Source organism: Mizuhopecten yessoensis, unplaced genomic scaffold, assembly GCF_002113885.1.
Source record: "Mizuhopecten yessoensis strain PY_sf001 unplaced genomic scaffold, ASM211388v2 scaffold10635, whole genome shotgun sequence".
NCBI classification, from domain to species: domain Eukaryota; kingdom Metazoa; phylum Mollusca; class Bivalvia; order Pectinida; family Pectinidae; genus Mizuhopecten; species Mizuhopecten yessoensis.
This window is the reverse complement of record NW_018408645.1, coordinates 752,107-804,332: the sequence shown is the minus strand read 5'-3', so window position 1 is coordinate 804,332 and position 52,226 is coordinate 752,107. Positions and strand designations below refer to the sequence as shown.

The 52,226-nt window shown below is 36.1% G+C and overlaps 5 protein-coding genes across 8 annotated transcripts in view; 2 read left to right on the top strand and 3 right to left on the bottom strand.

The window, feature by feature from the left end:
• LOC110461569 (FMRFamide-activated amiloride-sensitive sodium channel-like) overlaps positions 1-4,150 on the bottom strand; it is a 25,555-nt gene extending 21,405 nt beyond the window's left edge. The window contains exons 1-2 of the mRNA XM_021515090.1: positions 4,088-4,150; positions 2,685-2,765 (exon numbers count right to left, since the gene is read on the bottom strand). Of these exons, the coding sequence (XP_021370765.1) occupies positions 2,685-2,765; positions 4,088-4,125 (119 nt within the window). The 5' untranslated portion in view covers positions 4,126-4,150. The remainder of the gene's footprint in view (positions 1-2,684; positions 2,766-4,087) is intronic.
• LOC110461547 (glycine-rich cell wall structural protein-like) lies at positions 4,151-15,083 on the bottom strand. Its single transcript, XM_021515061.1, has 3 exons — positions 14,829-15,083; positions 4,633-5,835; positions 4,151-4,171 (listed from the first exon to the last, which is right to left on the bottom strand). The coding sequence occupies exons 1-3, from the start codon at positions 15,081-15,083 to the stop codon at positions 4,151-4,153; spliced, it is 1,479 nt and encodes a 492-aa protein (XP_021370736.1).
• Positions 15,084-18,869: 3,786 nt separating this feature from the next.
• LOC110461531 (cilia- and flagella-associated protein 57-like) lies at positions 18,870-30,089 on the bottom strand. Its single transcript, XM_021515032.1, has 20 exons — positions 30,005-30,089; positions 28,219-28,711; positions 27,697-27,947; positions 27,283-27,448; positions 26,785-26,937; positions 26,245-26,390; positions 25,641-25,806; positions 25,146-25,472; positions 24,664-24,837; positions 24,209-24,370; positions 23,817-23,972; positions 23,399-23,492; positions 22,825-23,015; positions 22,411-22,584; positions 22,010-22,168; positions 21,646-21,789; positions 21,289-21,405; positions 20,937-21,068; positions 20,489-20,632; positions 18,870-20,274 (listed from the first exon to the last, which is right to left on the bottom strand). The coding sequence occupies exons 2-20, from the start codon at positions 28,687-28,689 to the stop codon at positions 19,963-19,965; spliced, it is 3,639 nt and encodes a 1,212-aa protein (XP_021370707.1). The 5' UTR covers positions 28,690-28,711; positions 30,005-30,089; the 3' UTR covers positions 18,870-19,962.
• A 69-nt stretch (positions 30,090-30,158) lies between these two features.
• On the top strand, positions 30,159-34,660 carry LOC110461532 (alpha-ketoglutarate-dependent dioxygenase alkB homolog 7, mitochondrial-like). The gene is made up of 4 exons (XM_021515033.1): positions 30,159-30,669; positions 31,790-31,963; positions 32,501-32,625; positions 34,496-34,660. Exons 1-4 carry the CDS (start codon positions 30,238-30,240, stop codon positions 34,614-34,616), a joined length of 852 nt encoding a protein of 283 aa, XP_021370708.1. The 5' UTR covers positions 30,159-30,237; the 3' UTR covers positions 34,617-34,660.
• Positions 34,661-35,543: 883 nt separating this feature from the next.
• LOC110461558 (trimethylguanosine synthase-like) lies at positions 35,544-51,691 on the top strand. 4 transcript variants are annotated; one of them, XM_021515073.1, is made up of 13 exons: positions 35,567-35,634; positions 38,574-38,619; positions 38,984-39,072; positions 40,194-40,287; positions 40,550-40,693; positions 41,279-42,848; positions 43,037-43,145; positions 43,604-43,708; positions 44,306-44,868; positions 46,752-46,883; positions 49,157-49,373; positions 49,825-49,903; positions 50,827-51,691. In XM_021515073.1, exons 2-13 carry the CDS (start codon positions 38,611-38,613, stop codon positions 51,130-51,132), a joined length of 3,417 nt encoding a protein of 1,138 aa, XP_021370748.1. In that variant the 5' UTR covers positions 35,567-35,634; positions 38,574-38,610; the 3' UTR covers positions 51,133-51,691. The 4 variants fall into 4 exon arrangements, with proteins under 4 accessions (XP_021370747.1, XP_021370748.1, XP_021370749.1 ...); XM_021515074.1 differs by having other exon boundaries at positions 38,574-38,671; XM_021515072.1 differs by lacking the exon at positions 38,574-38,619 and having other exon boundaries at positions 35,544-35,634.
• Positions 51,692-52,226: the final 535 nt, after the last annotated feature.

The window sequence follows — 52,226 nt, the reverse complement described above, 5'->3', positions numbered from 1 at the left end:
AGATATCAATATCATTAAAGATTTAGGTTATATAGATATCAATATCATTAAGGATTTTGGTTATACAGATATCAATATCATTTCAAATTTAGGTTATACAGATATCAATATCATTAAGGATTTAGGTTATACAGATATCAATAACATAAAGGATGTGGGTTAGATAGATATCAATATCACTAAGGATTTAGGTTATACAGATATCAATATCATTGAGGATTTAGGTTATATAGATATCAATATCATTAAAAATTTGAGTTATACAGATATCAATATCATTAAGGATGTGTGTTATACAGATATCAATATCATTAAGGATGTGGGTTATACAGATATCAATATCATTAAGGGTTTAGAATTTACAGATATCAATATCATTAAGGATGTGGGTTATACAGATATTAATATCATTAAGGATTTAGGTTATACAGATATCAATATCATTAAGGTTTTAGGTTATACAGATATCAATATCATTAAGGATGTAGGTTATACAGATATCAATATCATTAAGGATGTGGGTTATACAGATATCAATATCATTAAGGATTTAGAATTTACAGATATCAATATCATTAGGGATGTGGGTTATACAGATATTAATATCATTAAGGATTTAGGTTAAACAGATATCAATATCATTAAGGATTTAGTTTATATAGATATCAATATCATTAAAGATTTAGGTTATATAGATATCAAGATCATTAAGGATTTAGGTTATATAGATATCAAGATCATTAAGGATTTAGGTTATATAGATATCAAGATCATTAAGGATTTAGGTTATATCGATATCAATATCATTAAGGATTTAGATTATACAGATATCAATATCATTACGGAGAAAGGTTATACAGATATCAACATCATTAAGGATGTGGGTTATACAGATATCAATATCATTAAGGAGTAAGGTTATACAGATATCAACATCATTAAGGATGTGGGTTATACAGATGTCAATATCATTAAAAAAATAGGTTATACAGAAATCAATATTATTTAAGATTTAGGTTATACAAATATCAATATGATTAAAGATTTAGATTATACAAATATCAATATGATTAAAGATTTGGGTTATACAGATATCAATATGATTAAGGATTTAGTTTATACAGATATCAATATTATTGAAGAATTGGGTTATACAGATATCAATATCATTAAGGATGTGGGTTATACAGATATCAAATATCATCAAAAATTTAGGTTATACAGATATCCATATCATTAAAGATTTAGGTTATACAGAAATCAATATCATTAAAGATTTAGGTTATACAGATATCAATATCATTAAAGATTTGGGTTATACAGATATTCATATAATCATAAATTTAGGTTATACAGATATCAAGATAATTAAGGATGTGGGTTATACAGATTTCAATATTATTAAAAAATAAGGTTATACAGATATCAATATCATTAAGGATGTGGGTTATACAGATATCGATATCATTAAGGATTTAGGTTATACAGATATCAATATCATTAAGGATTAAGGTTATACAGATATCAATATCATTAAATATTTAGGTTATACAGATACCAATATCATTAAATATTTAGGTTATACAGATATCAATATCATTAAGGATTAAGGTTATACAGATATCAATATCATTAAGGATTAAGGTTATACATATATTAATATCATTAAATATTTAGGTTATACAGATATCAATATCATAAGGGATTAATGTTAAACAGATATCAATATCATTAGATATTTAGGTTATACAGATATCAATATCATTAAATATTAAGGTTATACAAATATCAATATCATCAAATATTTAGTATATACAGATATCAATATTATTAAAGATTTGGGTTATACAAATATCAATATCATTAAGGATTAAGGTTATATAAGATATCAATATCATCAAATATTTAGTATATACAGATATCAATATTATTAAAGATTTGGGTTATACAAATATCAATATCATTAAGGATTAATGTTATACAGATATCAATATCATTAAGGATGTGAGTTATACAGATGTCAATATATTTAAGATTTAGGTTATATAGATATCAATATTTTAAAAAATTTGGTCATAAAGATATTTGGTCGATAACGTTATCAATTGTTTTAAAATGTTTGGCTGAAGAGCCCTGTGAAGGGTGAAAGCAGCATTTTTTAGTCGGTCGTTATATCCTTCACATGGACATTTAATCCTTTTTAATTATCGTATTAAGGTATCATTATTAAAAAAAATGTTTTGTTGCTACAGGTTTCAATATCTTAAAAGAATTTATCTATTTTTAAATCATATAGTTATATTGATATTGTTATATACATTGTAATGTTTAGTTTATAGAGTTATCAATAGTAAAAAAAACAAGGTTGTTGACAAGTTTTAAATACTTTAAAAGGTTTGGGTAATACAGGTATCAATATTACAAAAGTTGTTTATGCTATATTAGATACTAGTATTTAGTGATTCTTTATTCAGGTAATTGTCATGGTGTAAATTACAAATAAAACCAATAAATATATATATCCTCTGTACTGTGTATGTTATGTGGTGTCATGCAGCTTAATGTGGAATGAAATAAAGTTGATATTAATATGTATATCGATTATTGTTCTATGAGTTTAATCCTCGAAGAAAGGGGATTTATTTTGAAAATTTATGAAGAAATTAACTGGACCTGAATCTTACCTACTAGAACATTTTCTGCCGTTGATCGAGCACTGGAGTAACATGGACTGAAGTTGATGTCCCATTTTATACCTGATATCTCTGTAAAATAGAACGGAGATGAAGGAAAACCTAACCGAACTGTATCGCCAACAGACAGCATTGAAGCTCAAACGTAATACAATAAGACAAAAGAAATCAAGGTGATAGCAACACAAAGAGAAATCGATCTCAATTTTTTTTTTTTTTTTTTTTTAATGAAGTTTTACGAAGCTTTCAAAATGTTGACATAAATATTGGCTTAGAATAACAATATATATATATATACACACATGTTCTGTTTTTTAAAAATTGGGCGAATTGCCATGAAAGACAAAATCCTTTACCTGCACTGTCGTTATTACGTATTCCAAGTCTTTGTGATGGTCAGATATTAAAGAAATGACAAAAGAGTTTCTTAGAAGTTCCCTAATTTTGTTTTGTTTTGTTTAACGTCCTATCAACAGCTAAGGTCATTTAAGGACGGCCTCCCCTGTGTGCAAGATGCATGCGTGTAGTGTATGTGTGTGTATTTTGTGAGGCTGTGATATGTCCGTGTTTGTCTCCTTGTGATAGCGCGGAACTGATGCCGACTTTATAGTGCTACCTCACTGAAACATACTGCTGAAGACCCCCAGCAGGACGCCCCACCCGGTCACATTATACCGACAACGGGCGAACCAGCCGCCCCACTCCTAATTTGCTGAGCGTTAAGCAGGAGTAGAGACTACCATTTTTAAAGACTTTGGTATGTCTTGGCCAGGGGACAGAGCCCAAAGCCTTCCTCACAGGGGCGAACGTATTGTCGAGGGAGACATTAGGAAGAAGAAAGTTGTTTAGAAAGGAAATAGAGATAAGGTCACAAATTTAGTCGCCTCGTACGATCATGCAATTGGGGGCAGCAGGTACAATTCTTACGTCCTAGTAGAGGATCATCAGGGAAAGTTAAATTTCCAGTACAAGAGGGTACTAAGAAACGCTTTTGTCATTTCTTATTATATTTAACAATCCGGAGGACTTTTAACTAGACCAGAATGTTTCATGTTGTAAGTATCTCAACATCATTCTTAATCTGTAATTCAACAGGAATCACCGGAAGTCGAAGACATGTGTCTTGTCTATTCAACTTCAAGTATCATCAACTCGTCGATTTAAAATTGTCCATGTCCTCAGAATTTATAGTGGATGCCAAGTATGTCAATATCTGAAAACTATCAATCTATGCCTTTTCCTGTTACACATGTATTTTCGGTATGGATGACTGGTCTGGCCTAAATATACACACTTGCCTGTGTTATAAGAATAGTGCTAGTCATCTTCTTTTTGTTTTTTTCATATGGGCGACGTCGGTCTTAAAAACATGAATACATATAAATAAGGCAAACCTGGATTCGCTCATGTAAAGATGCTTGAAAGTGGTCATGAGGGCTGCGAGTGGGTCATCGTCGTCAGCGATAGGGTTCTCGTTTCTGTCAGTAAGGTTTAAAGCCGTTAGGTCTTCCACAAACCTTCGTGTCCTTGCCTGAAAGGACGTTAGATAGATACAATGTACACCTTTTATGCTTGTAAAGCAATTAATAATCTATTGGATATAATATTTTTTCAAAGTTTTAACAGGTTAGAAAATAAAAAGGAAATGAAAATATAAATGTTCAACATTAAAAATCAATAATATATTTTGGATCTCGGTATCATCAAAAATGTATCTGATGAAAACAAAATAGATCAAAAATAAAAACGAGAACTTCCTTTTTTGTACGTGGAAATGTTGGTTAGTTATAAATCAATTGGGATTTTGTTTGTAAGGGTTTGAAAGTCCTCGGAACAACTAAAGAGTGTCAAGTGTTTTAAACGGGGTAGTAGGCCAATTTGGTCCCTATAATTGTGATATGAACATATGTATATTGGAATATATTAAAAGTCTACGTACAGCACTTCCTGTCATGTCTCCGGTATCTCCAGTACCAGGATCAGTACCACCACCACCACCGCCGTTACCACCACTTCTGCTGCCATTTCTAGAAGCAGTCCCGGTACCATCACTTCCGGTTCCACCACCTCCTTTACCACCGTTACTATTTCCGGTTGTTCCACCACCTAAATTACCTCCAGAAACACCGCTTCCTCCATTACCTCCTGTGCTACTTCCGGTCGTGCCACTTCCGGCATCACCTCCTGTACTTCCTCCACCGCCACGTCCTCCTCCTCTACCTCCGGTACTACTTACAGTAGTACCACCTACTGTTCCACCATCACCACCTCCACTACCACCACTTCCTCCGCTAACAACAGTACTTACTACTGTTGTACTGCCATCTGCCCTGTCATCAGTACTTCCTCCAGTACCACCACGTCCTCCACTAGTTTCAGTGATATTTCCGGTATTCCCACCACCTGATCCATCTCCTCCTTTTCCTTTTCCACCATTACCTCTTTGACCTCCTATACTATTTCCGGTGCTAGTACCTCCTAAGCCATCATCACTTCCGGTAGTACTAACTCCTGCCACATCTCCAGCACTTCCTCCGCTACCTCCAGTACTACTGGCTGTTGTAACAACTCCTGATCCATCACCAGTAACACTTCCGGTACCTTTGCCCTTTCCTCTTCCTCCAATACTACTTCCGTTTGTAACAGACCCGCCGGTACCTCCATTACCACCACTTCCAGAACTGCCATTAACGGTTCCCATACCACTACCTCCTCCTACACCACCTACTGATGAAGCTGTTACGTCATCACTAGCACCTGATATTATGTCCACACACTCCTTTTTGTATTTGTTTGGATGGGTACTACTGATAAGATTCTTGAGACTTTTAGACGCGAGAGATAGCTGAGACTTTCTGATTGGATTCGCGTTACAAATGGTGATGGCGGGCGGTGGAAGGTTGCTGAACTGTATGGTAATCTTGGTCTGTTTTGGCCACGAATAGTATTGTTGGCAGAGGAACACGAGATGGAATAGCATAGCACCAACGGCAGCTAGAAGCAGCACTGTCCATATTAACTTAGCCATATGAAGCACGGACGTATGAATATACGCCACTCCTACCATGGATGTCCTTTCTGCAAACCCAGAAAGTAATTCCATTGCAGATTTCTTGGTATCATTTGACGCTGCAGGTCGTACCTATAAAATGACAAAGAATAACTCTAACTGTTAGCCTTTCATTTAAGGACCAGTAGCCTTTTACCTGCACAAGAGACATCAAACCGTCAACTTTTAAAATAAAACCCTGACAAACAGTCGTCAGCCTCTGTCAGTGTAAAACAATGACAGAGGATTGGTCAATTTACTGCGTGGCCAATCCACTTTGGTTTTTTTTGTATTTTTTTGAACAATCAAACGAAATTGTGAACGAAAGTCAACTTCAATAAATTTCAAACAATAGCATTCGAACACCGAAAACCTCTCTCTCCAGGATTTGTAAAGATATGTATGTGATGTCTGCTATAGTGCTGTTCGGGGAAGTAACGTTAGCGGTTTTAGCAGGTATTTTGGGGTTTTGTCCTTACATGTTGACAATGCGGTATACTGATGTGCCAGAGGCACCTACATCTGGTATGTAAATGTGAACAAGAGGTCCATTGGACTTGTATCGCACACCTGGTTTTATATTTAAGTCATTACAACTGAATGCATTAGTACATCTTTATATGAAATTTCCTCAAAACCAGACAAGATCTATGTTCTAACCCAACTGGGACCACAATATCTGACTTTCAACTAATCAGAGGCCTCCATTGAGTTGCCATGTTAACAGATTTTGAAATAAGTAATATGTCATATTACAGGGTGTGATTAGAAAATACTTCAATTTTCATTCAACTGTAACCTTTTATAAACCTAGAAACCAATTTTTAACAATTTATGAAAACTACACCATAGAATATGATAACCTAGCTGTACCATTTTTTAGGACCGCAGGGGTCAGATCAACCTCGTTCAATTAAGAAATGTTTGTTCTTCCTCAATAATGTTTTTGACCAAATTTTGTACAATCCACTTAGGCAATTAGGGGATACTAGCGTCTGAAAGCAAAATATTAGATAATTTTCCTCTTTGGGGCCCGGTCTTGGAAATGACNTTCAGGGCCCCGCCCCCTGGCCTCAGTGGTCGAACCAACCTTATTTATTTAAGAAATGATTGTCCTCCCCTAGTGATGCTTCAGACTAAATTTGGTTGAAATCCTCTCTGGCGTTTGGGAGGAGATGCGATTTAAAGCAAATTTAGCTAAGTTCCCCTTCAGGGCCCCGCCCCCTGGCCTCAGTGGTCGAACCAACCTTATTTATTTAAGAAATGATTGTCCTCCCCTAGTGATGCTTCAGACTAAATTTGGTTGAAATCCTCTCTGGCGTTTGGGAGGAGATGCGATTTAAAGCAAATTTAGCTAAGTTCCCCTTCAGGGCCCCGCCCCCCTGGCCTCAGGGGTCGAACCAACCTCATTTATTTAAGAAACGATTGCCCTCTCCTAGTGATGCTTTAGAATAAATTTGATTGAAATCCTCTTTGGTGTTTAGGAGGAGATGCGTTTTGAAGCAAAAAAGCTTAGTTCCCCTTCAGGGCCCCGCCCCCTGGCCTCAGGGGTCAAACCAACCTCATTTATTTAAGAAATGATTGCGCATCCCTATTGGTGCCTCGGACTAAATTTGGTTGAAATCCTCTCTGGTGTTTTAAATAAAAAGTTGACGGCGGACGACGGACGATGACGGCATAAGCTCACATTGGTCCTTCGGACCTAGTGAGCTAAAAATATGTGATTGTGTTCCTTACTGTGCTATATTGGCAGAGATATAGCTAGGGTAGGGAAGACCCTGTTGTACTGACCCAGTTGTAACTAGGGTAGGGAAGACCCTGCTATACTGACACAGTTGTAGCTAGGTTAGGGAAGACTCTGTTATATTGACACAGTTGTAGCTAGGTTAGGGAAGACCCTGCTATATTGACACTGTTGTAGGTAGGGTAAGGAAGACCCTGCTATATTGACACTGTTGTAGCTAGGGGATAAAGACCCTGCTATATTGACACTGTTGTAGCTAGGTTAGGGAAGACTCTGCTATATTGACACAGTTGTAGCTAGGTTAGGGAAGACCCTGCTATATTGACACTGTTGTAGCTACCTTAGGGAAGACCCTGCTATATTGACACTGTTGTAGCTACCTTAGGGAAGACCCTTCTATATTGACACTGTTGTAGCTAGGGTAGGGAAGACCCTGCTATATTAACACAGTTGTAGCTATGGTAGGGAAGACCTTGCTACACAGACACAGGTGTAGCTAGCTTATGGAAGACCCTGCTATATTGACACTGTTGTAGCTACCTTAGGGAAGACCCTGCTATATTGACACTGTTGTAGCTACCTTAGGGAAGATCCTTCTATATTGACACTGTTGTAGCTAGAGTAGGGAAGACCCTGCTATATTGACACTGTTGTAGCTAGGGTAGGGAAGACCCTGTTGTACTGACCCAGTTGTAACTAAGTTATGGTGTACCCTGCTATATTGACACTGTTGTAGCTTGGGTAGGGAAGACCCTGCTATACTGACACAGTTGTAGCTAGGGTAGGGAAGACCCTGCAATATTGACACTGTTGTAGCTAGGGTAGGGGAGACCCTGCTATACTGACACAATTGTAGTTAGGGTAGGGAAGACCCTGCAATATTGACACTGTTGTAGCTAGGGTAGGGAAGACCCTGTTATACTGACACAGTTTTAGCTTGGGTGGTAGGGAAGACCCTGCTATATTGACACTGTTGTAGCTTGGGTAGGGAAGACCCTGCTATACTGACACAGTTGTAGCTAGGGTAGGGAAGACTCTGCAATATTGACACTGTTGTAGCTAGGGTAAAGAAGACCCTGCTATATTGACACTGTTGTAGCTTGGGTAGGGAAGACCCTGCTATATTGACACTGTTGTAACTAGGTTAGGGAAGACTCTGCTATATTGACACAGTTGTAACTAGGGTGGTAGGGAAGACCCAGCTACACAGACACTATTCAGGTGTGTAAACATGCAAAAATATGAAATAGTCTTCCCTTCCCTTCTATATTCAATATTGTAGAGTAGGGAAACTGTAGGGTAGGGAAGCTGTAGAGTAGGGAAGCTGTAGGGAAGCTGTAGAGTAGGGAAGCTGTAAGGTAGGGTAGGGAAGCTGTAGAGTAGGGAAGCTGTAGAGTAGGGAAGCTGTAGGGTAGGGAAGCTGTAGAGTAAGGAAGCTGTAGGGTAGGGAAGCTGTAGGGAAGCTGTAGAGTAGGGAAGCTGTAGAGTAGGGAAGCTGTAGGGTAGGGAAGCTGTATGGAAGCTGTAGGGAAGGGAAGCTGTAGGGAAGCTGTAGGGTAGGGAAGCTGTAGAGTAGGGAAGCTGTAGGGAAGCTGTAAGGTAGGGTAGGGAAGCTGTAAAGTAGGGAAGCTGTAGGGAAGCTGTAGAGTAGGGAAGCTGTAGGGTAGGGTAGGGAAGCTGTAGAGTAGGGAAGCTGTAGGGTAGGGAAGCTGTAGAGTAGGGAAGCTGTAGGGTAGGGAAGCTGTAGAATAGGGAAGCTGTAGGTTAGGGACTACTATTTCATATTTTACAAGTTTAAATACCTGACACAGTGCCTATGACGGTACCTACTTTGAGAGCAGACGTTGCCCTTACGTGGAGACAGTGCGGTATAATGTGTCCGGACCTTGAATGCAGATTTGGTAATACCCATTTTATTAGCTATCTAATACTTATAACTCAAGATATGGATTATGATATTATTATTCAGTGCAATGTATATCAAACTGATTTAATGATACACGCTTGTGAAAACAATCAAAATAATTACGTTAAATCAATGTTTTTGATGTAGATTGTTTGTATGATAAAAACGCAATTAAAATAGTATGTTAATACAAATGTTTCGACTAGTTCCGCGCAAATGCAAAACTGCTTAACCACAAACGTGAGTCACTTTGAGTGTACTGATATTCGGGTATCTAATACACGTTTGTGTGTAGAGAAGAGCGATTTTTAGCATTTACTCAGACAATAAAAGTAAATTATATATATATTAACTGTTGTTTTGACAATTTCAAAAACTCATTTGTTTGATCAAACGTGAATATCAGTTATCACATCAAAAAATGTGATTTCCAGCTTTATCACAGCAATAATGTGATTAACATAAAATTTAGTGTTGTCATTACCAGTAATAGACTTGAGCATTTCTGTATTTTTAACGATTTTCATTTGGTTTTCATTTAGTTTTTACTGATGGGGTTTCCTTTTTGACATATTACAAGCAAATCATTGACGCTAGTAAAATACAACAACTGTTTACAGTGATACACAGGCCACGCTTCATTCCTCCTTTAAAATATAAAAATATAAGAGAGATAAGTCAACATTCTGCGTTTCTTAACGACCATAAAGCTGAAGTTGTGTTTTGTCAAGCGTGTATGTAAACATCAGTGCCCGTATTCATGAGACCCGTTCTCATACTCAAACTTAGTCTGGGATCAAGCCACATTTCTTGTTCCAATAATGAATAATAAACCATAACATTTTATCAATGTTTTGGAAGAACTTTGGAGACAATCAATGTACTTAAAATAATTAACTAACGTTTATGGAAATTAAGCATGTTTGTATTTGCGCGAAACTAGTCGGAGATACTTTTTCTTTCTTTTTGAAAAAATGCATAATATTTAAGATACTATTTTTTTAATTGTGTATATCATACAAACAACAAAAACATTGATTTAACATAATCTTTTCGTGTATCATAAAATCAAATGTGTATTAAAATGTACATGATTTAAACAAATTGCAAGAAAGATGGTTTGAGCTCGAATCCATGCTTGAGCATGAGAATGATTTCATGAATATGGGCTCTGGGCCGCTTTCATTTATCGCGACTGAACTAGTTGGACCAGAGTTGTTCGTTCATAAAATTAGGTCGGACCAGGCAATCAGTTGCTGTTTTCAGGCAAGCCTTGACAGACGCTTGCAAGGCCTGCATAAACTTTTGCAGGTCCGCCAGGATTTTTACTAAAAAAATACATTTAAAAACAGACGAACCGGGTTTTCCGCATACACGAACAGGTCCCATGTGTTACTAGAGACAGTCAGTGATATATACTGACAACGAAGCTAATGTCAAAAGAAGTTATTGTCATAAGCTGTAAAGGATTGTGGCTGAATTAAACAGAAACAAATGTACCACATCGTCAATACACAAGCACGCCAGTATCTGTAAAACAAATACAAAATCAGAAATAAAAAAACCGAGAATCACCTGTGAGATATTACATCGATCACCAGTTGAGGCTTGTATGTGTTAACACTGAAGAAAGAGAAGTTAACTAGCTTTAAATGGTGTTTAAATAACAAAGATGAAAAAATAGCATATATCTAAGGTCAGCTCAATGTCAGAACGAAACCTCGGATATTCATGGTCCAATAAGAAAGAATCAATATAACGTAACTTAGTCACTAAAAAAACGAAATGATAAAGACATTAATATGTCCAAATATGAAGTAAAGAAGCATACTATCTGTACTTTAAATACGAAGTAAAGAACGACGAATATTAGAAGTTAGAAATGAAGTTAGGAACCACGACATCAATATGGTAAATACGAGGTTAGGAACCAAGACCAGTACAAGATAGAAATGAAGTTAGGAACCACGACCTATAAGTGTTAAATACGAAGTAAGGAACCACGACCTATATATGTAAAATACGAGGTAAGAAACCACGACCTCTATATGTTAAATACGAAGTAAGGAACCCCGACCTCTAATATGGTAAATACGACGTAGGGAACCAAGACCTCTATATGTTAAATACGAAATAAGGAACCACGACATCTATATGTTAAATACGAAATAAGGAACCACGACATCTATATGTTAAATACGAAATAAGGAACCACGACATCTATATGTTAAATACGAAATAAGGAACCACGACATCTATATGTTAAATACGAAATAAGGAACCACGACATCTATATGTTAAATACGAAATAAGGAACCACGACATCTATATGTTAAATACGAAATAAGGAACCACGACATCTATATGTTAAATACGAAATAAGGAACCACGACATCTATATGTTAAATACGAAATAAGGAACCACGACATCTATATGTTAAATACGAAATAAGGAACCACGACATCTATATGTTAAATACGAAATAAGGAACCACGACATCTATATGTTAAATACGAAATAAGGAACAACGACATCTATATGTTAAATACGAAGTAAGAAACCCCGACCTCTATATGTTAAATACGAAGTAAGGAACAACGGCCTCTATACATTAAATACAATGTATGTAACTTCGACCTCCATATGTTAAATACGATCTATGTAACCTCGACTTCGATATATTAAATACAATGTAAGAAACCTCGACCTCTATATGTTAAACACTAAGTAGGGAACCACGACCAGTATAAGTTAAAAAGAGATTAGGAACCACGGCCTCTATACATTAAATACAATGTATGTAACCTCGACCTCTATATGTTAAATACGAAGTAAGGAACCACGACCAGTAAAAGTAAGAAATGAAGTTAGGAACCACGGCCTCTATACATTAAATACAATGTATGTAACCTCGACCTCTTTCTATTAAATACAATGTATGTAACTTCGACCTCTTTATATTAAATACAATGTATGTAACCTCGACCTCTATATATTAAATACAATGTAAGAAACACCGACCTCTATATGTTAAATACGAAGTAAGGAACCGCGACCTCTATATGGTAAATACGAAGTTATATGACCCACGACCTCTATATGGTAAATAAGAAGTTAAGGAACCGCGACCTCTATATATATTTCAAAATCGATGTCGTATCTCACCCCAAATTCCAGCGTTAATAAATCTCTCCCAAAATTCAAGTGATTTTAGAAACCAGTCGCCGGCATACCGTATTTTCCCATGATCGTGAAAGGTATACAAAGCAAAAACATACATCACAGTCAAGTTTGATATTACCATAGTGATAACAGTAGAAATATTTGCTTATTTATACATTTATTTAGAACATTCAATTATAGGAATAGGAGCATTTATATCAGTATTTGGGTGTTATGGTTGAATCACTAACATTTAATGATTATAGATTGGGTGCTTGGCGTCTAACAACATCAGCATTGCTTACGTAAAGGGAACTTTATATATATACTAATATCTAATGTGAGTCATGTTTTCATTAGATTTTTCTTTAAAATGATTGCCGCCATCACTGAATCACTCGTACGAAAAGGGTGAGTACCCGAAATCCATTTAGTATATATATCGGAACGTCTCTTCAGCCTTTTAAACTGTCTAACATATGTTTACACCGCAATGTAAGGTTACACGATACCGGGTTAGTTAGTTTACAGAGTAACTGTAAGGGGTAGGTAGTAAAAAACAGTCTGGTCCCAGGGGCAGGGAAATCAAACCAGGCTAAACCCCCTGGTAAGGTAGTGAAAAACGACCGGGGCACCAGGATAGGTACTGTTAAACGATCCGGGCCCGAGGTAGGGGGTAAAACAGTCTTGACCCAGGGATAAGGTAGTGAATTTAACGACCGGGGCACCAGGATAGGGATGGCCCGGGGTACGGGTTGTAAAACAGTCTGGACAAAGGGGTAAGGTAGTGAATTTGACGACCGGGGCACCAGGATAGGGATGATCCGGGTACGGGGTGTAAAACAGTCTGGACAAAGGGGTAAGGTAGCGAATTTAATGACCGGGGCACCAGGATAGGGATGGCCCGGGGTACGGGGTGTAAAACAGTCTGGACAAAGGGGTAAGGTAGTGAATTTAACGACCGGGGCACCAGGATAGGGATGGCCCGGGGTACGGGTTGTAAAACAGTCTTGGCCTAGGGATCGGTTATGCAAAACAGTCTTGGAGCATGGGTAGGTGTAAAGAGAATGGTTCCAGGGGGTAGGGATAGCTAAACAGGTCAGACCCAAAGCTTCGAGATTTTGAAGATTAATACTTCAATAAAAATGCTTACTACTAGTATCTTCTGTGAACCAGCAAACTTGTTAAATATCTTTTATAATTGTTATTTGGACTTGGTTAATTAAGAAAGGTACACAGGAATTGATGACACAGTTTAAAGGTACACAAGAATTGATGCGGCACTTTGTAATGTACTCAAGAATTGACGACACATTAGAAAGTTACAAAGGAATTCATGAGAAAAAGGTCAAAATTTCACAAGAAATGTTGACACAGGTGAAAATTACACAAGAATTTGACATTATGTGAAAGTAACACAAGGATTGTTGACACACTTTGAAAGTTACAGAAAAAATGATGTCACAGGTGAACGCTAAACAAGATGTTATCCGCGATAATTCTCCGGCTTTATATTTGCTCGGGATTATCGTATTAACTATGTAACTATGTGATATATCGTGATAACGATATAAAACTTTGATATGCGTTTATTGAATTGAAATGTAAAATATTCAAATGGTTGATTGTATTATGAAACGTTGATATGGTTGATTGTATTATGAAACGTTGATATGGTTGATATATAGAGGGTTTGATGTACTTTTTGCATTTTCAATGTAAAAAATACATATTTTTGAATTGAAAATGTAAGATGTACAAACAGGTTGTTGCATTAGCAACGTTAAACAATCAAGTGGTTTATCATTTTTGTAACCTAAAACTTTTATATGGTTTATCGTATTTGTAACCTAAAACATTTATATGGTTTATCGTATTTGTAACCTAAAACTTTTAAATGGTTTATCGTATTTGTAACCCAAAACTTTTATATGGTTTATCGTATTTGTAACCTAAAACTTGTATATGGTTTATCGTATTTGTAACCTTAAACTTTTATATGGTTTATCGTATTTGTAACTCAAAACTTTTATATGATTTATCGTATTTGTAACCTAAAACTTTTATATGGTTTATCGTATTTGTAACCTAAAACTTTATATGGTTTTATTGCATTCGTAACCTAAACTTTTTATATGGTTAATTGTACTGAAATTTTAAATATATACAAACAGTTTATTGTATTATCAATGTGAAACATTCAAATTATCATCAATGAAAAAACTTTCATAAAAATGGTTCTTTTTGGTGGTGGGAGGGAATGACTGTCTTACCTTTAGATCGTAATCCACAGGTGGTTCTTTTGGAGGTTTTGACAGAATCCAGTTGTTTATTCCGGGATGTGTTTGGTAATTCTGTCCCAACACATCACTCTGGTTAAGGTCCAGGTAGGTTTCCATCGTGCTATTCCCATCACTTCCAATGTCCCGACTTCTCCTACTCCAGGAACTGACCCCGCTACTGTCCATGTCCTCGAACTGAACGATCCCCGACTTTAACGTGTAGTTTGACATCCGTCTTTTTGTCATTGTGTCTAATAACGGGGAAACGCCAGTCCTGGCAAAATCAAACGTTAGTGAAAATTGAAATAACACACCCACTTATTCCATTAAAACGACTGATTTGGAGTCTACCTTTCATATTTAAGTTTTAAAACTTTCGTTTTGCTTCAATTGTTCCATTCGAACTTAACATTTATCCTAAAGATAAAAAATAAATAAAAAAAAATCGAAAAAATACCTCTATCAAAATCAATTTAGCGTAAAAACGTGATATACGTCACATACAGCGACAAGTAGAAGTTGTCGGTACCAGGATTCTGCTCCGTTTTATCTGTACCGTGATCGTAGTCGTGACAAGATACAGATGACTCAGCTTAACGTGTGAACTGGAAAAAAAATATCCATAAAAACTGCAAAATACTACAAATGAGCAAGAACTTTGCTTTCCAAACAGTCTGTCTGATATTTCCCCACATTTTAAAATTTCTTTATGAAATACGTCAACACGGTTATTCATATTTTGAAGAAGAAAAAATTATCATTGAGACACATTATTTTGCTGTTGACATATTAAGCTGACTAGACTTTGATAAACATGTCCTGGAACTAAGTGTTTTGTAATTGCTACAGACCAGTATTGCCCTGGGCCTCCAGTGTTGACAGTTGAAGCATTGCCTGGTTATATCAATATTTCTTTACTGCAGTATCTAACATCCCCAGCTAACATTCCCATGGCTGTGACAGAGAACCTGATTTGTCGTTCTGTCATGGTTCACTACACCGGTATAATATTTCCACAGTTAAAAGGTTGTTATAAACACATCATTTTTAAAATCTCTGATATTGTATATAGAAATACATTAACCAGGTCTGAAATGAACTATTTGTGAATAGATATTATTTGATTTAGAAATATGTACCTACCAGGTAAACAAAGCAACACAGTAATTTGTTCACTTAATGTGTTTATAATACACAATACCATGAGTATTGTAAATCACTTTCTGCTTCACAAGTGATTTGTTTTTTCTAAATAATTTTCTAACTAAAATCTTTCGTGAACATGATACCATTGGACCCATGCTCTCATTGTTGAAAAAGGGACCAGGACAATACGTTACATGAATGAAGCCATGGAGTCATAGTTGAAATAAAAGAAGATTAAATGCAGATAATGGTTGGACAGTCTTTCTATCCAACTATAGAATCCGACTTAAAGTGTTCTATTTACACTCTTTGATTTGTTGACCATGAACGTTATGTTGACACTCTTCTTTCTGTTAACCCTGTACATTCTGTTGACCATGAACGTAATGTTGACACTCTTCATTCTGTTGCCCCTGTCAACGCTCTGTTTACACTCTTCATTCTGTTGACCCGGTATGTTTTGTTAACCCTGTCAATGCTCTGTTGACACTTTATATTCTGTTGACCCTGTCAATGCTCTGTTGACAATTTGTGTTCTGTTGACACTGTACGTTATGTTGACACTCTTCATTCTGTTGCCCCTGTCAATGCTCTGTTGCCCCTGTCAATGCTCTGTTGACATTCTATGATCTGTTGACCGTGTACGTTCTGTTGACCCTGTCAATGATCTGTTGACACTCTATGTGCTGTTGACTGTGTACATTCTGTTGACCCTATCAATGCTTTGTTGACACTTATGTTCTGTTGACACTGTACGTTCTGTTGACCATGTCAATGCCCTGTTGAAAGTCTATGTTCTGTTGACAATGTACGTTCTGGTGACACTTTATGTTTTGTTAACCCTGTCAATGCTCTGTTGACACTCTATGTTCTGTTGACACTGTACGTTCTGTTGACCCTGTCAATGATCTGTTGACACTCTATGTTCTATTGACCATTTATGTTCTGTTGATCATGTCAATGCTATGTTGACATTCTATGTTCTATTGATAGGGTACGTTCTGTTGACCCTGTCAATGATCTGTTGACACTCTATGTTCTATTGACCATTTATGTTCTGTTGATCATGTCAATGCTATGTTGACATTCTATGTTCTATTGATACTGTACGTTCTGTTGACCCTGTCAATGATCTGTTGACACTCTATGTTCTATTGACCGTTTATGTTCTGTTGACCATGTCAATGCTCTGTTGACATTCTATGTTCTGTTGACAGTGTACGTTCTGTTGACCCTGTCAATGCTCTGTTGACACTGTACGGTCTGTTGACACTGTACGGTCTTTTGACCCCGTCAATGCTCTGTTGACATTCTATGTTCTGTTGACTGTGTACATTATGTTGACTCTGTGAATGCTCTGTTGACACTCTATGTTCTGTTGACCCTGTCAATGCTCTGTTGACATTCTATGTTCTGTTGACCCTGTCAATGCTCTGTTGACACTCTATGTTCTGTTGACTATGTACATTCTGTTGACCCTTTCAATGCTCTGTTGACACTATGTTCTGTTGAATGTGTACGTTCTGTTGACCCTGTCAATGCTCTGTTGACACTCTATGTTCTGTTGACCCTGTCAATGCTCTGTTGACACTCTATGTTCTGATGACAGTGTACGTTCTGTTGACCCTGTCAATGCTATGTTGACATTCTTTGTTCTGTTGATACTGTACGTTCTGTTGACCCTGTCAATGCTCTGTTGACATTCTATATTCTGTTGACAGTGTACGTTCTGTTGACCCTGTCAATACTCTGTTGACTCTCTATGTTCTGTTGACCGTGTACGTTCTGTTGACCCTGTCAATGCTCTGTTGACATTCTATGTTCTGTTGACTGTGTACGTTCTGTTGACCATGTCAATGCTATGTTGACTCTCTATGTTCTGTTGACCGTGTACGTTCTGTTGACCCTGTCAATGCTCTGTTGACATTCTATGTTCTGTTGACACTGTACGTTTTGTTAACCCTGTCAATGGTCTGTTGACATTCTATATTCTGTTGACACTCTATGTTCTGTTGACTGTCAATGCTCTGTTGACACTCTATGTTCTGTTGACAGTGTACGTTCTGTTGACTCTGTCAATGCTCTGTTGACATTCTATGTTCTGTTGACTCTGTCAATGCTCTGTTGACACTCTATGTTCTGTTGACTCTGTCAATGCTCTGTTGACACTCTATGTTCTGTTGACACTTCAATATAAAACAGGGTCTGGTTTATACTGGTCAGATTAACAAAGCCTGCTTCTGGATTTTCAGATTATACAGATTCTGATTATTTTTGATATTCTAAATTACACAAGCTTTGTCTTACACAGGTTTCCCATGGCTAGGTTGATACAGACTTTCAAAATTATAAATTTTTCCATATTATACATGGTCTGATTCAAAGATATGTTCCAGCATAAACAGGGTCTGGTTTATAAAGGTCTTCCAGATTACACAACATTTGATTTATACAGTATTTTGAGATAATACAAGGTCTGGATTAGAAAGTGTTTTTAAAAAGAATTTGATTTATATAAAATCAACTTATAATATATAGTCTGTTTATTATTATATGACATTTGATACCACTCCCTATCTAGTTAGAGTAAGCCACTGTGTGTGTAGTGGAGGTGTATAAGTGTTTTGCGATGGAACCCTGTTTCCAACAGTATCTTTCTTCTTAGTGCCACCTCATGTAAATATTACAGCAAACCACTGCAGTACCCAACCAACACCATTATACTCAACCTTGTTTATTGGAGTTTTGCAGGCAGGAGAAAAACACTTTTCATGAAAATCTATACTACAATGACTTAATAGACACATGCAGGTTTATAAGTATTTTCTGATTATGTAGACTATACAATGTAGCAAGTACAACTTGAAAATATCAAAAATACTTTTAACTATTTCCATATTTTTATTACTTTTTATACATAAGATTATCACAGAATTCACATGATTTTACAGTAATTCCACATAAATAGTGTGGTCTACCATAACTACTTAATCATATTAAATTTGTATTTACACAATTTACAGGAATACTGCACACTTTTGGACGGATATTTTCCTGAAAATCTTTTGTCAGCTCACACCCAAACCTTGGGTCCCAGGTTTAAGGTTTTAAGGCGCTAATACAACTCATAGCTACTTTAAATTCATTTCATAAATAATTCTAGAATTCCAAAATGCAACTTTTAACATTTTCAAAATTCTCCAAATTGAAAATATTAATGTGAACAATGATTTCAGAATTTATATGTAAAACGAATGTAAAAAATATCACAAAAGCTTTCAGGAAATTTATGATAAACACTCATAATTATTTACTTTATCTATCACAGCCTGAATGAAACCTGTCATTACATAAAAAATACCTCATAAAAGATAAAATATACAAATATATCCAGATATCTCTCAGAGCGTCAACACAGTACAATCAGATATTACATTTTGAGAAGAATAATTTTTGTAAAGATGTCTTTATATGTAAAATCATATCTGGCACGTTACTGTGGCTATGAATCAATATATAAAGTCAAGAAGCAGCTAGTCAGCAGAAGTAACGTAAGTACCATGTTCAATTATCAAAATTATTTGCTAACATTGTGCTTCGCAAACAATATTAGTGGTTGAAGAGAAATTTTATTTTTCAAAATTTCTCTGGAATGAGCTTGAATAAAGTTTTCCAAAAATGTATTTTACAAAAGTAAGTTGCAGGTATCCAACAGGATTCTTAACAACATTTTATCAAAAAACAGCTTTGCATGATTAACACACAAGTTTATGAAAAGTTAGTATACAGATATTCACCATACCAAGGGTTCAGATATTTTGACATACACAAAGCACATAGTTTGAGAATATGTGATGAATGTTCTACGCAAGAGTTGCAGATTTTCATTCTCCATTTTCTTATACACTGTACTCAGCAACCCTAAGCATGATCACAAAATTTCTCATGACAATTCCACTTGAGTAAAGTGTTCGGGTGATCATGACACTAACTGTACGGGTGGTAGACGGTGTGATGACGGAGGTCGAGAGCCAAAATCTAAGTCGGATATCTCGGAACGTAAACGTCGAATTTCTACCATCTGCATCTCAATCATTTTATTCTTTTCCTCCATATCTTTTTCCATAAGAGCACTTGGTCCTTTAGCAGTGATAGCAGCAATGGCTGCCGTGTCATTTTTGTTCTTCTTGCTGTGGAGTCCCATTGCTGCCTCAAGGTCGTGGATTTGTGTTCTAGCTATCTTGAGCTCCCGACGTAAATCATTGATTTCCTTGATCAAGGACACATTTTCCTGAAAAATGTAAATAATGGAGTACATCCAAAATTTTTCCAAGTAAAATGGAAGAAATTTTCCGATTTTTAATTTAGATAAAATGTATTTCCTTTTTAACGATTCAACATCATTTGAAATATATTACTTTAATCATTTGATATTATGAAGCCATTTTTAAGTGCAATGTTTTCTGTTAAAGCAGATGGAAGCATTAGGTGAAAATAAAACCTACCTGCATGATCCTGACATTATCGGCTCTATGTATTTCAGAATCCTTGGAAAGCTTCTTGCGGAGTGAGGCTACAGATCTTTCCAGGTGTTCTCGCTGCCTACTGTATTCCTTCTGTATGTCAGCGTCCACACTTGCAGATTCCGTCTGAGGAAATAATAGGTTCAGAAAACGTTAATCTATTTCCCTCACATGGTACTTTAAATTGTAGTAATTAGTCTATGACACGCAGTCTCTTGTCCCAATATAATATCCGTTTTTGTTTTAACAATACTCTATTAAACATGAATTTTTGTCTAAATTGGCCTAATAATTTGGATCAGACTATAAAAACCTATAACAAGTAGACTCGAAACCCTCTTATGTGTTCCAGAGGAGTTTGGTTCAGACAGTGTGCACTTGAAAGGATGTTAGCAAATATGTGAGTATGGCTATGTATACATGTACTTACCACATCCTCCTGAACGTGTTTTGAGTACAGAGCCTTAATGCTTTCCTTCAACATCTTGGGGTCCTGTATGTAGCCCACACAGTTGTGTAGATCAGTCTTGAACCTCTTCACCACTGCCTCTACATCGCGTACCTACATGTACAAACAAGCTCACTCATTCTGTGCAATGATTTCAGTATAAATCTGTGTACATCATTACCATTTAAGAATACCACTTTTATTAATGATTTTCTTGACTAATGTTTATTATACAGTAATATTTATCAATAAGTACACTTTGTTTAAATGTAGTGAAGTGATTTTTTTCTGGGTGATTTTAGATATTTGATGATATTTGATGACCTTGACCTACCTTCTGTCTCTCCTGGTGCATCTCTTTGTCGGTGGCCCGGAGTTTCTGGGTGAGCTCCTTTATGCTAAGCTCAAGCTGTGTATTCTGTTTGTGGAACCTCTCCAGTTCACTCTCCATCTGTAGCCATGACAACCAGACAAATAAGCACATTGGTAACAATTACACATCTTTGGTTCTTCTTATAAATTTTACAAACACTTCTTTGCCACAATTGTTTTGGCAAAAATGAAAAAGATACTTTCCCTTTTTCCCTTTTTTGAAAAGAAGCTCCATAACAGTATTTTGTTTTCTTACAGAATTGTTTATATCATTTCCTTGTAACTGTATTTGAACTCTGGTTAAATCCACAATTTTTACCTCCTGGATCTGATCCTTCATTCTCTTGATGTCGTTTTCCCTTGGCTCAATCTGTTTCTTCAGTTCCTTGATCTTGTAGTCCAGCACAAACTTGAACTTCTCCAATTCCTGGTTCTTCTTCTTCAAGTCATAGATTCTCTTTTCCTGTAAACCATTTAGGACACAGTTATCATGTATATCATTAAAGGTGGGCAGTCCCAGTAAATTATAAGAAAAGTGGCCCCTTTCAGAAACGTCTGTCTATTACCAATTAGGACTCTTCATATTCAGAAAATGACTATTGAATAGTATATCTGTTGATAAACTCTCCCTCCCCACCCCACTCTGCCATGCCCTGATCTGCTACATCAGCCATTGTCCTTACCTTGTCTTGAATGGTGTCATCTCTCTCTTGTATCTCCTTCTTCAGACCCATGATGTCTTTTTCCATATTACGAATCACATTGGTCTGTTTCTGAGTCTCTGCCTGGAACTTCTTAATTTCCTCTTTGTGATCGTCAATCTCTCGCTGGAGACTTGTAAACTACCGACAAATCAACGTCAAATTAAAAACATTGTTATACCCAAGAACTTCATTCATACATGCTTATAAAAAATGCTCCATACAAGAGGCATTATTGAACAGGATATATACAATCAAAACCATTGTAAAATAATCCCAATGACAATTGGTCTTGTCTAGAAAATAACATTCACTGTAAATTTTTTTGGTTAAGAATTTTGGCTCCGAATTTTGTCCAAAAACCCTACTAATTTAAGGTATACCTTTTTCTTCATGATTCCACTTTCTCCCCTCAGTTTGATGTTGTCCTCCTTTTCAGCACGCAGTCTGATCTCGTAGTTGTTCTTGATGTCAAGGATTTCCCTATCAGCGTCCTCCTCAATCTGTTTTTTAGTTTCTTCGTATTCCTTCAGTGACTGCCTGGCCTCATCATGAGCCTAAAACATCAGGACAACATCATTTGATGTAAGATTATAACTTGTACATCATGTTTTTTTTTTATTACACTTTAAAAAGTTTCAAAATATGTTCATCACTCCGGTCTCCTGAATGGTTTTTTGGGGGGATTTATTTTTTAGAGGATTTTTTTTGCTTTAATTCATGAAAGACACAAAACAGATGCTACAATAACATAATTGCGGAGATAGTACACACACTAGCTGTCTGTAACACAGTACCTGTTCCAGTTGAGTTGTTTTCTCCTGGAGTTTTGTCTCGTAATACTCTGTCAGTTCCTCCATAGCCCTCATCTTGCTTTCCTCTTTTTCCTGGAGTAGACGATCGTATTCCTCCTGCATTTTCATAGTTTTACTCTGCTGCTCCTGGAATTTCTCATACTCCAACATCAGCTTCTGGTTGTTGGCCGACTCTGCAGATTGAAAAATTTTCAATATTGTTACGAATAATATCAAATCATAATCAAACGATAAAATCAAAACAAAAATGTACTATAGAATAAAAACAAAAACAATTTCTAAAGTAACAACAGAAAATAACAAATAAACCAAAAGAGGTCAAAAACATAGGAAGGACTATTTTGAGTATGGCAAATCTTTAAGTTAGAGAAAATCCTAAGTAAATACAATGTCTAAAAGTATGATTAGATTAAATTTCAAGGAGCTAAGCTAACAACACAAAATTATAGACACAATGCTCGAATTTTAATTCATGAATTTATAGACAATTGATCGTAAAACATTGTGTTAATATGTGACAACAGTGCCAACTATGATTCCTGTAGACTTGTCTTACCGAGATCCTGAAGCTCTTTAGTGTGTTTATCCATGACCTCTCTCATCTCTTCCTCATGCTTTGCCTCCTCCTTATCTTTGTCTGTCTTCAGAACCTGTAAAAAAAATATTATCAAACTAAAAATTGAGAAATCCATTATTAAACCAAAACCAAAACATTGTTCAACCAAAAATGTTCAATAAAAAAATATTAAAGATTACAGATATCATTCCTAGGAAAATGGCATCTTGTTTATGACTAAACATCCTGGGATGTATATAATCAATGAAATATCTTCTGAAAACAGTGAAAATATTAAAAGCATTGATATTCAATGGGATATTTTCTTTAAATAATTGATTATTACAGGGAAACAAAAAGGTTTCAATAACAAAACTAAAATTGTCAAAATATTTCTGGACAAGAATCAACAGTTTACCTGATTCTTAGTTTTCAATGCTTCCATTTCCTGGATAAACTTCTCCGTGAGTTCCTTGATCTTTTCGTTGTAATTCATGTCCTTCAGACGTAGCTGGTAATCATTCTCAAGCTTCAGTTCATCATTCCTTGTCTTCAGGTCACTCATCATTGTGTTCTACACAAAAACAAAAATTGTGGGAATAAATAAGATGAAATAGGGTAAGCTACAATAAGATACAATAATTGGAACTCAGGTGTTTGAGTGAGGATCGATAACCAAACTATCAGGTTCACTCTGTTAGACTTGACCATTCTACTATACATACACAAAATCATTCTGGATACTTTTGTTATATAAACTATATCAACTTAAATATCAACTTGGATCTTGTTGTGATTGGCAGTGGTTACCTTTTCCTCTAGGTCACTCTTAGTGATGAGGATTTCCTCAGCCCATCCCACTTCCTTGTCCCGTTTCAGGCCACGCCCCTCCTTATCTTGGATCTTCCACAGGATGACAGAGGCATCCTCAGACACTGTAACCAGGTACTGGTCGTCGTAGCTGATCTTCATCTGTCAGAAAACACAATGTCCAATATCTAACTTACGTCAACCTTGCTTAAAGGTGGTTAATTTGTATATAAGAATAACCATAACACTCCCAGCTGGGAAATAATAACTATATCAATTTTCCTGAAGCAATTGACTTCAAAATCAAAGAGAGATTGGTATAGCAGTTAAAATTTATTAGCATTCTTCCCTACAGCATTAACAGTCAAAACTTTGAAACATTGTTAACATTTTTACATTTTAACTTTGCTTTCTTATGTTTAGGAAGCATCTCAGTACTGTCACATTATCGTTACCTTGGTGATCTGACTTCCATGACCCGAATGTTCTGTCCACTCTCCTGGTGGGTTGAGGGGAAATTTGAGTGACCACAGTGTTCCTTTCACAGTACCAGCAAACAACATACGGCCGGAATGGGACAAAGCTACACTACTCAAGGTCATGTCACCAGCTTCAATCTGGCGCAGGATCTACAATCATCAATAATTAACATTAATTACAACAATATCATGTATCTTATCTCTAAGTAAAAGATTGTTTCTTTTTAAACAGTGACATTAAAAACACCTAATAATTTCATAAGACACATTAAATTCAACTTTGAAATCAGTTATTTTGTTCATATCATGGATTACAATTCATCTCGATACATATCCCAGTAGGAAGAAATGTTCATAACACATATCTAGGTCAAAATTACTTTGATATAAGGGAATTCTACGGTACATAATAACATTTAATCACAATTCAGGCTTTAGATGCTTTAGTATGTGCTAACCTGTGAATCTGCAATCTCTTTCAGAGTCTTGTCAGAACCAACTGCAAAAGTGGCTTTTCCGTCTGGTGTGACAGCCACTCCAGTATAGCCACAGGACTTGAGCACACTCTCCCCGACTCTCTTCCCTGAGTAGGTCTCCCACTCATAGACAGCTCCGTCTCCACCACAGGACACCATCTTGCTGTCGTCAGAACTCCACACAATTGACCGAACTTTACCATTGTGACCCTTTAGGTTTGAGGTATTTTCAAATGTCGAGGTGGAGTAGATTTGGATGACATTGCTGTGCACTGCGGCAAACAAGTTTCCACCATTGCTAAAGCCACACTGTAACATATATATAATAGTAATGTAAGCATATATTCCCTTATACAAATTTTCTAAAAAGACAAAGATAGGCACTATGTCTTTACAGAGATTAATTAATTTACATCTCTAAAGAAAATTCTGCAACTCACGACATGAAAACTAGAACATAAGGAAAGAAAACCTTACCTCTCTGCACCCACGGATGGTGAATTCTTTGAAGGTCCTGATGTCGTCGATGAGGAGGTTCATCAGACGGAGTTTGTCACTGAAGCCCACTAAGATGTACAGGCCAGAGGGATGCAGGGCGATACTGTACGCTTCCTCTGCAAACTCCTTATGCAGCTCCAGGTTACTGTATTACATATAACTACAGCGTATCAATATTTGTCTTTTGTTTGATGTGCTATTAGGCCAAATCGGCATTTTTAATGGAAACAATTAAATAATTTTCTGAAATCTTTACTAGAAAGAGCACAATAACAAACTGCACTCAACTTAAAAATGTTAAGTATATAGTTGGCTGATATTCTGAAAGGCGGTGCCATTTCAATGTGATACATTGTTTGATTGCTGTTTTAATCAGCAGGAAGCTATCTACTGTAAAGAATCTCATTTACATACAGGACTGGATGAAATGGAAATTCTATCCGCTACTGAAGAGTTTTAGTCATGACCTCTGCAAGCCTCAGCTCAGTCCAAAGTCTATACTCTCCAGATGAATTATCCTCCACCTTTGAGGATAAAACTCTATTAAAAAATATGACTTTATATTTTAGTCCTACTATCGTACCAGTTTTCGTAGTTCCAGATGCGAACAGATCTGTCGTGTGAGCTTGTAGCAATCAGTGGCTTCCTGATACAAACATCCAGCCCTGTGATCTGACCGTAGTGAAAGGATTGGGCCAGAACCTCAAAATGAGCCTGATCTCCTTCACTCTGAAATACACAAAACACTCATAATCAATTCAGGCATATTTGTTCCCATTTTTGTTGTTGTTGTTCTTAACATGATCAATTGATAAAGATATTAACAGCACATGTAAATGTGGAATTTATTTTTTCATCATTTTAAACCTCATGATAGAAATATATAATGACTGACAATGTGATAGTACAGTAAATATCATTCTAGGAGTTAGAAAATCCTGAAATTGATGACATACATGTAGATTTATTTTATACATATGTTGATAGTTAAAAAAAACATGATTTTAAAGTTAAATTTGTCATTTAATTTTAGAACACAGGTAATTATCTGTCTATAATAAACCAAGTTTAGTTTGATTATCATTTACTAACAGTTTTATCTCAGTTTTGTCTGGTACCTTACCTTTCCAAGGTCAGCACTGGGCAGTGTTAGGTAGTAGAGTTGGCTGAGGTCAGTACTGGCCACAAGGGTCTCCTCAGACGGACTGACGGTCAGACAAGTAATCAGCTGTTGTTGGGCTTTGGTCGGGTCAGCACTGTTGTTGTCTGGTGGGATCTAAAGAAAATTGCTTGTCAGTATATGGTTTTGTTAATTCTTCAAAATTTTATCAGATTCTCACTGACCTTTTGACTAGTACTCAGCATTTTGTTTACCACGGTATGTATTGAAAGAAAACATTCATATAAATAGATGTACAATTTAAGAGAAATTGGCTGGCCTCTGTTTTTAAATGGGATCCAAGTTGGAAATAATATGAATAACATCTAACCATGAACATTAAAACATAAAAGTATCTGTGTAAGGTGTGTCATATTTTGACTTGTAGCAACCAACCAGCATCCACTTCTTGCTCGTATATATTGACACAAATATTAAAAGTTTGACAAAAGGAGAGTGCACCTTGATTTCTCTTGTTTTCTTGAAAAAGTCTTTGTCATCTGTTTTCTCAAATAAATGTACGGTGCCAGGTCCACAGGAGCAAGCAAATCCCTTTGAGTAAGCCACAATGGCTGAAACCTGTGGAATGACTGGGATGCTGGAAACCTCCTCTCCTTCATTTGGCCGTCTAAACATTGATAAAAAAATGTGTCATATCAGAAAGATTTTTTTATTTAGTAAATTGTCATGAAGTTCCTAAATTTCCTTCTGAAGACATTAAGAAATTGTTTAATTATAGTATTTTTGAAATTTTACAGTTCCTGTTTTCTTTGAGGTATAATATTTGTTATGTTCTCTCTAAAAGACACAGCATTTTCAGAAATTTTCTCTGAAACATATCAATGAATAAAGGATATTGTCTAAAGATATATTTACCCAGCTTCTCTTTGTTGAGCGCCAATGTTAAATTCATTCTTTAATTCTCCAGCTTCAAACAGTAGCAGTCGTCCAGTGTCAGTACCAACAATAACTCGCTCTTCAGAAACCCAGGCATGGCAGAGATAGTTTTGTGGTTCCATCTTTTGGAAGTTGAAAGTTTTGAGGTTTCCTTCACTGTAGCGGAAATGCTTGAAGATGCCATTTCCGACAACACACAGTTGAGTGTTGTCTTGAGGATTGAAGCTTACCTGCAAAGATTACAAATCATATATTGTATCCATCAGACAAAAGAATTATAGTGAACTTATACAAATGAATGCTTTATATGGTTTGGAAAAAGCACTGCATACTTATAATCTGTGCAAAAAATTATGGAAACACAATATTGAATAAGTTTTGATATTCTATTGAAAACTACATCACATTTGAATCCAAATAGAATTTTTCAACAGTATTATTATTTTAGTAAAACTGCACGTAACATGGTTATACAGGATTACAGGGAAATGTGATATATACCTGATACACTGGAGGACTGGTCTGGGGATTGGATGTTTTTGTGCCAGCCATTACTTTAGATTTCTCCCACGTCCAATACAGCAATGTATAGTCAGGTTTTCCGCCTTGAGCAACCAAGTATTTAGAGTCAGGTGAGAATGCCAAGCTGACAAATTCATTTGACTGAACATCTGGAGAGCTAAGGACTTTCCTTTTCCGGAGACTGTGAAGATCGTATATTGTAATTGTTGGCTTTTCTCCTTTTTCAGCAATTGCCACATATCTTCTGTTTGGACTCACAGCCAAAGCTGTCATACCCTCACTTTTATCCGTGCCAGGAATGAACTTCTGTGACTTTTGGTCAATGTTGTATAAAATACAATTTGCCCCAGAGGGATAAACAATGGTCTGTTCATCATGGTAGCAAATGTTGCCAGTCACACCTGGTTTAAGACCAAAGATGTGCTTGGCTTGTGCAATTGCTATCGACATCTTAGTTTTTGTCCCTCACAACCTGAAAGTATGAATAAAAAAAAAACATTTTTAATTCAATTCTAATAAACAATAGTGTTCGGCAAAAAGAAAGTGTATTTCCTGATTTGAGCAGGTGCAAGAAATTTGAATCTGGAACCTTCCAGCAGTAGATGGATTCTAAAAATCAACTGAGCTATCTGATCAATATAGAATTCAACCCAGTATATAATACACCCCCTTTCCCCTCAGCCACAACAATGACTTACTGTACAACTACAACCATTACACAGATTTGGACATCAAAGACAGCATGGTTTTTGCACATCTATAGACTGGGTCTCTGCTCGTAAACAAACCTCATACCCACTGGATAGCCAATTTGTACTAGTGAAATGAAAAATAATGGGTCTGTGTTTTTGTAGTAAATATGTTACATTATTTTGCGCTGTAACAGTTTGGGTCAACAGACTCTGTGTGTTATCCCTACAATGATTCATCTTTGCAAACAAAATGAAAAGTCTCTCGTCAGATCTGCAATCAATTTCTAAAGCAAAAAAGTGAATAAATGTCAATATTTAGAAGTTCATGTACTGTCAACAGTCTTTAACAAACCAAAATGGACTTCCATGTATTATCTTTATTCTGGCAGAGCACTTCTGTCTCTTTATATTAAATGTGTTTGGTTGGGGAAGCAGATACTACATTACATACTTTGAGTAGTCTGCACTGGAGCCTTTTGAAATTAAAGGTAAAAATAAGATGTGCACAAAATCATGTGATGGACTTGCATTGTAACAAACGAGAGTTGCTCATAGGCACCAATTTGTAACAGTATAGGAAAATGTAACATGCCAGGCCAGTGGTTTTATTTGGCAAATAAACTGAAATGAACCAATCTTAACTATGAAATAAGCTCCATCGGAATAGTGAATTATGGATGCCATAATGATCTTATGGTATCCGAAATTGTATTTTCCAAAACATATGCAGCTGTCAGTGTCATTTTTCAATTATGTTCATTGGTGTAATTATCAAATGAGCAGGATATGATATGTATCCCAATAATTAAGAGATTTTAAAATTGCTGACATTGCTGTAAAGACCCGTGAATATATAGAGTATGTATGATAATCTATAATTTATCAACGTAAACACAATTTGACGTTACGTTGTCACCAAACAGATCAAGGAACTTGCCATTTTCATATGAAATTTCACTGTTTGCGTTCTTCTTTTATCGCAATTATCGATAATTTATGCATTCAAGTGAAGTCAAACAAAGGAATGAAATTATTATAATTGTGTTTAGTTACTAACATGCACATATACTTGCCTTAGTTGCCGGTTTTTTCAAGATAATCAAGGTATCATCGATACCTGTTGAAGTTGTTGAATGTGGTTGCTGTTGGAAACAATGCGCAGGCATTCAGCGTTTCCGTTTCCGGTTTTTAAATGCTGCAGTCGGAATCAATTGAAAGTTTGTTTTCAGGGTAAGCAATTCAAACACTTAGCTCAGCAAGATTTCAATGGTCAAAACGAAAGAAGACTTAGGGAGCTAATATAAGTATGTGGTGTCGATCATCTGCATTTATGATGTCTTTACGAAAGTTAAAGATAACGCGACTAAAAACAATGTGCATGTCTCTATCATCAGAAAATGGGCTTCCAATAAAATGCCTGTCATCGAGGGACATTCTTGGATCCCGTCAACACTCATGTTCTTGTTTGGCCTTGACTAGTTCACATGCCATGTCTAATTCACTGTTGGTAAATAACAGCAATAATTACTGTACCGCTAGTGAGAGTATTTTGAACAAAGATATTCTTGGTGACATAAATTCGTTCATGACTACAAGCGATTCACAAACTGCAAACGAACTTGGGCCAGTCATGCTTGTGTACCAAAACTTCATATCGCCAGAAGAAGAAGAACAGTTATTTAACGAAATTGAGCCATACATGAAACGACTTCGATATGAATATGATCATTGGGATGGCGTAAGTATTACGGAGAATGAACAAATTAATTCACAAACATAACACACGGATGGCTCACAGGGCAACGTTACAATCACACATGTGTTGTACTGATATGGGTCACAACACACAAACAATTAAACATAATTTATGTTTATGTGTGTTGTGACCCATATCAGTATAGCATATGTGTGATTGTAACATGGCGCTGTGGATGGCTAGAGCTGTACTATAGGTATTATTAAACATTTTCTTCAGATCAGTAAGTATATGGATTGCATAGAATACAAACAAATGTACATGTATGTATGCAGAAGTTCTAAAGGCAAAACCAGAAAGTGTTATGCATGATGTTTCAATGATTCATACCTATATCAGACAAAGGACCAGTGATTGAAGTGTCTAAGATGTAAAATATGTGTAAGTTGGCAAAAATCAAATCCCTGTTGTTCTACTGTAAGTGTTGTGTTGCATGTATGAAAAGATGACAAGGAATAAGACTCAAAACTGTAGATTCCATTTATCAATGCATATAAACAAACACCACTGTAGAGATCAGAATAAGGAAAACCTACAATCATGGCAGAATAAATTTATTATATAATTATTCTAATTCCTGAACATTTAATAAAGATTGTAACGTAAGAAAAGGTATAATTAGTAATTCCTGTAGGAACTCTATCTAAATCAGAGATTTATAATGATAGAAACTCTATCGTTATAAATCTCTGATTTACATAGAGTTCCTACGGGAATTAATAATTATACCTTTTCTTAAATTACAATCTTTATTAAATGTTTTATACTAATGAGGCAAAAAACCCAATATATTTCATACTACATGTTGTATAAGCAAACTACACAATGACCAAACAAATTAAAAGAAAAGGTCAGTGGTGGAAAATTTCTCCATTTAACAAATAAGGATAGTGGTGATTATATGATTGTTCCTTATTAAAAATCATGCAAAGATTGATATAAGTTAATTGAATATATTCTTCCTTATTGATTGAATACATTTAGACTAATAGCAGTAAAACAACATACAACTTCAAAAACATGGTAAAGTAAAGGAATTTAAGAATTGTAATTCTGAACATGTATAACAATCAGTTTACACATTATCTTTGAAACTTTACAGGCTATCCATGGGTATAGAGAAACAGAGAGGAGAAAATGGACTAAGAGCAATGATGCTGTTTTGAAGAGAGTAGGGGACTTGGCCTTTCCCTCTGGTGTACAGCCCTTGGCACATGTCCACATCCTGGATCTGAACAAAGACGGGCACATAAAACCTCACATAGATGCTGTTAGGGTATAATTCCTTCTATTATCTTAGTTAATTTCTGGTCTGTGTAATTATGTGTATGTTTTAAATTTACTTCACAGATTCCTTATTTCTGTTTCTATTAGGAAAGCTCTAATCATTTATCTCTAATATTTAAATCATGTGGATGTGAACGTGATGTTTTTTTGATGTACTTTATGTTGAAAATTCTTGAGAATGTTGAATAAACAAGAACAAAAATGTTTTTGTGAATTTCATGACCCCAAGGTCATCCTCTTCTCCCTGTGGAGAGCCTAAAGCTTTACTACTGTGTGTTTTATAAGTTGTACTTTTGGGTATATTGGGTTTATTTTTGCATTGGAATTATTAAGATAGGATGGCAGTTGGATGGGTTTAAACTTAAAAACCTGCCATGTCCCTGTAAAAAAAAAAACAGGTGAGCAATACAAGTCCTTCTGGGCCTCTTGTTATGAATATTTATTTAGGAGTTGTCTACCTTCCTACTGTTAAAATAACTTATAGGAAAAAAGGAAATATCAAGTTTTTATCATGGTTATTTTACAGTTCTGTGGCAGTACAATAGCAGGACTGTGTCTGCTTTCACCCTGTGTGATGCGACTTGTACATGATAAAGACAAACAGCGTTGGGCCGATGTTCTACTTGAAAGACGATCCCTCTACATTATGAAGTAAGACAATAACACCAATACACATACACGGTGTAGTATTGTAGTACTGCAAATGTTCTGATGGAGAAATAGCAATGCCAGTATTACAACTAAATGAATTATTTGGTCCTTTTAGGACTTAGGGAGCTATTACAGCCCTAGAAATACTTACATATGTAACAGGAGGGAGGGAGCTATTACAGCCCTAGAAATAATTACATATGAAACAGGAGAGAGGGAGCTATTACAGCCCTTGAAATAATTACATATGTAACAGAAGAGAGGGAGCTATTACAGCCCTAGAAAAACTTACATATGTAACAGGAGAAAGGGAGCTATTACAGCCCTAGAAAAACTTACATATGTAACAGGAGAAAGGGAGCTATTACAGCCCTAGACATACTTACATATGTAACAGGAGGGAGGGAGCTATTACAGCCCTAGAAAAACTTACATATGTAACAGGAGAAAGGGAGCTATTACAGCCCTAGAAAAACTTACATATGTAACAGGAGAAAGGGAGCTATTACAGCCCTAGAAATAATTACATATGAAACAGGAGAGAGGGAGCTATTACAGCCCTTGAAATAATTACATATGTAACAGAAGAGAGGGAGCTATTACAGCCCTAGAAATAATTACATATGTAACAGGAGAGAGGGGGCTATTACATCCCTAGAAATAATTACATATGTAACAGGAGAGAGGGAGCTATTACATCCCTAGAAATAATTACATATGTAACAGGAGAGAGGGGGCTATTACATCCCTAGAAATAATTACATATGTAACAGGAAAGGAAAAATGCATGGCCAGACCAGGATTCAAACCTGGGACCCTCCAAACTCTACCAAATAAGCTACCTTGTCACTGGTGGACGACACAGTCTAGTTCTGCTACACATAAATAATGGAGCCTCTGTGTTAATTAACAGCCTTCTAACTAAACTGAAGTGTCCAAGGACTGGTATGATATGTATATTTATATAAACTGTTACTTAAAGACTACATGTACTTAATAAGTTACTTCCCTTTAGTTAATTAACAACAACTAAATTGAAATATCCAAGCACTGGCATCATGTGTAAATAAGAAAGTACTAATTTTAACTATTTTCCTTTACCATAATCCTACCTATTGGTTTTATTGTGTTATTTATTGAAGGATGGTTCTGAATTACTGATTGTTTTGGTATTAAATGTATTAAGTATTATTTACAAGCATTTCTTTGTTGTAATACATTAAAAACTGATATATTTCATAGGAAGTAAAAACCATACAATATTATGAAGCAGTCTCATTATGTTTTGAAATGCCTAAAAATCCTATATCAAAAAGCTAATCAGTGGCACATGCTTCCTTTGTCTAATACATGACATACAACGTCGGTTCTTAATGTTTACCTTGCCTCAATTTGTACAGTCAGTAAATACCAACAACAATCATGCTGTTTACCTTTTTCAGTAATCAAATAAGTTGAACAAATAGAACAACATTTTATATCAGTTTCACTTTTTTTTAAATGCAGTCATATTTAATGGTTCCAAACTAATTCTGAAGATATTTTAAATCACTTAACTTTAAGTATTTGTAGTCTACCATCCTTTTATCAATAATATTTCATAATATGTCTGGTATAGCATGGTGTAGGTTTTGATGCTAATACACTTTAAAATTGCCAGCTAAATTGATTCTTTGTAGACGTATCTAACAACAGAGAATATGTTCAAAATGTTATCCAAAGCAAGATAAAGTAAAGGGAGGTAACTTGGTAGTGTGTATTATTGAGTAGGCTGTATTTGAGGACTGAATTACAATATTGGGTTTGTTTCTTTCTGTTTTACAATGCAAATTCTACACAACAGTACATGAAATTATTGGTTTTTTTCCAGAGATACTGCAAGATATAACTACACACATGAAGTACTGTCCAATGAGAAGTCTGTTTTTAATGGCCGCCCTGTCCCCAAGGAAAGACGGATATCCGTTATAATGCGCAATGAAGCTAGCTGATGAATGTTTTCTTGTGTTGAGTTTTTAAGAATAAACTATTGCTAAAAAAGTTTAAATATCGTCGTTTTCTTTACATAGATTCAGTACATTTGATTGTTGAAGGAAAATAATTATTATATACTGCTGATCAGGTGACAGTTTTTAGATACGTAAGTGTAAATCTTAATATACATTTCTTGTTATGGATAATTATAGTGCTATTTAAATCATGTGCTTAATTGTTACAGATATAGTTATCGATTGAAAAAAGATAACCTGGTACTTGCATCTTGTTTTATAGATAGTTTAATTGCTAAATCATGTTGCATGTTACTTATTATTTTTTTGTTATCAGGGTTGAACATCTTTGCAACAGACAGGGGCTTATGTAGACAGATGTCACTTGTTAGTTATAGTGATTCATCATTATGTTACTTGTTAGTTATAGTGCTTTATCATGATGATATAATTTTCTTGTTATAGATATACAATGTAGCCCTAAATCTTGATTCATGTTACTTGTTGTAGATTAACATACATTACAGCTAGGCCTGTGATTTAAAATGCTAATTAAATTATGATACATTATTACTTGCTATAGGCAGAGATATGTAAAGCCAATACTATATATATGCCTCTGTTAAAGGTTATGTATTTTTTTCTGACTCCTCAATATCAGCAGTAGTTATAGGCACGGCCAAGTACACAAGTCATATAAACAAATATCATACTTATATGTTATTAGATCATCAAATTCCATAAAAAATGGGACTAGATGCAAGTGTCGAATTAAGTTTATCTTCCATGAAAAATATACATATTATTTGATGAAATTTTAATTTGCATAATTTCCCTGTTTTAAATAGTCTCCAATAACCCACCGGTGCCTCTCAATCCAATAACGGATTTCTCCCAGATTTGGAACTCTTTTGTTACGAAGGTAAACAATGCTAAAATCGTTTTCATTCGTCGGCTCGCACATGTGTGTTTACATGTGGAACAAAGTCTTATGTCCCCAGAAATCATTGATACTTTTGAGGTAACGATCAATACTATTGATAATGTGAAAAGGAAAAGCCTAAAGAGCATGTCTTTTTTCTTTCCTTTGACAGTTATCAATTTAGAATTGTATATCATAGGATTAGTTTGGGGCTGTTCCGCAGTGTTCGTTTATGTGGAACAACCTGTTTGACCGTTTATAAATGTAACAATTTCGAGTATAAATCCTGGCGGACCTTTTTTATGAAAATGTTTATGCAGGCCGGCCGGCGCCTTTCAAAGCTTTGTCAAAGCTCACCTGAAAACAGCATCAGATTATTAGGTCCGACCTTATTTAATAAACGGACAACTGAGGTCTGACCGATTTGACCGTTTTAACGAAAACGGCCCTGGTTTGTATATTGAACATGAATAGCGCTGCCATCGGGGATCGAAGGAGTGATCCCAGTCTCCAAGTCAGCTTTTCCGATTGAACTAAAATAAAATTTCCTCTGGTGCGAAGCTAGAAGGGGACCTTAATCCTATGTACAATCACGAAATAAGTTGGTGGTACAATTAAAACCAGTCACACTAGTGATCAAGGCCGAGTTTCCTCTAGACACCAGACTTAGACATTTGGACAGATACAGTAGCTGTATCTGGCTAACTAGTGATCCTGGACAGCAGCCACTGTACCTCAAGGTTCTTGTTTAGGCCTCATCATATCCCTCATATAAATCAGTGACCTATATATATAGCTATCATAATACATCAAACACAACAGCCTTAGAATCTTCGCAGATAAAACTATAACTTACCATGGATTATATTAGATCTAAGTCTGAACATACTAAACAACAAAAAACAGAAGACACAATCAAATAACACCAGGACATGCAGCAGGAAAATGAGAGGAAGACTGGATCATGCACTTTCATCCTGACAAGTGTAACATCATCAAACAACCACACCAAAATAAAAAGCAATTACAAACTTGACCACAAAAAGAAGTCTCCTGTAAATACTTCAGATTAACACTACAGAGCAATTTTAATGTGGACACTCGCATCAACAACATCACCGCCAACTCAAACAAATCACAAGGATTCCTAAAACACAACCACAAAATACACTCACAACATATAAATATGGTATCCACACACCAGATACATGTTGAGAAAAGCAAATGCAGAACAGCAAGATACGTACATATCAAATACCATAGACAAGTACAACCTAAGTCCGACATGATGGATTCTCTAGGCTGAACCTCACTAAAACAAACAGACTACAAACCAAACTTGTAACATTCTACAAAATTATACACTACCGTGTTGTAAAAGACCATCCTCATACTAACAGACCCAAGAATATGACATGCTCACCCCTACACCTAGAGACACATTTCTGCTCCTACACCTAGAGACACATTTCTGCTCCTACACCTAGAGACACATTTCTGCCCCTACACCTAGAGACACATTTCTGCTTCCAAAGACACAAATAAATACTCATTTTTCCAGACCTCATCACGCAATGCAACGTCTGACAGGTGCAGCAGTACATTCTAAAATGCACAATGTTAACAGACTTTAAGGCCGCTGTCCCCTACACAGTCCTTGGAGTCCTCACTTCTGCATTATAAACACATCTACAGTTTTTACCCCCTTTCATCTTAACTACTACTATAAAAGTAATAAAAAAATGATCATTGTACATTTCTTTCATGCAATGCAGTCCACAAAACAGTTTTCTCCCCAGAATGTTTTGAAAGAAGCATGGTATTTCAATATTTCTGTTACAGCAGCACGCTATGTAAAATCAAAGCAGCATGGTAACTTTAGATTTATTATGAATTTATGGCAGAGAAGATCTAGGATATCGGCATGGCAAGAAATTACAGGAGCATGGTGCCATGCTGCAAAAACAGCATGGGGAGAACACTGCACCAAAAATATGCATATTGGCATAATCACCAAGACTAATGGTGCCCGTAACCCATAAAAAGAGAAGACTGCTATACCCTTTCTTTAAATTTTTTGGTTCTCAAACACAACAACAACCCAAACAACACAGTTTTTTACTACCCATCATTACAGGGAGGGGACCACATACACCACTTGTAACAGGAAAGAGAGTAGTGTGCTTCTACTGGGAATAAGCAACCCTGTAATTTGGTCTTTACAGAAATAAATGTGGAAGGCCAATTGAAACACAACATAGATTGTGCTGTCATAATACTGTAGGTACCCAGGCTAGGTCACTAGTTTTGCCTGTTTCTTTTTGAGACTGATCAGATAAACAAAATGGCGAACAGGCAGCCATCTTGGGTTTTGACAGTTAAGGATTGATATCTCTATTTTTGAGAAAGTACTCGAGGGATCTTTCTAAATTTACATAATTGTTTATTTCTGAGACTGATCTGATACAATGTTTATAAAATGTCCGACAGATGGCCATCTTTGATTTTAATAGTAAAGGATTGTTATCGCTATTTCTCAGGAAGTACTGGAGGGAACTTTCTTAAATTTGATATGTAGGTAACCATTGGTATGTAGTTGTGCATGAGTACATTTGAGACTAATCGGACAACAAAATGGCCGACAGACTGCCATCTTGGATTTTGACAGTATAGGTTTGCTATTGCTATTTCTCAAATAGAACTGGACAGATTTTTCTCAATTTTCATATTAATATTCATCTTAGTTCTTAATTGTGCATGTTTAATTTGAGAGTGATCATAAAAACAAGATGTCTGCAGGGTGTCATCTTGGATTTTGTCTTTTTATGAATATTATCACTATTTCCCAGGAAGTAATTAACAGATCTTTGTCATATTGCAATGATTGTTCTACATTTATTTATTTTCACATTAAGTACTGTACTAGTAAATATGTGAAACAATTAACTTATTTCAAGGTTGTCTTTTAAACACAGCAGTATAAAGTTTAGAACAAACTTACCTCAAGGTGCATTTACTGTTTACATGACTTGAAACAGATTAGAGAAAAGAAAAGATTGAACTGGCGAAGAAGTAATGAAGATGGTAGGATGTTGGGCGCCAAGATGCGTCTTAAAACTTACTCTTAATAACAAATGTAAATAAAAACAGTGAAAATTAATTTTGGTTAATGGAATTGTAAGTGCATGATGTCTGTAACACCTTTGATTTTACTGTAGTGTACAAAGTATAAAATACACTTTTACTATATAAAGTATGAAATTACAAGTTTCACTGTACAAAGACTAAAGAACAACTTTTACTATACATGGTGTGAAAAAAACCCTTCACTGGACAAAGTATAAAAAACCTGAAGCAAACTGTTGACCTAGGCACTGTATGATTTCTATGATTATGTTTGTAAAATGGAATTATTTTTGTATTTAGCCAAGTTTGTGATTTATTACAGATGTGCCACAGGTGGAGACACCTGGCCGAGGTTCAACTGACTTTGGACAGCTGTGATGTCAGATGTCACTGTACCAGGGCTTTCATACGGTGAGATTTATGATTGAAAATAGAAAATCACCCTTACAGTGCAAATATTTTTCCTAATTATTGTAATGAGGTAAAAGGTCAACTGTAAGTGCTAGTCGGGGGTCAAATGTCAACATGGGTTAAAAGTACTTCAACAATCTTTTCAAGTTCCATCAGGTTCAGGGTCATGATATTTGGCCAATAAGTACCTGGGAAGGAGTGCTATACATTTCCTCATCAAAATGACCTTGACCTACGTTCAAGTTCACAGGGGTCAAATATGTTTAAAACAATTCAAACAACAATATCTTAAAAGCCATTTCGACTAGAGTCATGATACTTGGGTATGTTAGGTAGACCAGTTGTGTGAATGGTTTTCTTTATTACAGTAATGAGGTCAAAGGTCAACTTTAAGTGCTAGCGGAGCCAAAGGTCAACGTGGGTTTAAAAGTTTAAAATTCTAATTTCAAAATTTAAACAACAATATCTTGAGAACCATTTAAGAGATGTTAAAATGTCTTGTGTTCTAGTTACCAAATTTGGTACGAAGTTACCTATATGTCAGTTTCATGTAACAGACGAAACAGGTGAGCGATACAGGCCCTCTTGGCCTTTTTGTTTTTAATCAGAGGCCAAGATAGATCACAAAAACTCTGAAACTTTCCTGGATTTAAAAAAGATTTGTAGGAGAACTACCATGTTTTACAGTGTTAGACTTGTGCACTTTGGGATTCAACCAAACATTTTAATAGATTGAAACTATAAGAATTTTATTGTTTATTGAACAAACTTAGGTGTCCAACAAATCATGTGCATGTATTTTGTAATACATGTATACATAAATGAGGATTTCAATCGGAATCTGGACAATTTTAGAACCTATCTTTCTCTGTCTGTCTTTTCTCTTATTAAGTGAGATATGTGTGACGTATGATAGTGTGATTTTTGTGTCATACGTACATGTATGTGTGTGTTCCTGTGAACGGTGGATGTTTGTGGAAATTGATGTCCATATATAATTATTATTTTATGTATTTATGTGTTCCATATGCATGTGAGGAGAATTAATGTCTGTTTGTAATCCTCGCAAAATCAAATAAAGAATTATATCAATGAGGATTTGATGTTTTCTACATTTCCAGTGATGGTGAACTTGTTAAGCAGGGCATGGTATCTTGGCCTCGAGAGAGTGACACTTCCAGTACTGAAACAGATGAGGAAAGCACAGATAGACAGGTATTATAGACTGATTTCTTGGGACAAAATAAAACTTGGTATTTTATTGGTGTTTCACTAAAAATTAACTAGAAAATGCTTGTGTCATGCTGGTTAGCTTTGGCCATTACTGTTTTAATGTATTGTTGTTTTTGACATAAAATATGGGAAAAATAATGTAGTCTTCTTTATTTGTAGCTATATAATTCAACAGAAGATCCTTTTGTTGTTCTAAATTCTAGATTGAACATACTGTTAATTTTCTGTTTTGCTGGCCACATAGAGTGGAGCAGGGGAAGAGGAAGATGGTGGAGAGAAAGAAGTAGTTAGTGGTGGAGAGGAAGAAGAGAAACAAGAGGACCAGCTAATGAAAATGATGGGCCTCCCAGTATCATTTGGCAATGGAACTACACCAGTCACTGGAAAGGTGATTCATAATATTTAATTTTCACACTTTGGCTAGTATTAATACCCGCGAATTCTAAACACCAGGGAAATTATCGAAAATGTTAACCACTTTTACGGACCTTATCACAACATGTTGAAAATACTTATAACCCAACGCTGTTATGTAAGCTTAAATAAACTCAAATCAGATTATCACTGGACAACTGGGTAGTCCATGTAAAAACAACACTTACATATAAGTGGCCACAACATATTTATGTGTACACAGTAGGTGATTAATTGATTACAATTTACTTCGAAAAAGGTATTTTGAGGTTTATCCCTTAAATGATGATACTCAAAATTCTTTGCACAACACATGGGATTTAGGTGCACAGCGAAATTTGAACCTCACAAATATATGTACTGAATACGAAACCGCGAAATATCGACCCCGCAAATTTAAAGCGCTATACAGTATCTGGATGTTAAATGGTATTTTTGTGGGAACCTTTTTGAAAATTGTGTCCTTTGTAACCATAGAGTACTCGCAATGTGGGTCGTATAATCGGGTTGAAGAGTTAAAATCATGATGGATCTAAAATATATGATTCTTTGATTTTAGACAAAGAAAAAGAAATCCCATGGACACAAGAAGAAGAAGAAAAAGAAGAGAAAAAATCAAATGAAGGAAGAAGAAGCTGGTGAGGTAATGGTAGACCTCCCTCAGCTAGCCCCAGAAAGTCTACTGGAATTCCGTCAGCTGGACCTGGACGGTGCCTGGCAGGGCTACTGGGGACAGTATGGTGAATACTTAGTCTGGCAGGGCTGGGTCAGCAAATACCCAGAACAGATAGATTTCGGAGTCTGCCAAGGAGTACCTCACACCACAGAGGTTGAAATCAACACAGAGGAGGGTTCAGGGGTCAGCAACATAGCAGAGGGATCAGGGGTCAGCAACTTAGCAGAGGGTTCAGGGGTCAGCAACTTAGCAGAGGTTTCAGGAGTCAGCAACTTAGCAGAGGGTTCAGGGGTCAGCAATTTAGATGAGAGTTCAGAGATGAACAAATCAGAGGTTAGCAAGACAGAGGAAAGTTCAGAGGTCAAAAAATCAACAGACAATTCAGAGGTTAAATACAAAATGAAGGATTTAAAGATCAACAGCACTATAGAGGAAACAAAGACTCTAACCATAGTTGGCAAGGAGGTCAGCCCAAGTCCAAATCAAGTCCGAAAGTCAGAGGATAACACAAAACAAGATTTAGAGGTCAATACAGTTGAATGTGCTGAAAATGATTATCTGTTTGACAGTAATAAGACACAATGCATAGGAACACAAAACGTCGATCAAATAAATAATGAGGAGACGACACCTGTTAGTACCTCTAATGTTAGTAATGACAGCTGCAAGTATGAGAAGTTACCTTTAAACCAGTTTAAAACGTCTTTCAATCAAGCCATAGAATCTACTCTGAAAGGTCGTGTTGAAGGTCAGCTTCAACCCAACTCTCTGTCACACCAGCAAGATGAAGTTTCTGATGCTGAGGAAGATAATATGTCCAATGAAAGGACAGAGATTGTACACATGATGCATTCTTATGCCTCTGGTCCGAGTGGTCAGTTTGTGGCAAGTGGTCAGTGTGAAGATGACAACATGGACAATGAGGAAGATTACGAAGTGGAATGGCAGGAAATGTGGAATGACCACTACACAGAAACTTACTGGTACTACTTCAACCAGTTCTCAACAGAGTTTGATCGCCTCAGTCTCAACAACAGCATCCAAGTTCACACCACAGGGGTGAATGTTGACACTGATGTAACCCAATGTGACAATAACCTTAGCAACAGTACTCAGGGCGCTAATATCCATAGTGATAATCTTGTGAACAATCGTCAGGGTGACAATAGTTGTAGTGAAGGTATCCATGATACAATTAAAATCCTTGGCAACAGTTGTCATGGTGATAACATCACTACTGATGCAAATAGTGAAGTAGTGCATGTTGGTAGTGAGCAGGACAGTATGCAGTGCATGCCTTTACAATCTACCTATGATAAGAATGAATCTGAGGACAATGGAGATTGTTTTATTATAGATAGGGAGAACAGGGATGAGGAGGAGTTGGTGGATGGTGGAGGGGCTGGCAGGAGGAAAAAGAACAAGTCAAGCTCTGCTAGTCAGAACACCACAAGTAAGTATGTAGTCTGTTTAAAATTCACAGGTTAGGTTAATGTCAGTTGTATTTTCTTCATGTTTGGAAAACATCCATCTCATTTTAGGAACAAATTATTTTTGTTCAATGCTTTTAACACTTTTTATAAATCATTGTGTTAAGATACAAAACAAGTCCTGAATCAGGAAAAAAATATGTATTTTCAGAGTCAAGCACCCCCAACAGAGCAAGTGGTCAAGCATCAAAAGGTCAGGCATGTGGCTGTGGGGGCGGGGATGAACCTCCAGATAATCGGCCGGTGTACATATCCAGCAGGTCAGTAACCTTTGAAGAAAATGTTAAGTATCCATATTTATTCACAATGACGAAAAGAAAAGTTAAAGAGATACTAATGTAAGAGATAAACATCTGTATTGTAGTCATGTGTGACAAGTTTGATTGCTATCCCTTTTCCCTAACTTTCTGTTTCCTGTTAAGCCATTTTGACATTATCTTTCTATGTGACTGTTGCTTTGAAGCTATATGACCTTTGACCTTTGATTTGTAAAAAAAAAAAGGGGCCACTTGACCTTTGTTGGTTAGCCATATAACCTTTGTTCACTCAAATGACTTTTGTTTGTAGCCGTATGACCTTGTTTGTAGCTGTATGACCTTGTTTTTAGCAAATTGACCTTTGGTATGTAGCCATATTGCCTTTGCTTAGCAGTATATTACATTTGTTTTATTAGCAGTATGACCCTATTGTTATTTAGCAATTTGACCTTTTTATGTAGCCATGAGATGGATGAGGATGTACACACTGATGAAGATAGTTCAGTGCAGGACCAACTCAGACATATGGGTTTTTCACTGATGGAGGAGACTGAAATGTCAGAAACGTATGTATATATGAGAACTCCGGTTGATTGAACAGATCAGAAACTACTGCTTAAGCATTTATGTTCATGGAAACCACAAGGTCTTTGATGATAATTACCAAGTTAACAGAAACACATGCTCTTTGTCTCTTAGATAAGTTACCCTGGTCATCATCTATAATTTGGATTTTCATCTCAAGATTTTCTGAAATAGTTTCCAGTTAATATCTTAGTGTTGGTTTTTGTCAAGTTGTATTGGACATTGTTGTCCAGTCAAGAAAATAATTTCGTCAATAAATTGGTTTGGAGAAATAGTATTAAATGTATTAAATCTAAATATTAAATGTCAGCAGTTCCTTAATTTTGATTGGTGGGTTGAAGACAAACCGTAATATGAATGTACCAAACTAATTGCATGGGATCTAATTGTTAGGTCAATGTTTGAGAGCTCTGAGGACTGTGATCATAAACAGCTTTAATTAGTACGTTTATGGGCTCTTCACTGCATTTCATACATTTTGTCAAAGTGACAATGTTTGCAAATAGTATAAGTATTTTTGTATAATGTGTTTTCAGTTGTGATAGTATAGCATTTCATTTCTTACAAATATATTTCAGGGTAGCAAAAAAGCCACGGATCAGAGAAGGACGTGTGTCTTATAAGGATAAATACAGGAAGTCAGACCTGAACTTGGGTAAAAAGCCTGTCCATATGAGATTTGACAGTGAAGGACGTGAGCTAAAACTATCCAAAAGTAAAAAACTGAACAAGGTAAAGACATTTTTAGATAAAACTAGTCAAAGTGGTTTGTTGACTGAAGCAGAGGAAAAGGATACTCCAACAACCAATGAAGATAAAGAGTTTCATTTTGCTGCAGATTTTGCAGCAGCAAATGGAATAGAAGATATTGATTGGTCAGATGTATCGGTTTCCTCAGATGATGACAGTGAACAAAATAACAAGGATTCTCCCAAGTTGGAGACATCTGCTGACAGTACCAATTTTCCAGACCAGACAAAATCTGTGGTTAGTGTCACAAAGGGGAGGAAAAGACAGAAAAAGAAGAAGAAACAACCTCCCATACCTGAGGAGATAGCCTCTGACCTGGAACTGAGGAAGTATTGGGCACAGCGCTACCGACTGTTTACACGCTTTGACGAAGGCATCAAGTTAGATAGAGGTATATTTTAAGTCAAATCATGAATTCAGAAAAAAAAGATCCTGTCATAATTTTCAAGTTTCTTTTAATCTCAAGGCAGTATTTTCAATGTAGAGCCAGATATTTTATCATGAACACCAAAGTCTGTAAACAAGTTTTCTGGTTTATTACCGCACCAGGCTCGAAAGCAAACTTCGCTTATGCCTTGAGGCTGGGGCATCTGCCTTCCTACATTGTCCATAAACTTTGCTTTTACGAACTAGAATGACTGAAGGGATAAAAGTTTAGATGAATCATTCCTGGGCCAAGGTGAGTGAACGTTGCACAAAGAAAAGGATGTGCCCCTCACTCCGCCCCATCCCCAACTCCAGCTGCTACAAAAGGGGAAATAGGGGTAAATATTTAAACTATTAGTCATGTGAAATACTTTGGACCGAAAATTGAATGGACTACCACTGAATGAAGGGAATTCATTGTTGTAAAAGTGAAGGGTAAGGCTCTTCTTTGGAGCAAAGGGATGGAGCTTATTATGGTAAATAGGACAAACTAATTTGATTTCTACTTCAGGTCTAAAAGGCATAATCCAAGATGTCTGTCCTGGCCTTTGATTGGTTATTCTGCTTCTTTGTTGAACGTTTTCTACTTCATTTTAATCAGGCTAATTTTGACAAAATTACAAAAATGTTACTCTCATGGATCTGACAAAGTGGATTGTGTACACCTGTTGAGGACTCACTTAATATCTTGAGTAATTATTGACTGATTAATTTCAAACTCCATGAAAGCTCTCACAGATTTGATAACCACTATTATTATTATAAATTGTTTGAGTTGTGGCCCTTGATGGAAACACAGTGTCCACTCAGTATTGAGAGTAATTATCAACAGATTAACTCAGACTGTATTGGTAACTGTATCAAGGTAATTACAGTGAAAGCTTGGACAAGTTCCATAAACATTAATTATTGTGAGGCTAAGAATTTTGAAATTTTGGTCCTTTATAGATTTGGATGTGAAGTATCCTTTCAGTATCTAAAGTTATTATTTGCTGATAAACTGCAGATTTCAAAAGAAAATCAATTTAATATGAATGATCGGCCTAGTTTGATAACACTTTTCTCCCAATTAAAGATGGCTCTTTTCACCACCTACCCGGCCAATGGTAACCACATTGGATCTTGAGTCATGTGCATGGTTCTCAACAGTTGCTGCTAGTTTTCTTGATGATCTGATGTTCAAAATGGCTGCTTTGTTCTCCAATTCTTTTTGAAAAACTTGAACCAGTCTTTGTACAAATTGTTTGAGTAAATAGGTAATCAGAGATGAGCACTGTAAACCATTAAGCGAAATCTTTTCATTTCTTGTTAATATCAAAGAGCCAAAGAAACAGATAAGCAATGCAGACCAATCAGCCTCTTGTTATCAGATGTGTTATAGAATGATCAACAGACAAATTTCCTATAATACATTTATGTACATGACCAGAAAGTCCAGGCAAAATTGCCAGCATGATGCCAATGAATGACTTCATGTTGTTGTTTGTGAAATCGCAATACATAGTATTCTAAATATTGATGTGATGTATTTGTTACAGTAGTAAACAGTGACAGCTTGCAATCTGTGTAATGTTGTCAGAATCCAAAAGAATTAGGTTTCCGAAGTTTGACGTGGTGATACACTGTGGCATGAAGATATGCAATAGGGGTTTAAAAAGTTTCTAAGGTATAGGTCAAGGTCATTGTTACTAATAATAGACCTGGGGTGGTGTGGGGACTTTCAGTCGGGTGCTGACTGGGCCCTGGCTGACTTGTCAGTATTCTTGCTCTTATCTTGCTTCAGTTCACTTCAAAAAAGAGAATAAATGCATGAATGTATTTCAATTTTAAACTAATTGTGTTTTGTAGAGGGCTGGTTTTCAGTGACCCCAGAGAAGATTGCTGAGCACATCGCAGACAGGTGTCGTTGTGATGTCGTTGTGGATGCCTTCTGTGGTGTAGGAGGCAATGCCATCCAGTTTGCCTTTACCTGTGAGAGAGGTAAAATCTGTTATTATATACTTAACCTGTGAGAGAGGTAAAATCTGTTATTATATACTTTACCTGTGAGAGAGGTACTATCTGTTATCATATACTTTACCTGTGAGAGAGGTACAATCTGTTATTATATACTTTACCTGTGAGAGAGGTAAAATCTGTTATTATATACTTTACCTGTGAGAGAGGTAAAATCTGTTATTATAGACATTACCTGTGAGAGAGGTAAAATCTGTTATTATATACTTAACATGTGAGAGAGGTACACTCTGTTATCATATACTTTACCTGTGAGAGAGGTGCAATAACACAGGGGCATGGATCGCTTTACTTGTAATATTAAAAATAGGGGTCTCCTATACTAATAAATTATTAGTATAGGAGACCCCTATTTTTAAATATTACAAGTAAAGCGATCCATGCCCCTGTGTGCAATAACATATTAAACCTTACCTGTGAGAGAGGTACAATCTGTTATTATATACTTTACCTGTGAGAGAGGTACAATCTGTTATCATATACTTTACCTGTGAGAGAGGTACAATCTGTAATTATATAATTTACTTGTGAGAGATAAAATCAGTTCTTATATACTTTACCTGTGAGAAAGGTACAATCTGTTATTATATACTTTTCCTGTGAGAGAGGTACAATCTGTTATATACTTTACCTGTGAGAGAGGTACAATCTGTTATCATATGCTTTACCTGTGAGAGAGATACAATCTGTAATTATATACTTTACCTGTGAGAGAGGTACAATCTGTTATTATATACTTTACCAGTGAGAGAGATACAATCTGTAATTATATACTTTACCTGTGAGAGAGGTACAATCTGTGATTATATACCTTACCAGTGAGAGAGGTACTATCTGTTATCATATACTTTACCAGTGAGAGAGGTACAATCTGTAATTATATACTTTACCTGTGAGAGAGGTACAATCTGTTATTATAGACTTTACCAGTGAGAGAGGTACAATCTGTTATTATATACTTTACCTGTGAGAGAGGTACAATCTGTTATTATAGACTCTACCTTGGAGAAAGGTACAATCCGTAGTTGTAAATTTTGTCAGAGAGATGGATTTGTGACCCACACAGTGTTTTGATGTTATGATATATATGGAGGCACAGTAGTCTAGCGGTAGGACGATGGACTTATGACCATTGTGTTCCGGGTTTTAATCCCGTCATGGCACTTCGTTGTATCTTTGAAAAAGATACTTTACTCTGCTTGTTACAGTCTCCTCAGCTGTAAATGAGTACTATGTGGCTGGGCAGTGCTGGAATTATTGAATGCTAGCTGTGAGCGCCATAATGGCTGCACCGACTGTATGCTCCCAAGCGAGTTGAAAAAGATACTTGCTGGTTGCAAAGGCCCAATAACCACAGATAATAATCTGTGAACCGCTTTGAGACAACCTAGGTTGTGATAAAGCTATATATGAGAACCTCTAGAGATCTAGAGTCATGATATTTGGTCAGTAACTTGTGGCTTGGCATGTTAGAAAGTTTCTGACTTTGACCCATATTCTAGGTCACCGGTGTCAAATTTATAGAAATGCTTGAAAAACTTTATCTGAAGAACCAGAATGCCTTAAGTCATTATTTGGCAAGTAACTGAAATGCTAGGAATTATTATTAGTATTACAGGTGAGATACATTGATAGGCTTACCCCTAAAGTTGTGATCACACATAGATGATTAGTATTACATACACATGTAACAAGAGCAGAAAAATGTACGGCCAGACCGAGGTTTGAACCTAGGACCCTCCGAACTCTATAGATGGACGCTCTACCAATTGAGCTATCTGGTCGCCAACGATCGACCCAGTCCAGTTCCATTACATTCCACCCTCCTTTTTCTAAGTCTTCACCCCCAAAGACACAACTATTTACAACCCAGGTTTGGGTATCCCCTTGTCAAGCATACACCAAATGCTTGAAACAAGAGTTGGTCATGGGCACCATTGTAACAGGAGGGGAAAAATGCACAGCCAGACTGGGGTTTACCTTGGACCATCGAATTCTAGACGGACGGTCTACCAATTGAGCTATCTGGTTACCGACAAACGACCCAGTGCATTTCCGCTACACATAAAACACTGCATATAGTTAGAGGCTAGCTATGTCTTTAAATTAACAAACACAATTTCAATTGCAGAGAAGCACAGCTACATCTAGGTGCTTATTATTTAGTTAAATACATATTTTTTGATCAATTAATGTAGTTTCATAAAAGAATATACAAGTGTTTGCATTCTCCCTAGTGATTGCTGTTGACATTGACCCTGCCAAGGTCGAGTGTGCCCGACACAATGCGGCCGTGTATGGGGTAGAGGATAGAATTGAATTCATCACCAGTGACTTCCTCAAGGTGGCGCCACTACTCAAAGCGGACGTTGTGTTCCTCAGTCCTCCGTGGGGTGGGCCAGACTATCTCAACGCGGATGTGTTTGATCTGGAGAGCATGATGGAACTGAAAGCATATCCTTTACATATTAAACACAGTAATCCTCGTTATACTGCCACCATTTAAATGATGGCATTATAAAGGGGTTTGGCAATTGAGAGGAAAACATCAAATAAAAGGAGAAAACGGGATCCAAAGCTCATTTGGTATTGTGCCGGAGAGCTAAAATGTAGTAAACCAGTAATGCCAGGTTCGACCCCTAGCGAAGGTGTTGAGAAATATAATTAACTCTTTTACATGCATATTTCAAACACCTTATACATATATAATATGTTATCAATTTATTAAGCAATGAAACTGTATTAAAAATAGTTCCAGAAATATGTTTAGTATAGCCTTTGATAGCTATGAACTGACGTTTTATTTTTGAGATGCGTTATATCTGAAATTACCCTGCAGGATGTCAATATTTTCTGTTGTTGTGTTTCACTTTGATCGGTCATGACTTTTCCTTGACAGTTTTACTTCAGATATATTTGAGGCTTCTAAGAAGATAACAAATAACATTGCTTTTTTTGTTCCAAGGAATTCTGATTTTGAGCAGGTGAGTCGCAAAACAAGTTTGTAATTGAGCATTGGTTAAGTTGTTAATTTTACCAAGATAAAATTGGTTTCAATATACAATGAATACCAACGAAACTCTATATTTCAGTAAATGCTGTATTACTGGATATGATATGAATATATCAAAGTTTTAGTTTTACTTAATACACAAAAGTCTAGCTTGACAAAGAGACCAGTCGGTCTTGAAACGTTGCGACACGTTTGATAAATACTTTCTGTATAAAGTAAAACTCTTATAAAGGGGGAGAAGAGCCAACGCCGTTCCAATATTAGGTAGGATCCTTTTGTTGGGTGTTGGCTGGACTCTTGATACATTTATAACATATTTGCAAACTGATGAATCATATTGGAAATATGTTATGAATACATTAATATTATCCAAAGTTTGCAGAGGTAGGGCTTCAAATTTAACTTTCATGTCTAAATTGACACAATTATTAATATGAAAATAAAGTGCATGCTTAAAATTATCTAGCACTACACATTGAAGTATTTTCTGTCTCCTTTCTGAGGTTTTTCAACTCTGACACTTTATGAGGGGAGGAGGAGTAAAAAGTGGAAAGTGTAAAAGTGGAAATTCTCACGTGTAGAAATGTTTGTGTCGCCACTATTTAACATGTCTTTCCCCTCACTTCCTGCCTTGTCGTCCTCCGCCTCGTCCACTTTTAGTGTCATCTCTTGGTGACTTCATTTCGGAACAATGGATTTAGATCCAATTTTAGAAAAGGTCTTGTATGAGAATACCCGATATATTTCAATATTTGAAGGTCATGAACAAGGTCACAATTACTATTTATAGAAATTTGTGAAATGGTGACACTAACTTGAGATGGTACTAGGGCATTCCTCATGTCTTACAGGCATTTTCTAGTTTAATGAAACTTTGACTTTTATTGTTGTCAGCTGACAGCCTTGGCGGGACCGGGAGGTCACGTAGAAGTTGAACAGAATCTCCTCAACAACAAACTGAAAACCATCACTGCATACTACGGGGAATTGGTACTCGATACAGACTGGGGTCAGAGGTCGGGAGAAGATGGTGCCAAAGAACAGGATGAGACATGGGAAGAGGCCCAAGACAGGGACAAGATGTCTACCGAGGCAGAAGAAGGGAGTAAAGTGTTGGACCAAAATGATATCGGGAATAAAGAAGCAAACTCAGGACAAGATGGGTACACTATGATTACAGAATGTGAACAATTTGGATGATGTGCTGAAAAAATGTAATTTATTTTTACATTATTTTAAAGAAAAGTAAGGTGTGCATGCTGTCTTGAAAGATGTTATCTCAAATAGTGATTGATGACAACTGAATAGAGATAAAAACTGTTGTCTATTGGCAATTTTAAATCCACCCTGCGAATGTGAAAAAAACGCCTTGGATGTGGATAAGGAACTGTGGATCTAATAGTGATTAATGGTGCTACATGTTTTATCCAAGACCCAGGATAAACCTGGTAAAGGTTCACAGTAGCTGGCTCCTGTATACAATGTGTTCCATGTTGGACATGACAGTGTTAAATGTGGTTTCTTCAGATGAGAACTTGAATGAAATGGTGAGAACTTGCATGAGAATTAATAATTCAAGTAAAAATTTTGAGAACTTCATTGAGTACAATGCTTATTCCTCCACTCACAGATGTGATGTGTTTAACAAGGGAGGGACCTGACATGTTAATACAACAAATTGCTTCAGTAAACCAAATAAATGTGATTATAGAACAAAATCTTTTTAACCTGATAAATTAATGTATTAAATGAAAATGGTGAAGAAATAACTCTTATTTGGTGTTATTTTTGTGTTCTATATTGCTAAATAATTGAATTAAAAAATTCCGTAAGTACGAAAACGCATTAGCTACAAACATTTGCTGCTATAAATAAATTGATAGATTTTATTTATCCATTTTTAGCTCACCTGGCACGAAGTGCCAAGTGAGCTTATGCCGTGGTGCGGCGTCCGTCGTCCGTCCGGCGTCCGTCGTCAATATTTTACTTTAAACGACTTCTTCTTAATAACCGAAAGGCCTAGGGTGATGATATTTGGCCAGAAGTAAACTGGGATGAAGGGCTACCAAGTTTGTTCAAATAAATGACCTTCATGTATTTTCAAGGTCACAGGGGTCAAATATGTTAAAAACTTTAAACAACTTCTTCTCAATAACCAAAATGCACAGGGTGATGATATTGGGCCAGTAGCATGCTAAGATGAAGGGCTACAAAGTTTGTTCAAATGAATGACCTTCACCCATATTCAAGGTCACAGGGGTCAAATATGTTAAAAACTTTAAACAACTTCTTCT

Bases quoted from the DNA above. Each gene is read 5' to 3' on its own strand.
- LOC110461547 (XM_021515061.1), bottom strand. From the start codon at position 15,083: ATGACAAAAAGACGGATGTCAAACTACACGTTAAAGTCGGGGATCGTT. The intron at 5,836-14,828 runs GTAAGACAGTCA...GTCATTTTATAG, and splicing joins CTGTGGATTACGATCTAAAG to GTACGACCTGCAGCGTCAAA. The intron at 4,172-4,632 runs GTACGTAGACTT...CCTTACTGACAG, and splicing joins GAGACATGACAGGAAGTGCT to AAACGAGAACCCTATCGCTG.
- LOC110461558 (XM_021515072.1), top strand. From the start codon at position 35,605: ATGTCCCCAGAAATCATTGATACTTTTGAG. The intron at 35,635-38,983 runs GTAACGATCAAT...GATTTATTACAG, and splicing joins AAATCATTGATACTTTTGAG to ATGTGCCACAGGTGGAGACA. The intron at 42,849-43,036 runs GTAAGTATGTAG...ATGTATTTTCAG, and splicing joins TGCTAGTCAGAACACCACAA to AGTCAAGCACCCCCAACAGA.
- LOC110461531 (XM_021515032.1), bottom strand. From the start codon at position 28,689: ATGTCGATAGCAATTGCACAAGCCAAGCACATCTTTGGTCTTAAACCA. The intron at 23,973-24,208 runs GTAACCACTGCC...GTTTTTGTGTAG, and splicing joins AGAGTGACCTAGAGGAAAAG to AACACAATGATGAGTGACCT. The intron at 22,585-22,824 runs GTACTGTGTTAC...CTGATGTTTTAG, and splicing joins AAACAACTCAACTGGAACAG to GCTCATGATGAGGCCAGGCA.
- LOC110461532 (XM_021515033.1), top strand. From the start codon at position 30,238: ATGTGGTGTCGATCATCTGCATTTATGATGTCTTTACGAAAGTTAAAG. The intron at 30,670-31,789 runs GTAAGTATTACG...GAAACTTTACAG, and splicing joins AATATGATCATTGGGATGGC to GCTATCCATGGGTATAGAGA. The intron at 31,964-32,500 runs GTATAATTCCTT...GTTATTTTACAG, and splicing joins CTCACATAGATGCTGTTAGG to TTCTGTGGCAGTACAATAGC.